The 72,089-nt window shown below is 36.1% G+C and overlaps 3 protein-coding genes across 3 annotated transcripts; all 3 read left to right on the top strand.

Annotated features, from left to right (window-relative positions):
• The first annotated feature begins 40,498 nt into the window (after positions 1–40,498).
• Positions 40,499–42,287, top strand: LOC113361432 (heterogeneous nuclear ribonucleoprotein 27C-like). Its single transcript, XM_026604681.1, has 2 exons — positions 40,499–40,833; positions 41,438–42,287. The coding sequence occupies exon 2, from the start codon at positions 41,661–41,663 to the stop codon at positions 42,150–42,152; it is 492 nt and encodes a 163-aa protein (XP_026460466.1). The 5' UTR covers positions 40,499–40,833; positions 41,438–41,660; the 3' UTR covers positions 42,153–42,287.
• Positions 40,615–41,641, top strand: LOC113359697 (heterogeneous nuclear ribonucleoprotein 1-like). The gene is made up of 2 exons (XM_026603289.1): positions 40,615–40,833; positions 41,438–41,641. The coding sequence occupies exons 1-2, from the start codon at positions 40,615–40,617 to the stop codon at positions 41,639–41,641; spliced, it is 423 nt and encodes a 140-aa protein (XP_026459074.1).
• A 5,744-nt stretch (positions 42,288–48,031) lies between the features above and the next one.
• On the top strand, positions 48,032–48,877 carry LOC113359696 (short-chain dehydrogenase cctT-like). The gene has a single exon (XM_026603288.1). It carries the CDS (start codon positions 48,032–48,034, stop codon positions 48,875–48,877), a length of 846 nt encoding a protein of 281 aa, XP_026459073.1.
• Positions 48,878–72,089: the final 23,212 nt, after the last annotated feature.

Below are 72,089 nucleotides of genomic sequence, written 5' to 3'. Positions count from 1 at the left end.
AGCACAAGTTCAATTAAGAACTCTCCCCCATAAAATGTCATTCCCGAAAGAACAACAAGAGCGACCTTAATTTCAAAAGAAAAGAAGGATTTCTTTGGACATAACAAATCACATACAAATATGAATTTGAATCCGAACATACTCAATTAGATTAATCACAAGAGAACCCATAATTAATCTAATCGTAAATATACAACCAAATTAACCACAAAAAGTGATGAATTCAATTGGCATGCTCGACATAAGAGAAATTATGGAGCAATGACTAAGTTAATCGCAAAAGATAATCAACTCAGTCGATAGTGCTTAACATAAGAAAACTTACGGAGCCTCACAGTAATACATAAAAGATTATGGATCAAGGAAGATCAATACTGCGGAATACACAAGGATTCATTCTATTTTCCTTCACTATTCGCATAACGACATTCAATAGACATAATCCTTGTAAACAAAAGATTTTAACCTATCTTCCATCAAAAATTGACATAATAGGCTTAACTTTTGTATTTGTCAAAAGTCCATTCATTCTTTTATCAATACATGCATATCGACATACGAAAGACTTAACTTTTGACAAGATATGGGACAATCATAGTTTATGGACGCAAACACACATATCCCATAACTGAAAAAGCAGGGGTCTAACAATACCACCCAATATTTCGGTTAGCAATCTGTATGGACTAACTCCGAAATACTTTGCTAGAGAATCAACTAGACAGTCAGACTCAATCAAGATAAAAGTATCTCAAGGAGTTAATATCTCTCTCTTGATTTGATTTCTACTCAAGCTAAAATCAATAGCGAGTCTTTATCAAATACAAAGAATAACTTGGACGGTACCAAAGACCAATGTCCAAGGATCAATCAATATCAATCAACAACCAAAGGTTGGATTTCCAATTGATGATCACGAACGCACAACCTGTATTATTTCTATTATATAAAATATAATGCGGAAAATAAATAACACGGACACCAGAATTTTTGTTAACGAGGAAACTGCAAATGTAGAAAAACCCCGGGACCTAGTCCAGATTGAATACACACTGTATTAATCCGCTACAGACCCTAGCCTACTGCAAACTAACTTCGGAATGATCTATAGTTGAACCCCTACCAATCTCCCACTGATACAAGGTACATTTGTACTCCTACGCCTCTGATCCCAGCAGGACACTGCGTACTTGATTCCTTAGATGATCTCACGCACAACTAAGAGTTGATGCAACCCAAAATCACAGACTTGATAATAAACGAATCTGTCTCACACAAAAAAGTCAATCGAAAGGATAAATCTGTCTCCCACAGATAAACCTTAGGTTTTGTTCCTTCTTTAGATATAAAATCAAGGTAACAGGAACCAATTGATAATCCGGACTTATATTCCCGAAGAACAACCTAGATTAATCAATCACCTCTCTACAATCCTTCCTGACTACACAAGCGGATTGTCGAGGAATCACAAACAGTGAGACGAAGATGTTTGTGACTTCTTTATCTTGCCTATCGGAGAACTCTCACGATCTCAATTCAATCAATCGATTGTACTCGTACGATAGAAGATGCAAGATCAGATCACACAACTACGATAAAAGTAGTATCGGTCTGGTTTCACAATCCCAATGAAATCTTTAAGTCGTTAACTCGAGTTTAGAGAAGAAACTCAAGAGTTAATGGAGATCGACTGTAGCGAGATCACTAGTAGCACACAGACGTGTGGGGATTAGGTTTGCTCAATGCTAGATGTCTCCTTTATATAGCCTTCAAATCAGGGTTTTGCCTTAGGTACAAAGAAAACTCTATCCACCGTTAGATGAAAACCTGATTTAGATTCAAGCCAATATCTCTCAACCGTTAGATCGAAAGACATAGCTTGTCACACACACTTGGGTACACGTTTACTGGGTTTGAGAAAACCATGCCCAAACGAGTACACGTATGTTGGTTCAACATGATAACCCAAAAGGTCAACCATATGAGCATCTCATATTAATCATGTTCTTCTTCACCATAACTAGTTCAATTGACTCAAATGAACTAGTTAAGAGTTTTTCAATTGCTATGAGATCTTATGTAACTACACAAGACACAATTGAAACAAAGATGATTTGATTCGATTAGAATCGGCGCATGAACATTATAGACACAGTTTGCATAAAGCATTCCTTAATAATTAATATTTCATATTCAGAGCACATCTTTAGATCATAACCTCTTAAGTTCACAAACAAGTTCGCAGACTTAAGTTAATCGGTTGAGTTTTCCAAACTCAGCAGCAATTCTCGGGTCGAGAACTTCCGCCAGTTCGCGGACTTAGTACACAAACGAGTTTTTGGAAATCCCAGCAGAAATTCTCGGTCGAGAACTTCCGTCAGTTCGCGGACTGGGTTCGCGGACTTAGCAAGCCAATTCCACAATCCCACCGATTTCTCTTGATCAACAAAGTTCGAAAACTTCGGTATAAGGAATACATGGTTATATAATCTAAACTCTCATTTCAATCATTGAAACATTCTTGATGAACAACAGACCTTTCTCGTCAGAGAAATTTCCAAAGTGATTGAAACTTTCATGACTTTCGTCACTAGGTGAAGATAAACCTGATCAAAGCGAAACGCTTTACCAACACATGATTTCGAGTAAAAGATAAACAATGAATACTCAGCTCGAAATATCAAGTGTATATGATCTAGTCTATATAGCATACGACTTTTGTTTCATAAGAATTAGGAGAAGAATAGATAGACTTTCGAGTGATAGATAAGTTCAAGTCTTCACATACCTTTTTTTTGATGAAGCTCCACGGTTCCTTGGTGTAGATCTTCGTCGTTGTTGTTGAATCACCATGAAGTCCTTGAGCTCAACTACACTTTTTCTATCCAAGTCCGAGACTTAGCTAATAGGCTAGAAATCAAGACTTTATAGTTTTGATCACTAACATTGACAAACATGTTTGATATAGCAACGCATGCGAGGTTGACCGAGCTATTCTCTAACAATCTCCCCCTTTGTCAATTTTAGTGACAATTCTATTAATACATATGGAATACAAAAAAGATAAACTTTAGTGGCTCCTATTCCATAGTCCAATCTTCAACGTTCCTTGAAATCTTCGTCCTTCCAAGTACTCCAATGATCCCAAAGGTTGTAAGTTTAGTATCACCGTTGTTGAAGATCCGTAGCTATAACAATGAGAGAAATCGAGATTCTCGATCATTATTATACAGTGGCATAGTATTATTATGAACATCAAAGTCCAATTGCATCACGACTTTAACAATAATACTATGGTGATATGTATCACTCCCTCTTAGTTAATACTCCATCTCGATCATGGAAACCACTCCCCCTTACAGAATGATCCGAAAACCATATGTATTTGTAGTGTGACCTACAATATTTCTCCCCCTTTTTTTCAATAAAATTGGCAAAGGTACAAGAATGGGTTCATAATGAAATTTCCACAAAAGACATTTCATGACCAAAAGAAAGGCAACATATCATCTTAATTTAGATGCAATCTTATAGCCGAAGCTAACAGCATTCATCAAGGAGTTTTAAGACGCAAGATAACCCCTATAAAATTCCACAGGCGCACTCCCCGCAAGATATTACCATTAAGCACAAGTTCAAAAGAACTCTCCCCCATTTGATGTCATTCCCAAAGGAAAAACAAGAGCGACCTTAATTTCGAAAGAAAATAAGGATTTTTATTTGGACACCAAAAACCATGAAAATGATTTTTTATATCCAAAACTCATCCAAAATACTCACAAGTAAACCCATGAATATTCTAATTGGAATACGCAATTAAATCAAAACCACAAAAGTGATCAATTTAATTAAAAGTGCTCAACATAAGTAAATTCACGGAGCAACAGGCTACGACCAAGTTAATCATATGGAGGTGACTAACTTAACCGTTCAAGTACTCAACATAAGGAAAACCTTACGGAATACATGACTACATTAACCAATAGAACATGATAGTGTAGCTGTTCATATACTCAACACAAGAGATTGTGGAATATATGAAAACACAACTAGATTAATTACAAGAGAACCTATAATTAATCTAATCGAAAATCAAACAACCAAACTAATTACCGAAGTAATCAATTTAATTATTTTGGGCTCAACATAAGAGATTATGGAACCCCGACTAAGATTATCATTGAACATGACCATCTTAACCACACATGTACTCAACATAAGAGAGAAAACTTATGGAGTACAAAACTAAATAACCAAGGTTGATTAATTTAGTTCATAATGCTCAACATATAGCATCTTACGGAACAACCAACAAAGCCAAGGTTAATCGACTTAGTTGTAAGGTGCTCAACATAAGACACACAATGGAGCTTTCACGGTAAAACATAGCAATATGGATCAATGAAGATCAATACCGTGGTTAACATACAAGGATCTATTCTATTTTTGCATCATTATATGCATAACAACATAATAGACTTTATCCTTGTCACACAAAAGATTTAATCCTATTTTCCATCATGATTGCATAGGCATAACTTTTGTATATGTCAAAAGTCCATTCGTCCTTTCATCAATACGAATACCAATTCATGGACGACTTTACTTTTGACCGCAATATGGGACCTTCAAGTTCACAGACGCAAACAATACATATCCCATAAGAATATTTCAATATAGAAAAGCAAGAAAATAGTGCAATAATCATCATCCTCCAAATATTTTTAGAATTTAAAAACCAATAAACCTAAAAAAAAATAACATAAGAAGATGAAACAAAAATAGCTATGTGTAGTCACAATCTTCGCTATTCAAAGCACTAGTTATTATCCCAACTAATCCAAAACGAAGAAATCCTAGGCGATAATGCCTTCGAAAAATTCAGCATCATTACCAAACTCCTTGTTGTCAACAACCATTGGAACATACGGTTCACGAAGATAGGAGTTTATATCAGCGAACTGTCTTGGCTGACTATGTCGTACCAGGGCTCTCTGAATTTCTAAGGATTTTGACACAAAAACCTTTATTTCACGAATCTCCTTTCTTACTTCCTTCAACTCATCAAGAAAATCATAAAACTTCTGAGAGTTTGAAGACACTGCCTTTGGCTTTCTTGCATTCCTCATTTTTCTTTTTCGGGACGGAGTTACAGGAGATTTTTCTTTTTCCTTTATTGATGGCTTAACAATCATGTTGACATCACTTATCTCCATAGAAATGCGTTGAGAACAGTTATAACCAACTGATTTTTGTGGATGGAATTCACAATCTCATCAGGTCTAGAGATAAAAAGGATATCAAGAAGGAAAAAGGAATGTAGGATTCGAAACGTATAAACAGGTTCGTGGTCGTCCAACTCTAAACCCTAGAAAGAGTAGAATTGTCGATAATAACCCTTTCTTTTATTTGATAGACAATAAACAACAACCCAAAAAAACTTTTATACAAGCCTGCACGTTTGCGATCTTGTCTCTTTCGATCAGGCACATGAGACAAGATTTTCACAACAACACAATTAATTTGTGTTGTGGTGAACAACAATCTGTCCACCACTTTCCTCAAGATAGGAATCTTCAGGCTTCTGTCTATCAAAACGATTTGACCATACATTTTTTTCAAATGGTCTAATTCTATCCCTGGAAACCAACTTCTTTGATGAAGATAAGATCCTACATACCTTGGCGATCTTCTGAGCAAGTTCCAACTTTCTTGCTAATCGATCTGCTCTTCGTTGAAGTTTGTTAGTGTGCCTCATTTGATGCTTGTACTTGTAACATCTTGATAGTTCGTGATCCTTCATCGAAAAAAACGAGCACGTAAATCTTGGATAATATTCAGGTATCTGTGGTGCGAAATCAGCTAAACACATAGTAGATCCTCAAAAATCACGATCAGAGTTTCCATAGGATAAATCAATCGAATCTTCCAGCTTAATTGGGTTTCCTTCTTCCTTGAACCCATTGAGTTTGATATATGTATTGCTACAAGTATCAAAATTGATGTTTTCACCAAGAATCCCTACACTTGATTTCCTATCTTCAGCGGAATCATAGGTTTCAGACATTTCATCAAGTGTTACAGCTAGACCTTTGTTCCCAGTGTATTTTCTGCGATTAGGGCATTCGTTTGCAAAACGGCCAAACCCCTTACACTTAAAGCACTGAGGCATGTCCTCGTCATCAGCCTCGTCAGCATCCCTGTTTTCAGGAGGTACGCGACTGTGAAGTTTGTCTGATGACCTAGGTTTGTCTCTTGAAAACCGTTTACTTCTCTTCAGCAGAAGATCTCTAAACTTTTTTGTGATCAAGGAGACCGACTTGTCAAGGTCTTCATCTGAAAAATCATTTTCAGACTGATCATCCTTCGAGACATGAACACTTTTACCTTTGGCAAGTAATTTAGTGTTCTTCTATTATTTAAAGGCAACATCCTTACCGACTTTGGATGTATGCTCATGATCAAAGATCTTTAGCTTCCCAACCAAGGTGTTTCTGGAGAGATTATTAAGGTTATTACCCTCAACGATGGCATGCTTCTTAGACTCGTATCTGGATGGCGGCGATCTGAGAATTTTCATCACAATGTCCTTTTCAAGAATAGTCTTACCCAATGAAAAAGATGCATTAACAATTTCAGACACTTTGTGATTAAACTCATTAAATGTTTCTTCATCTGCCATACAGAGGTTCTCCCAATCGGAATTAAGGTTTTGAAGCCTAACTTCCTTTTCACTGGAGTTTCCTTCAAATACGGTTTCTAAGATATCCCAAGCATATTTATACCTAGTGCAATTATACACATGGTGTTGAAGACTTGGGGAAATGACATGTATGATAGCATTCAACCCTTCAGAATTCTGCTTTGCAGCAAGAATCTCGGCAGCATTACATTCACCAATATTCTTGGGAACAGTTCCGTTTCCGGCTGCAACAACGGGCGCATCATAGCCATTGACTACATATACCCACGATTGAAAATTACGCGATTGAAGAAAAGGTCGCATAGCAATTTCCCACCATAAGTAATTTGAGCCATCGAAAACTGGTGGTACGTTAATAGAGATAACACCTATGTCCATAGAGTCATATCGCTACAAACACAGACTGATAAGGTCTTTAACGTGTTTGCCTGCTATGATACCAATTGAAAAGGCGGGGGTCTAACAAAACCACCCAATATTTCGCTTAGCAATCTGTATGGACTAATTCCGAAATACTTTGCTAGAGAATCAACTAGACAGTCAGACTCAATTTAGATAAAAGTATCTCAAGGAGTTAATATCTCTCTCTTGATTTGATTTCTACTCAAGCTAAAATCAATAGCGGGTCTTTATCAAATACAAGGAATAACTTGAACGGTACCTAAGACCAATGTCCAAGGATCAATCAATATCAATCAACAACCAAAGGTTGGATTTCCAATTGATGATCACGAACGCACAACCTGTATTATTTTTATTATATAAAATATAATGCGGAAAAGAAATAACACAGACACCAGAAGTTTTGTTAACGAGGAAACCACAAATGCAGAAAAACCCCGGGACCTAGTCCAGATTGAATACACACTGTATTAAGCCGCTACAGACACTAGCCTACTGCAAACTAACTTCGGACTGATCTATAGTTGAACCTCTACCAATCTCCCCCTGATACAAGGTACAGTTGTACTCCTACGCCTCTGATCCCAGCAGGACACTGCGTACTTTATTCCCTTAGCTGATCTCACCCACAACTAAGAGTTGCTGCAACCCAAAATCACAGACTTGATAATAAACGAATCTGTCTCACACAGAAAAGTATATCGAAAGGATAAATCTGTCTCCCACAGATAAACCCTAAGTTTTGTTCCGTCTTTAGATATAAATCAAGGTAACATGAACCAATTGATAATCCCGACTTATAATCCCGAAGTACAGCCTAGATTAGTCAATCACCTCTCTACAATCCTTCCTGACTACACAAGCAGATTGTCGAGGAATCACAAACAGTGAGACGAAGATGTTTGTGACTTCTTTATCTTGCCTATCGGAGAACTCTCACGATCTCAAGTCAATCAATCGATTGTACTCATACGATAGAAGATGCAAGATCAGATCACACAACTACGATAAAAGTAGTATCGGTCTGGCTTCACAATCCCAATGAAGTCTTTAAGTCGTTAACTCGAGTTTAGAGAAAAAACTCAAGATTTAATGGAGATCGACTCTATGCTAGATGTCTCCTTTATATAGACTTCAAATCAGGATTTTGCCTTAGGTACAAAGCAAACTCTATCCACCGTTAGATGAAAACCTGATTTAGATTCAAGCCAATATCTCTCAACCGTTAGATCGAAAGACATAGCTTGTCACACTGATGTGATCTCAATAATGTTGTAGTAATAAGGTTCGTTGAGGCTTGTGAAAGCAATGGATTTTTAGACTTATAAAACTTAAAAATAAAGAAAACTTATTACAAAATTGACTTCAAGATATGAGAAAATAACCAAGACACTGATTCCACTATTACACATGAATTAATGATGGTAAATAATTCAAAACTCTAATTATCTTTTAAGTCCTTTATATCTTAACTCACTAATAATCAAGCAAATTCTCAAACATCAATTGTATCCCTTAAGCATAGATTATCTAAACAAAGCATAACCTATCTAATTGAATCACAACTGATTAGGAAAATTACGCAAACAATTTAAAACTCTGCAAAAGCAGTGATTGAGTGAATTATAATTAAATATTAGAGAAAATAAAATAGTTACCAATTATTCATGCGTAAATAGCTTCCTCATTGCCTTGGTTGTGGGAGAATTAGCCGCTCATCATGTTGGAAACACGCTAAAATTCATTATTATTGCTCAAAGGGTGTTTACAAATGATGAAAATGGAGAAATAATTCAAAACCGGGTTTGTAACAATTATATTTGTTACAAACAAACAAAAAACGATAAATAGGATGTGTCACTATTACTGTTGCTCTAAGACCCACGACTCTGTGTCGCAAACGTTGTAGCAAATAAGTCTGCCTCTGATGTACGACCCTCGGTTGTGAGTCGTTGTTACTGTTGGAAAACGACGGTCTTGAATGGTCCGTTCTTCGTGTTCTTTAATGGCAGCAGCATCAGCAGGTCTCTCTGCAACTTGGTGTTTCGACTATGTGGTGCTCTATTTCTCTCCCCAAACTCTCTATCTCGCGCTATGTGTCCCCCTCACACTATATATAGACTTCAGAAGCTCAAATACTCAACCATTACTCCATATAATTCCCGTATCTTCTCCATTGAATGGAAATATCTTCCACGGGATAATTTCCCTTTTTGATATTATCACGTTGTTTCCTGGCCATATACACACTCCAACACGTTCGAAATATCTTCAGAAGGAGTCCAACTCACTCCAGATATACGCTAGACAAAAGAAATCCCGTGAATATTTGTCCAGCGTGATGTGATCCCCTGTTTCCTTCTTGCGAGCTACCCAACCAAACTGGGCTGAAACCAACACCTTTACTATTCCTGTCTCGTCCATAGGAACATGTTCTATAAATTCCAGCCCTTTAGTCTCACTGTAACATGCTCAAATCGCAAACCCTAATTATGGCAGCTCAAAGTTATTTTTCCCACCAATTTCATCGTTCAAATGAGGAAGAAAGGGTTGCCCCCCTATCCGTCTGTGGAGTGTAAATAGCAGCTGTCCAGTTAGGGTGCCCCTTATAAACTGAGGTGTCCCTTATCAAGGAAGGGGAGTCCGAATAACACGTGTCCTCCAAAAAATGTTTATTTCCAAAAAAAAACTACAAACACACAAAACACCATAATAAGGAAGAAAACGAGTACTAACAATACGAAACATTGAGGACAAATTAGACACATAAATGCGTCTATCAAATACCCCCAAACTTATTATTTGCTAGTCCTCGAGCAAAACTAATAATAAGAAAATAAAACCGAGTTAATCTCGGGAGGGTTTACCAGAGGTGTACCCACAAAACCATTACTCCAGACCCTAGCTATCTACGCAGAACCTTGGAAGGCACTAAAGAATCTCATTGGTTGGCATACAATCACTGACTACAGGAGGAAGTACCCTGATGCGAAATTCTAATTGTTGTACACGAGTTTGCACTCAAGCATACTAAAATTCATATAAAGTGACAGAGCTATACTCAGATAGTTTCTGGACATCATAAACCGGAGTCAACCAATCACATGGAAATATTAAGAAGATGGATAAAGAGAAAAAATCGATGGTTTAAAGTGAACGGTGTTTCCCATATCTGTCTGAAGGCCTCTGCCAAGATGAACCTATCCTAATGGACTGAGATACCGGTCTGACTAATATCAACACAATTGGCATATACAAGGGGACCAGTGGTCGATAAACCTAACTCTAGGTCAACACAACTGGCATATACAAGGGCAACAATGGTCGACTTTATTGAATTTATTCCGGTTGGTCTGATGGTCTGGTCTTGATTTTTTTTATTTTTTTTGGTATCTCAATCACCCTATTTCACCCTAGCAAAGGTAACAACTTGAATCGTGTGCCCCACCAAATCACTTAAAAAATAAAAACAGAAGAATTAGGATTCAACGAGATATGGCGAAACTACCATGTTTTTTTTTTAATTCTAACACCTGAGCTCTGTGCTTTTATGAATAGACTCTTTAGATGTTTCCATCTAATCAGATTGGTTCCTCAACTCCTATAACCAAGATGTTCCCATCCACTTATATTGGTTAGTGCCAACCTTAATAAGCATAAATTTCTAGGATCTGGAGTTTATTTATTGCAACTAAAAGCTAAAAAGTTTCTTCCCCACCCCCAAACTTAAATCTAACATTGTCCTCAATGTTTCTAATGAAATAGTAATACCAAAAAGAAAAGTAACACGAGGAATCAGTAAAGAGAGAAGTCGGAAATATAGTACCTAGGTGAAGAGAGAAATCAAAATCTAATATACAACATACAATCGCCTCGATGGTCAATCAAGGGTAAACAGGGTCCTCCAGAGGGACCTCCTCAAAATCACATGTAGGAAAGGGCTCTAAAAAGGGTTTCAATATCTGACCGTTAATCTTCGAAGAACTACTACCATACGGTGTCTCAATTTCAACAGCTCCATGAGGAAAGACAGTGCGAACAATAAAAGGACCCGTCCACCGAGAACGTAATTTCCCAGGGAAAAGATGCAAGCGGGTATCATACAGAAGAACTTTTTGACCTGGAGAAAATGACTTCCGTAAAATATTTCTATCATGCACAAGTTTTATTTTGTTCTTATACTCCTTCGCACTATCGTAAGCATTTATACGAATCTCGCCCAACTCATTGAGCTGGAGTTTCCTATGGGCTCCTGCCTTGTCAGGTGAAAATTTTAGCTGCTTAACAACCCAATAATCTCTATGTTCTAACTCAATAGGTAAATGGCATGCTTTTCCATACACAAGCCGATAAGGCGACATTCCAATGGGGGTCTTAAACGCAGTACGGTAAGCCCATAAGGCATCAGTAAGCCTAGACGACCAGTCTTTCCGATTAGGATTAACTGTTTTCTCTAATATACGTTTTATCTCACTATTTGAAACCTCTACTTGACCACTAGTCTGCGGATGATATGGGGTAGCTAACTTATGTATAATACCATATTTCTTCATCAGAAGCCTAAAAGGTCCATTACAAAAGTGCGACCCTCCATCACTAATTATAGCTCGCGGTGTACCAAAACGTGTAAGTATATTATTTTTCAAGAACTCAATCACAACCCTATGATCATTGGTTTTACATGCAACCGCCTAAATCTACTTAGATACATAGTCTAGCGACAAGGATGTATAGGTTAACAAAAGAATTAGGAAACGGAACCATAAAGTCAATGCCCCACACATCAAAGACCTCAACAATTAGAATTGGATTCAAGGGCATCATGTTCCTAGGGGAAATGGTTCCTAATTTCTGGCAACGTTCACAAGTAACACGGTAACTATGGGAGTCTTTAAACAACGAAGGCCAATAAAATCCATACTGCAATATCTTAGCAGCAGTCTTCTTAGCACTAAAGTGACCCCCACAAGCATGATCATGACAAAAGGAAATAATACTGGACTGGTCACTCTCAGGTATACATCTCCTAATAATCTGGTCTGGACAATACTTAAACAAATAAGGATCATCCCAAAAGAAGTGCTTAACCTCGGCTAAAAACCTAGAACGATCTTGTTTACCCCAATGTTGGGGCATTCTACCAGTAACAAGATAGTTCACTATATTCGCATACCAAGGTAGTTGGGTAACAAAGAACAATTGTTCATCAGGAAAGTTATCCCTTATAGGAAGGGAATCATCAGGAGAACTAACAACTAGCCTAGACAAGTGGTCTGCTACAACATTTTCGGCACCCTTTTTGTCTCTAATTTCTGGAGAAAACTCTTGCAACAAAAGAATCCACCTAATCAGTCTAGGTTTCGTATCCTTCTTAGACAGAAGATATTTCAAAGCGGAATGATCAGTATATATGACGATCTTAGAACCTAAGAGATAGGGTCTAAACTTGTCTAAGGCAAACACAATGGCTAACAGTTCCTTCTCGGTAGTGGTATAGTTCAAATGGGCATCATTCAGAGTTTTACTAGCATAGTAAATCACATGAAGTAATTTGTTTTCTCGCTGACCTAGCACAACACCAATAGCATAATCTGAAGCATCACACATGATCTCAAAGGGTAAGTTCCAGTTGGGTGCCTGTACTATGGGGGCGGTAGTGAGTAAAGTCTTGAGCTTCTCAAAAGCCTCTAAACAAGCATCATCAAAGACAAACTTAACATCTTTTGCAAGAAAATTACAAAGAGGACTGGAAATCAAGCTAAAATCCTTAATGAATCGACGATAAAAACCTGCATTCCCTAAGAATGACCTAATATCTCTTACGGTTTTTGGGACCTGTAAAGTCTTGATAAGGTCAACTTTGGCTTTATCTACCTCTATACCTTTAAAAGATACGATATGCCCTAAAACAATTCCTGATCGAACCATGAAATGACATTTCTCCCAATTAAGCACTAGATTCTTTTCCTTACACCTAGTCAACACTAATGACAAATGATGCAAGCACTCATCGAAAGACGAACCAAACACTGAAAAATCATCCATAAAGACTTCTAAAAACTTCTCTACCATATCAGAAAATATGCTCATAATGCAACGCTGAAAAGTCGCAGGGGCGTTACATAGCCCGAAAGGCATGCGTCTATACGCAAAAGTACCAAAGGGACAGGTAAAAGTAGTTTTTTCTTGGTCTTCTGGGGCAATAACGTTCTGATTGTAGCCTGAGTAGCCATCTAGAAAACAGTATTGACTATGTCCAGCTAATCTCTCTAGCATTTGGTCGATAAAGGGAAGGGGAAAGTGGTCCTTCCTAGTGACCTTGTTCAATTTCCTATAGTCAATACAAACACGCCAACCCGTGGTCACTCGGGTCGGGATTAACTCATTGTTATCATTCTGGACTATAGTAATACCGGATTTATTGGGAACAACCTGAACGGGGCTGACCCACTTACTGTCTGAAATGGGGTAGATAATGCCTGCATCTAACAGCTTAAGAACCTCGGTTCGAACTACTTCTTTCATATTAGGGTTTAGTCTTCGTTGCATCTCCCTAGAAGGTTTGGTAATTTCCTCTAAATAGATCTGATGCATACAAACAGTAGGACTTATACCCTTAATGTCTGCTATGGTCCACCCTAAAGATTCCTTGTTGTTTTGAAGGACGGTCACTAGCCTACTTTCCTGATCACTATCCAAGTCGGAAGCAACAATCACAGGTAAAGTCTCAGACGGGCCTAAAAACACATACTTCAGGGTATCTGGCAATGGTTTTAGGTCCAACTTAGGAGGCTCTTCTAACGAAGGAACTAGGGTAGACTTAGAAACTGGTAGTGGTTCGAACTTAGGTTTCTATCCGTTACTAGTTTCTAACAAAGGGGTTGAATCTAACAAAGCATTCACCTCATTAATCACATTATCATCATCGAAATCAATCCCAAAGTGAGCTAGGCATTTCTCTAATGGATCTTCTAACAAAGTGTTTGGTAATGAATACTCAACTAATGTTCCTATCATGTTTACCTCTTCTATGCTCGAGTCATCTAGTTCAGAGGGTAACTTACTAATATGAAAGACGTTCAGCTCAATAGTCATATTACCAAAAGACAAGTTCATAATACCAGTTCGGCAATTAATGATCGCATTGGATGTTGCTAAAAATGGGCGACCTAAAATCACTGGTATCTGGTTCTCTAGGTCAGGGACATGTTGGGTATCTAGGATAACAAAATTCACTGGATAAATAAACTTGTCGACCTTAATGAGAACATCCTCGATCACACCACGAGGAATTTTAACGGACCTATCAGCTAACTGAAGTGTCATCTGGGTAGGTTTCATATCACCAAGTCCTAGATTGAGGTACACATGGTATGGAAGTAAATTCACACTGGCTCCTAAGTCAAGAAAAGCTTTCTCAACACGGTATTTACCTATTGTGCAAGAAATAGTAGGGGACCCCGGGTCTTTATACTTAGGAGTAGTGGTATTCTGAATAATGGAACTCACGTGACTAGCTAGGAAGGATTTCTTCTGAACACTAAGTTTTCGCTTTCGCGTACACAAATCCTTCAGAAACTTAGCATAAGCGAAAATCTGCTTAATCGCATCCAACAATGGTACGTTGATAGTAACCTGCTTAAAAACCTCCAATATATCATTAAAGTTCGACTCACTCTTAGTTGGAACTAGCATCTGGGGAAACGGGGCTCTGGGAACAAAGTCGGGCTCAGCAGGACCCCCATTGGTCTCTTTAGAGACTCTATCAGTCTCCTCATTTTGTGGCTCAGAAGGGTGAACTACAGCATGTTCACTACCAGGCATGGCAACCTTATTGTCAACTTTCTTTCCACTCCTAAGGGTTGTAATAGAGTTCACATGATTGTACGACTTCTCTGCTTTAGGATTGGGTTGAGTTTGACTAGGAAACTTACCTTTTTCCCTCAAAGATTCATTTATCTGACTAACCTGGTTTTTTAACTCAGAAATAGCTTGGGAGCTAGCATAACCTATATTTTTACTTTCTTCTATCCCTTGAGCAACCATTAGGTTGATCTTATCAGAGTTTTTAATAAACGAGGCTAGAGTGTCTTCTAAACTTGTGATCTTTTTATCCGAAGGGTTTTGAAACTGAGGTTGACCTGAAGAGTTCTTAGCATAACCAAAACCTGGGGGAGGCTGAGAATTACTAGACTGACCTTGATTCTGGCCCTTAGACCAAGAAAAATTAGGATGGTTTCTCCAACCAGGGTTGTAGGTTTCTAAGTATGGGTCAAACTTCTGATGGTTCTCAAACCTAGCGTTGTTATAAACAGCATGGGCTTGTTCTTCACTAACATGACCTTCCCAAAACGAGTTATTGGGCTCTACTCCACAACTAGAGACTTGAGCGGCTCTAATCCTATCATCAGTTTCAACAAGGGACCTATATTTAGGATGATTCAATTCCAAAGCTTCTAACCTTCTAGACAAAGCAGCAAACTTAGCATCTGACTCGAAGCTTGTATCTACCACATCGGTGCTACTTCTATTGACCAAGAGTCTTTTAGGGGGTTCAACACAAGACTCCCACTGTTGGGATTTTTCAGCAATAGCTCCTAAGAAGGTAAAAGCATCATTAGCATTTTTACTGGTGAACTCACCAGCGCACATAGACTCGACCATGGCTTTGGTCGAATAGTCTAAACCATTATAAATAATCTCAACAAGTTTCATCTTATCAAATCCATGGTGAGTACACTAGGATAGGAGATCATTGAATCTCTCTAAAAACCTATACAGAGACTCTCCCTCTTGTTGCACGCTAGCACTAATTTTCTGCCTAACAGTTGCAGTTTTATGCTTAGGGCAGAATTTCATATAGAAAGCAGCAACAAGTTCCTGCCATGTTTCAATGGACTCAGTTGGTAGGTTGTTCAGCCAGGTCTTGGCTTTATCTCTCAAGGAAAAGGGAAACATCTTAAGTTTCAAAACTTCATCAGTGAGGTCTTTTATTCTAACTGTCCCACAGATTTCCTCAAAGTCCCTAATATGAAAATAAGGGTTCTCATCATCTTTTCCTAAGAACATAGGGATCATCTGAAGAATACTAGGTTTTATCTCGAAATTAGCCGTACTGGCTGGCAATTTAATGCACGAAGCTCGGTTGGTCCTAGTTGGGAACATGTAATCTTTCAAATTTGTCATCACTGGCACAGCTGAAGTACTAGGGGTACTTTCCTCACAAAGAGACAGATTCTAAAAACTGAAGTTTCCAAAAACGGGGCTCTCAAAAGAAGAGTCTTCGAACTCCCCGCCTTCACAAGAAGAACTACTAGGTTTATCACTAATCAAACGACCTAGAGTGTTTCTTTTCCAAGCACGCTCTCGAATAACCTCGGGCATACACTAGAAAAACAAAAGAAAAAGAAAAATCCTAAAAGGAAGGGAAGTTCCATGCAAACAAAAACAAGGCTGACTTCACCACAGCAAACCTACTGATTTCTAGCAAACAAAAAGCATGATGGCTCCACTTAGATTGTTTCTATACCAGCTTCTAATCATTCGAATAGGAATTCGCTATAACTTGAGCAAACCCCTCTAGAATCAATCCGAGTCAAAGTAAGTTGAATAGAGGCGAGGGAAGCTGCGTAGAGCTTTGATACCCAAGGCCTCACCGCATTCCAAGGCGGCGCAGTCACGCATTCAACTCACAGAAACCATCATGAACTTCGAAGTATGCTTAAAAGAGTAACCAATATTTTTAGAACGACTTTCCTACTAAGCTCATTACCCTATAGGTCTCGTTCTATTCCAAATTTTAGAGCTTAGGTTCGCGTTTGGTTTTGTTTTCCTAAGGCGGTCAAGAAGAGAACGGTGATGAAATCCGAACCCTTATCTTGTATGGCCAGTCCTTTCCCTTTACTAGGAAATTAAAGCAGCCGTTTTCAAGTCCTCAGCATATATGCAAACGAAGGAATACAGTAACTCGCTGACAGGGGATTCGCGAGTGTTTCGACAAACTTACCTCCCGTTCCAGACGGGGGATGAACCGCTGAAGTCGACTCGGGCCACAACTCCAATGTCGTGTACGAACCCGAGGGGCCGAGGTGATATCGTAATCACCTTCCTTCTCTGCAAACAGTTTAATATTTAATACTACCCTTCTGTAGGGTTTAAAAATAAAAGAATGTCCAAATGTCTAAGTCCAAAGTCCAAAAGAAAAGGAAAGTCTAAAAAAAAAATGTCTCTTGTTTTTTTTTATTCTCTCTTTTTTAATAAAAACAAAAAAAAAATTCTTCTTTTGCTCCTTTCGCTTTGTCTTTTACTCCAAGTCTTTTATTCACCAAAGCTTTGGCAAAATTTTCTTTCGCTCGAAATTCCAAAATCTGTAAGGAAAAGACAAAAACCCAAAACCGTAAAGAATAACAAATAAAATAAAAACAAATAAAAACCTAAAAAATCTAAAAACTCTAGCCTAAAGACAAGCCCGCGTCGGCGGCGCCAAAAATTGATGTGATCTCAATAATGTTGTAGTAATAAGGTTCGTTGAGGCTTGTGAAAGCAATGGATTTTTAGACTTATAAAACTTAAAAATAAAGAAAACTTATTACAAAATTGACTTCAGGATATGAGAAAATAACCAAGACACTGATTCCACTATTACACGTGAATTAATGATGGTAAATAATCCAAAACTCTAATTATCTTTTAAGTCCTTTATATCTTAACTCACTAATAATCAAGCAAATTCTCAAACATCAATTGTATTCCTTAAGCATAGATTATCTAAACAAAGCATAACCTATCTAATTGAATCACAACTGATTAGGAAAATTACGCAAACAATTTAAAACTCTGCAAAAGCAGTGATTGAGTGAATTATAATTAAATATTAGAGAAAATAAAATAGTTACCAATTATTCATGCGTAAATAGCTTCCTCATTGCCTTGGTTGTGGAAGAATTAGCCGCTCATCATGTTGGAAACACGCTAAAAAATCATTATTATTTATCAAAGGGTGTTTACAAATGATGAAAATGGAGAAATAATTCAAAACCGGGTTTGTAACAATTATATTTGTTATAAACAAAAAAAAATGATACAGAGGACGTGTCACTGTTATTGTTGCTCTAAGACCCACGACTCTGTGTCGCAAACGCTGTAGCAAATAAGTGTGCCTCTGATGTACGACCCTCGGCTGGGAGTCGTTGTTACTGTTGGAAAACGACAGTCTTGAATGGTCCGTTCTTCGTGTTCTTCAATGGCAGTAGCAGCAACAGCATGTCTCTATGCAACTTGGTGTTTCGACTCTATGGTGCTCTATTTCTCTCCCCAAACTCTCTATCTCGCGCTATGTGTCCCCCTCACACTATATATAGACTTCAGAAGCTCAAATACTCGACCATTACTCCATATAATTCCCGTATCTTCTCCATTGAATGGAAATATCTTCCACAGGATAATTTCCCTTTTTGATATTATCACGCTGTTTCATGGCCATATACACACTCCAACACGTTCGAAATATCTTCAGAAGGAGTCCAACTCACTCCAGATATACGCTAGACACAAGAAATCCCGTGAATATTTGTCCGGCGTGATGTGATCCCCTGTTTCCTTCTTGCGAGCTACCCAACCAAACTGGGTCGAAACCAACACCTTTACTATTCATGTCTCGTCCATAGGAACATGTTCTATAAATTCCAGCCCTTTAGTCTCACTGTAACATGCTCAAATCGCAAACTCTAATTACGGCAGCTCAAAGTTATTTTTCCCGCGAATTTCATCGTTCAAATGAGGAAGAAAGGGTTGCCCCCCTATCCGTCTGTGGAGTGTAAATAGCAGATGTCCAGTTAGGGTTCCCCTTATAAACTGAGGTGCCCCTTATCAAGGCAGGGGAGTCCGAATAACACGTGTCCTCCGGGTGTCAAAATCAACTTTTCGAGCCGAATTTTCCAAAAATGTTTATTTCCAAAAAATACCTACAAACGCACAAAACACCATAATAAGGACGAAAATGAGTATAAACAATACGAAACATTGAGGACAAATTAGACACATAAATGCGTCTATCACACATACACTTGGATACACGTTTACTGGGTTTGAGAAACCCATGCCCAAACGAGTACACGTATGTTGGTTCAACATGATAACCCAAAAGGTCAACCATATGAGCATCTCATATTAATCATGTTCTTCTTCACCATAACTAGTTCAATTGACTCAAATGAACTAGTTAAGAGTTGTTCAATTGCTATGAGATCTTATTTAACTACACAAGACACAGTTGAAACAAAGACGATTCGGTTCGATTATAATCGACTCATGAACATTATAGCCACGGTTTGCATAAACCATTCCTTAATAATTAATGTTTCATATTCAGAGCACATATTTAGATCATAACCTCTTAAGTTTACAAAAAAGTTCACGGACTTAAGTTAATCGGTTGAGTTTTCCAAACTCAGCAGAAATTCTCGGGTCGAGAACTTCTGCCAGTTAGCAGACTGAGTTCGCGGACTCAGCACACAAACGAGTTTTTGGGAATCCCAACAGAAATTATCGGTCGAGAACTTCCGTCAGTTCGCGGACTGAGTCTATGGACTGGGTTCGCGGACTTGCCAAGCCAATTCCACAATCCTACAGATTTCTCTTGATCAACAAAGTTCAAAAACTTCGGTTCAAGGAATACATGGTTATATAATCTAAATTCTCATTTCAATCATTGAAACATTCTCAGAGGGCGATATTCAGTCGTGAAGAACAACAGACCATTCTCGTCAGAGCAATTTCCAAAGTGATTGAAACTTTCATGACTTACGTCACTAGGTGAAGATAAACATGATCAAAGCGAAACGCTTTACTAACACATGATTTCGAGTAAAAGATAAGCAATGAATACTCAGCTCGAAATATCAAGTGTATATGATCTAGTCTATATAGAATACGACTTTTGTCTCATAAGAAGTAGGAGAAGAATAGATAGACTTTCGAGTGATGGATAAGTTCAAGTCTTCACATACCTTTTTGTTGATGAAGTTCCACGGTTCCTTGGTGTAGATCTTCTTCGTTGTCATTGAATCACCATGAAGTCCTTGAGATCAACTACATTTTTCATATCCTAGTCCGAGACTTAGCTGATAGGCTAGAAATCAAGACTTTATAGTTTTGATCACTAACATTGACAAACATGCTTGATATAGCAACACATGCGAGGTTTACCTACCTATGCTCTAACAATAACAAATTGCAATATTTATAACCATAAAGATTAATACTGCAAAAATCAATCTTTGTCCTTAGAAGGTAGAATCAATATTTTCGCACGGATTTACACCAATAGTGGTTACCAAAAGCGTATAAAAATATTTTCTTAACAAAGAAGAACATACAAAGTCATTAAAGACCATGCATCATAGTTCACATAAGATGATTGTGAACATTCAAGAATCCCATAACAATGCGTACTACTGCCCATTCTTGAATTTCCTTCTTTGTTATTCACCAACATCATTCTTGTAAAAGCTATAAATGAGCTTAGAAGAGAATTACTCCAAGAATCCAAGTGCCCAAGTCCAGTAGAACAAGTGCGACAAAACGGAGCAAAACACTCAAAAACAAGATACGGGACAAAGACCAACCTCAACTCATTCACATTTAATATTTCTCATCACCATTTTGAAGACAATTCAAATAGGAAGAGAATGCAAAAAGAATAAGGTCATTACGAGATCTGACGAAGAAGTTACGGCCAAAACATATTTAACGAATATCGACGTCAAGTATGCATACGGGTTTGCAAACGAAAATAATGTTATGCATACCTGGTTGGTGTACCATGAAGTCCAAACATCCTGAACTACTATTTTCAAACCTAAACTTTTAAGAACCTTTTTAGAAGAATCCAGTCGAATTCTACAGCCTTACCGAACATAATCTGTGTGCCCCAATTCTCGTGTTTCCCTCACCATATATATAGCATGGAATTCCTTGGTGAGGATGTACTTACAACACAATCAAGTTGCGTTGGGGTGAACAATGTCTTGCTCACCACGAGTGACCTTTGGATTATCATGAAAGAGATCGCTTTTAGAACCTTTCTCATCCAATTCCATTTTTCCAAAAAACTTTTTAAGTTCCAACATCATGGATACTGCCTTCTCCATAGTCATGGAACTTCCTGGAAGATCATTCCTTTTCACACTCAAAGCATCATTGGCTTTCTTTGGTACCCACTTTTGAGTGCGTTTAGGAACAACCGGAACCTTCTTCCCATTATTCTCTTCAAGATTTCTTGGAAGATAATTGGATTGACTATTCTTTGCAAGTTAGTATTTCTCCAACTGGGAGCATTGGATCTTGTCTTAGTCTTTACGAAGTTATCCTTTTGATAACCATTACGATTGTCAAAAGGATTCGTATGACGTTTATAGGCAGATCTAAATTTATCACAGGACTGATTCATTTTCCTAAAGGTTGCAAAGTTACAACTTGTAACGTTAAGGGGATTAGTCTTAACATGTGATCTTGGTTTCACAACTTCTTGTGATTCGCAAACAAGAACATCATGAAGTTTCTCATTCCTTATATGGAAACGACATCTCCTTTCCAGGTGACCTTTATTTCCGCAATAATGACAAACATAAGGAATGTTCTTACCTCGATCCTTGTGTGATGACTTTGGAGGTTGATATACTTTGCTATTTTGAACCTTAACTTCCGGTGAAGGTATTTCACTTTTTCCATCAGTGGAAACCTTTTGTTGAGAAGAATCACTAGCCCTGATAAATTTTACCTCTTTGCTAATACTTGGAGCATCTATTCCCTTATATCCCAATCCTCGTGTATCACGATGATTTTTACTTGCTCCTAGCATGGTGGTTAACTTGCTTAAACTAGTATTGAACTTTTTCAAGTCATCTTCCAACATCTTGATTTTATCAAGAGCAGCAGTTAAATCAGCCTCAAGACGTTTTTCTCGAGCGAGAAAAACGCTTTCTCTGTCATCAAAACTAACTTGTTGAGAGTTAATCCTTGCTTCAGATTCTGCAAGTTTCTCTTCCAACAAAAAGTACTTTTTATAAATATTATCACATTCAAGTGACTTAATACGTAGGTTTTCCTCAGAATCCTTGAGGATCGATTCGCAAGAACGATTCCGACCATAAAGACCTCCGTAAATCCTTTTCAATTTCTTGTTTTCTCTACAGAGAGGATTCAGAAGAGGTGTAACATGAGAAGTTGTAATCTTCTTCATATTCCACAAATCCAAAAACTTAACATACTCTGAGACTTCCTCATCAACATCTCTATCAATATCTGAATCACCTTCATCAGAAAGTTCAACCAACTGTTCTTCTAGGAGAGTTTCCCAATCAACAGTTTTTACATCAAGAAAATATTTAGATATTGATTTAGATGCGACAGTTCTCTCAGGTGAATCCAAGCTTTTAGAATCATCTGGTAATTTCTGAACTGGTACGTTATTAGAGATAGACTCGTCCATAATCAGATCGCTACAAACACAGACTTATTAGGTCTTTATCGTGTTTGCCTGCTCTGATACTAATTGAAAAAGCGGGGGTACAACAACCACACCCAATATTTCGCTTAGAAATCTGTATGGACAAACTCCAATATTCTTTCTAGAGAATCAACTAGACAGTCAGACTCAATCTAGATAAAAGTATATCAAAGAGTTATATTATCTCAATCTCTCGATTTGATCTTTACTCAAGCAAATAGAAATCTGCGAGTCTTTATCAAAGAGAGATAACTTGGATGGTACCAAAGACCAATATCCAAGTGTCAATCAATTTAAATCAACGACCAAAGTTTGGGTTACACTATTGATCGATACAACGCACAACCTGTGATATTTCAATTATATAACAAAATATAATGCGGAATATAAATAACACAGACACCAGAAATTTTGTTAACGAGGAAATCGCAAATGCAGAAAAACCCCGGGACCTAGTCCAGATTGAACACCACACTGTATTAAGCCGCTACAGACGCTAGTCTACTACAACTAACTTCGGTCTGGACTGTAGTTGAACCCCAATCAATCTCATACTGGTCCAAGGTACAGTGATGCTCCTACGCCTCTGATCCCAGCAGGATGCTACGTACTTGATTCCCTTAGTTGATCTCACCCACAACTAAGAGTTGCTACGACCCAAAGTCGAAGACTTGTGAAAAAGTGGGGGTACAACAACCACACCCAACAATTCGATTAGCAATCTGTATGAACAGACTCCAATATACTTTCTAGAGAATCAACTAGACAGTCAGACTTTATCTACAGAAAAGTATATCAAAAGTTTATATCTCAATCTCTCGATTTGATCTTTACTCAAGCAAATAGAAATCTGCGAGTCTTTAACAAAGAGAGATAACTTGGATGGTACCAAAGACCAATACCCAAGTGTCAATCAATTTAAATCAACAACCAAACGGTCGGATATTCTAATTGATTGAACAACGCACAACCTGTGATATTTCAATTATATAACAAAATATAATGCGGAAAAGAAATAACACAGACACCAGAGTTTTGTTAACGAGGAAACCGCAAATGCAGAAAACCCCCGGGACCTAGTCCAGATTGAACACACACTGTATTAAGCCGCTACAGACACTAGCCTACTCCAAACTAACTTCGGCCTTGACTGTAGTTGAACCCCAATCAATCTCACATTGATCCAAGGTACAGTTATGCTCCTACGCCTCTGATCCCAGCAGGATGCTACATACTTGATTCCCTTAGCTGATCTCACCCACAACTAAGAGTTGCTACGACCCAAAGTCGAAGACTTTAATAAACAAATATGTATCACACAAAAAAGTCTACGATAATAGATAAATCAGCCTTCCACGAATATACCTATGAATTTTTGTTCCGTCTTTTGATAAATCAAGGTGAACATGAACCAATCAATAACCCAGACTTATATTCCCGAAGAACAACCTAGTATTATTGATCACCTCAAAATAATCTTGATCGACGCAGCGAAAAAGATATTGCGGAATCACAAAAGATGAGACGAAGTTTTTGTGATTACTTTTCTATCTTGCCTATCGGAGATGATAAATCTCGAGCCAATTATTACAATCGTACTCGTAACGATAGAAACAACAATATCAGATCACGCAACTACGATAAAAGTAGTATCGGTCTGGCTTCGCAATCCCAATGAAGTTTTTAAGTCGTTAACCTAGTTTAGAAGAAGAAACCGAAGGTTAAAGGAGAATCGACTCTAGCTTAGCACAACTAGTATCACACAGAATGTGTGGGTATTAGGTTTCCCAGTTGCTAGAGTTCTCCCTTGTATAGTCTTTCAAATCAGGGTTTGCAATCAATGTTAGCTTGGTAACAAAGCATTCAATATTCACCGTTAGATGAAAACCTGATAAGATTCAAGCTAATATTTCTCAACTGTTAGATCGAAAACTTAGCTTGTTACACAAAAATGAAACGTCCAATTTTGGATTTATGAACCGTACCCAAACATTAACATTTGTTGGTTCAATAATAGTTAACCAAATGGTTAGCCATATGATTACTTTCATATCAACCATATTCTTCTTCACCATAACTAGTTCAAATGACTCAAATGAACTATTTAGAGAGTTTTTTAATTGCTTAGATCTTATGTAACTACACAAGACACAATCGAAGCAAAAACGGTTTGATTCACTCGGATCGGTTCATGAACTTTATAGCCACGGTTTGCAAAAGCATTCCTTAGTTTATTTAAACATGAGTTCAAGAACAACCGGTTTTAGATATAACCTGCTCAAGTTCGCGGACTGGGTTCACGGACTTAAGCTCATGGAAGGAGTACACAAACTCCAGCAAAAATTCTCGGGTTTGAGAACTTCGCCAGTTCGCGGACTGAGTTCGCGGATTCGACCGAGCTATGCTCTAACAAAGCTTGCTAAAAAATATAATCTAAAGGATAATATCCATTATCCATCTGCTGAAAAGCTCGTCAGAGAATTCTTGATTCATGAAGATGCTGAATCCAAAGGACTTGAACTTGCTCAAGCCAAAAGAGTTATATTAGTTAAAACAAGGATATGTGATTCTAACCTCCATAATCTCTTAACTAATATACAACATTGTGATTCAAATTGTCTAACCACTCACAGGAATTGTGATGCATGAGTTTCCAGGGATAGTCTTATGACTAGTATCCGGTCAAGACCAATTGTCATCCATGCTGACAATGGTTATCTCCCAGACAAAAGTAAAGATCAACTCTTGCACACAAAAGGGAATGATTTCATATCATGTTGTTTTGTTGGTGATCAACTGTCTAAGATTGAATCCATGAAACAATCTCATCATATGATGACATCATATTCCAATAAATTCCTGAGTCAATATAAGAGTTCTGATTATTTCACAACTCAAAAAACTTCAAGTCACGATTATGATTTTGATCACTCGGTTAAAATAGATCACTCCAATTGTGACACTGTGAAAGAAGTTTATTCTTGGAAGAATCCCAAAAGGATAGATATTCAAACATATCATGATGGATCATGTTCCATAAATTCTGAGCTATCACTAGCTCACACCAACAATTGATGTTGGCCTTTGGAATTTCCCTGGATGTGCTCAATCCAAATAGAAAGGGAAATTCTTAAAAGGAGCACAAGAATTTGAAGAATGTAGATATACTCCTGAATATCTAAAGTATCATTATAATACTTGGAATATCTTTCTATTTTGGGAAGTCCCTGTCAAAAGTTTTTGAAAAATATTTTCAAAACTTCTAGGTCATACCGTTTCGTAAAAACTCTTATGTTGTTTCCAAAAGTGTATATTTTCACAAATAAAATACCGCGATTAGGTATTTCTTGCTTGGAAACCAAGTTTGAAAGTTTATATAAAGCCGTCTTTTGGACCAATACTTTGTCTGCGGTCAAAGATGGGTGAAAATACTATTGACATTGAATCTCAACTTCGAAAACTTGAAACCTTTCCAGTTGAGTTCAAGTGCTATTTCTCAAGCGAACATAAAAAGAATCATATTTCTTTTGAGCTTATGCTTATGTTAATGGGATATTTTGAAGTCGCTCGCGAGCTTTTGGAAACTGCAGTAGTGAATGAAAAACTGCTCGAGTCAAACCTCTTGAAGTCGGTTGTGGAAATGAATCTTCTGAAACAAAGACTCAATCATATGAAAGAGAAGAGAAAAGAAGATCCAAGAATCAAAACACCGAAGAATCTTCGGTAAATAAAGGGAGATCTTCTAGAGATTAAGTTATATGTTGTAATACTTAATCTAGGAAAAATAGACATCAATTTTTGATTTCTTTCATTCATTGTATTGGTCTATTATAAATAAAACTATTATGAATAAAATTATTTGATTTATGATTTTTATTGTGATAGTTTTCGGTTTACATAGCCTGTGCTTGAATGCTTTTATATTATTGCTATGTATGTTTATGGGATGTTTGATTTCGGTTTTACTACCTTAATATTCGATCTCATAATGTTGTGAACCCTTGTGGTTTGGGTGACTTTTTGATTTAGTAGGATTAAGTTCTAGCCCATGTTGGTAGGATTTATCAAAGAATCATGAGGGGTTCTGGTAGAAACAATATGTGAAAAAGTCACAATATGTTGAATCGGTCTTGGTTTAGCATAAAAGCATATGTGTTTCGACGATTTTCAACTTTTGATTGCAATTGTCAATGTAATACCCTGATATTCGGCAGTGCTTGGACGAATGGAATATAAGTAATGATTTGTCATTTCCTACCACCGAGGCCTTTTCAGCACAATTGGCTCCAGAGTTGGCAGAAAACTCTGCAGTTAAGCGTGCTCGGGCGGGAGTAATCCAGGGACGGTTGACCATCCGGGAAATTTCTGCTGGATTACCGCAGCGATGCCCATTGAAAACCCCACACTTCTGGATAACCGCAGTGGCTAAGTGGGGACAGTATCGGTGGAGGGACGAGTCATTGCAGTTAAAACCGATTTTCAACCTTTCTCTGGTAAAGGTTGGTTGTTGTTATTCTTTTGTTTTTACATAAGGATGACAACATGATGATATTTCGATATCAATTTTCCCTGGAAGAAGATGCAATCATATTGGAGAAGTGGATGCGAAATTTGAGGTAACAATCTTGTTAGTTAATTGTTTTCATGTTTAAGAAAAGCATGAGTTTACTTCATATATATATATATATATATATATATATATATATATATATATATATATATATATATTGCTTTTGTTTAACAAAGTTTCGGTTCAATTGATGTTTTATTCCATTATGTGTGTATGGATGTTTGTGTGATTCAATTGGTTCTGGTTAAGAAAAACTATTGTTATCTTGCTTTATTGTGTGGTATCAATTGTTTAGGCTTACAAAATTTCGGTGCAATTGCGGTGCTTTTAATGTCTATGTTGTTTCAATTGCTTCCGGTTGAGGTGAATAATTATGCAAATTGATTTATTTGGTTTGTATGAATTATTTATGGCTTAACGAAATAAAAAGATTATGGGATGAGTTGTTTAGTCCAATTCAATTCCGGATAAGAGAAACTATGTTAACTCTGATCTTAGTTAGACTTATCGAAGTGAGGTTTCGGTTATTCAAGTCTAATCGAATGCCTTAACAAGAAATGCTAGTTAACTAACCTAGTACTTGTCTTGTTTAAAATTGAAAGGTCTAAGTTTATGGATAATTAGAACCTGATGAGAAAAATAGAGTTATCTTTATTTTGGTCTTATCTAATTAAGCAATTGTTTTTGTACAATCGGTTTAGTAAAGGGAGTAAGGTGCGTATTTGATTTTTGGTTTGATAAACTAAAATGGGAAAATTGTTTCGGACAATTTTTCCTTGGTAACATATCAAAATAAAACTACTTGTATTTTCGGTTTTTGATATTGGTTATCAGAACATGGTGTGTGGAACCCTCGTGCCTAACTCTACAGATTGCAAGTCTATTTTGAGATTTGTAAGATTCTTTTCGTGTTGTCCTTTATTTTTCGTTTCTTTGTCATTTTGTGACAAAAAGGGGGAGAAATATATGGAGTAAACAAGTGATACTGGCATTGATTTTATATTAATTGGTATCGCTAAGGAAAAGAACATTGGTGCTTAAACGTTTTATCTAAACGAAAGAGTGAAAGCACAGACTAAGGGGGAGTAACATATCATATGAATTGGTATAACAAAGATGTGCGGATTGAATACCTACCTATCTTCCTTGTGTGTGTGTGGGGGGGGGGGGGGGGGGGTAATATCTTTGTTATTATAATGTCAACAATGACATTTTCAAGAATTGAATGTAAGCAGTTTACTGTGTTGTTGAAACTTGAATCAAGCGTATGTGTAATGAATTCTTGTAATTTGTTTATCCATATGATGTAAGAGTTTTGCCACTAAAATTGACAAAGGGGGAGATTGTTAGATCATAGATCGGTTGAACCCACCAAGTGTTGGTATGTCAAGTTTGGTTGTCATATTTTAGTGAATCAAAACTCATGTTAAAAGTCGCTTGATTATGTACTAGAGTCAACTTCGTATAGGTTAGCTTGAAAGTATTAGGATTTGAGACTTTACAAGTATTGTGAAGACTTGAAGATGTGAAGAATCAAGGAGTTACAACGACAACAATCATCCTTCCACTTGAAGTTCGTGATATTTGACTTAAACTATTTCATTCCCTAACGTATCTTTCAAGTCGTGCATATTGAAAACAAAACTGCGAAGCATATTTGAACTCTAGATAGACATAGTATTAAGGAACACAATACGAGGTTTATTGCTTAACCATTAAACATTGTAGATAAGACATCACCATAATCATTTGAATGCTATTGTGATTATGTATGGGTATGAGGTGAGGATTTCATCCTAGGGAACAATGTTTTACATGTGTTCTAAGGAAGTAAGTTCATAAACTTGTTTGTGAATCGAAAAGAAAATCGCCAGGCATTATTGGGATTGTTATTAATTGCATATCTTATGAACAACCAATATGTGTGATTGAGTATAACCGTTCACGAATTGTTTGTGTTCTTGGTAGAACTATTCACAAAGGCCTGACTTATGTATTGGTATGACTTTTATTAGTGAAACCGATCTTAAATAATCACTTGAGATGGTATGATCGGATTTGTGATTTTATGTCTGACCAAATATGGGAAAGGGGAACCGATCCTAGTAAGAGGTGTAATACATCACAAAGGGGAACCGATCCTTGTATGAGGTGCAACAAGGTTTATAGCAGAAAGGGGAACCGATCCTATGGACATGTGCAACACATATACGTTAGATACCATATATATGTGGGGAACCGATCCAGTACCTAGTCAACCGAATTTTGGAAAGCTAGTGTGACTATGCACAGTACTCACATGGAAGGTAGAACCGAAACTTGTTTTGGTAGAACTGTTAAACCCATGATTTGTGATTGAATGTTATTTGATCAATCGCATAATTCTTGAAAGTCAGATGAACTAATTCTAAACTTGTTTGGAAGTGTGGCAAATCGGTTTCAAGGTTGTAACTGTGAAAGAGAACTTACAAAGTTAAGATGTCGACTTACTTTGAACACGCTCTATGAATGTTTATTATTTAATTGTTCACAGTTATTCCTTAATATCTAAGGGAAGAGAATCCCAGGATCGAAACATAATTAAGTTAAGAATCTTTTAATTAAGGTATTTAACTTCATTTTTAGGAAAATAAGAATTAGTAATGTGCATTTACTAATTACAGATTTTCTCAGAGATTTCGATCATTACTTTTGGACAGAGCATTTACAGGAATTATGGAAACCGAATTTGTGCTTTAATAAATATCTTGAGAATATTTTCGGTTTTGGAAATTCCTTGGTGTCCAAACTTCCTTGTCTATAAATACTTGAAGTTTGCCTTTCTAGCAAACTAATCCTTGGTAACAACAAACTTCCTCTTTGTTGTGTTTTTACTGGTGTAGCCGCCTATTCGGAGAGGAGAGTAACCTAATTAGGCGAAATCTCTTACAACCTCTCAATTTAAAGTCTTCTTTGGGATTGAGAAGCTCTACGAGTACCGTTGGTGGGAAACTAGATAGTTGCAGTTTATCTTTTGTTTTCATTGATTTGATTGACTACCGGTGGTTGAACTTTGATTGCACCTAGTTTGTTTATGATTGAGAATCTTCTCTTTTGATATAAGATTCAGTCAAACTAGTTCAAAGTTTCGACAGGGATCTTTAGACTGTTGTTAGTCCTAAAGACGTTCTTGTGATAATCCATTGTTAAAAGACTCCTTTCTGTGCGTGATTGATCACAAGAGATTCAAGTGATTGTGTGCAGGTGTTTATTGATGATCTATGAAGATTTGAAGATGAAGAAGATATTGAAGATTTCTGATTTGTGGGTTCATAATCTTTGGTGTGCACAATACTTGTTTCGGTAAAAGAGGATCCAATTAATAATCGGTTTATCCTTGTGATAGATTGGATTGATTAATTGAGTAGATCGGTATCAACACAATTCTTTGGATTAATAGTGTTGTTGGCTTAATCTTAAACGATTACTTCGGTAATTGAACATAAGATAGATCTAAGGACCCGACGAAGGATTTTATGTTAAGATAAACAGAAGAGCCTTTATCCGACTCATATCACTTGGTTGAATAGAGTTGATACCAAATAGATTTGTTGTTCCTTTACTGTTTGGAATACGAACCAAAGGAATTGTTTCGAGTACGTGACTTATTCATAGGTCGAAGGCGTGGGAATACAGACGGAACTAGGTGAACAATAGGTTTAGTTGTTTGGTCTCAACTATACGAAGTTAGATGTAATTTTGTGTAGCGGCTTAATCCTGAGAGTATTCAATTCTGGACAAGGTCCCGGGGTTTTTCTGCATTTGCAGTTTCCTCGTTAACAAAATCTTGCTATGTTATTTACTTTATATTTCCGCATTATAATTATTTTATTATAATTAAAGTAAATCACACAAACATTAATTCCTATTTACTTGATAAGTGAATCCTATTGTGTTTGGTGGAGTCCGAACCTTTTTATCAAGTAACATACTTCTTTGTTGTATTATCTCGATCTCGCATCCATAGAAGATCACACGAAGTGTGAACCGATTAGTTGCATTGTCTCGACTCAGTCCATAGACAATCACTTTCGGAAAAAGGACTTATAGGTATGAAAAGTTTTAGCTTGAGGTATATTTTGGTACCCTCGCCTTTCAAGCGCAATTGTACCTTGAATTAGTGTGAGATTGAATGGGGTTCAACTACAGTCCAGATCGAAGTTAGTTTGTAGTAGGCTAGTGTCTGTAGTGGCTTAATGCAGTGTGTGTTCAATCTGGACTAGGTTCCGGGGTTTTTCTGCCTTTGCGATTTCCTCCTTAACAAAACTTCTGGTGTCTGTGTTATTTCTTTTCCGCATTATATTTTGTTATATAATTGAAATATCACAAGTTGTGTGCTAAATCCATCAATTGAAAAATCCAACCTTTGGTTGTTGATTGAAATTGATTGATACTTGAACATTGGTCTTTGGTACCGTTCAAGTTAATTTCTCTTGTGTTCAATTAGACTCGTATTCTATTTGTTTGAGTAAGTATTGAATCAAGAAATTGAGATATAACTCCTTGATATACTTTTTATTAAGATTGAGTTTGACTGTCTAGTTGATTCTCTTAAAAGTATATTGGAGTAAGTCCATACAAGTTGCTAAGCGAATTATTGGGTGAGGTTGTTAGACCCCCACTTTTTCAATTGGTATCAGAGTAGGCAAAAACGTTTTAAGACCTTATAAGTCTGTGTTTGTAGCGATCTGACTCTATGGACAGAAATTCTATCTCCATAACGTACCACCAGTCTTCTATGGCTCAAACTACTTATGGTGGAAAATCGTTATGCGTGCTTTTCTTCAAGCTCGTGATTTTCAAACATGGGTATGTGTTGTGAATGGCTATGATCCTCCGGTTAATACAGAAGGTGATGTATCTATACCTAAGGATATTGGTAGATATAGTCCAGAAGAAATCCTTGCTGCAAAGCAAAATTCTGACAGCTTAAATGCTATCATACATGCCATTACCCCAGATCTTCAGCATCATGTGACTACGTGTACAAAGTCTAAAGAAGTATGGGATATCTTAGAAACCGTATTTAAAGGGAATACATGTGAAAAACAAGATAGGCTTCAAAACCTAAATTATGACCGGGAAAACCTTCGTATGGAAGATGAAGATTTAATTGATGAGTTTAATCATAAAGTGTCTGAAATTGTTAATGCATCTTTTGCATTGGGTAAGACTATTCCTAAAAAGGACATTGTGATGAAGATTCTCAAATCTCTGCCATCCAGACACGATCCTAAGAAGCATGCCACCGTAGAAGGAAATAACCTTTATGAGCTTTCCAGAAATACCTTGATTGGAAAGTTAAAAATTCTTGATCTTAATCAAAACACAGTCGGGACATTTGCGTTCAATGTTGTGACCAATGCGAGTGAATCTTCTATCTTGTCTTGGGATGATGAATATTGTTCCAATCATGTTGATTTTGATAAATCACTGAAAACATAAAATATCAAGGATTTTGTAAAAATAAGCAAAATATGTGTTAAACGTCTCTGTCCAGTTAATGCTTCAGATGATTCAATACAAGAAAAATCTTTCCTGGTTGTCAACGTCTTGGATGCGTCTGATGTGTGCAATGAACTTTCATCTCTTGCAGCAGAAACCTCCGCCTACTTAATTTCTGATTCAAAATTTGAGTCTGATACAGAGATTTGTGAATTCTTGAATAAAAGTAGAGAGATTCACCAAGAAAATCTTCAATTAAAGGCTTCGTTGAAGAAACTTGAATCATTACTCCAAGTGAAACATCTTGAGATAGATTGTCTTAATGATGAATTCACCAGAACCATGTCTCTAAAGGAAAAAGAGATTAATACTCTTAAGAATGACCTGCAAAAGTTATCCGGAAGTTCTGACAAAATCTCAGCAATGTTATTTGGTCAGAAGTCCTTTGGAAACACAAATAGTTTGGGGTTTAAAATCAAAACTGTAAACACAAACAACTCTCTTGTTCCAACTAATGCTAGAACAGTGAACATTGAGTGTTGTGATAAACAGAAGGGAATTCAGCAGAACAAAAAATCTTTATTGATTTGTTCTTTCTGTAGAAAAGCAAATCATGTTCAAAGTATGTGTTGGAGATTCAAGAGGAACCACAAACGAATTGCAAAACTTCAAGAGAACATGCAGAGGATGAATCTGGCGTTGGATGATCAATAAGGTTTTCATAAAAAACCTTGAAATTCTAGATTCAGACGAGGTAAGAAATCTGTTTATACAACAAACCTTGATAATCCACTAGTTGGTAAAATATGTGAGCATTCGGCTCATTCCATCACTGTCTAATGCCAGTGACGTCCGTATCCTCATCTTTAGCTTGAGAAAATGAGGCTTGCATCAAAAGTGTCTCAAGTCCTTGTATTTGTGTATTCTTTTCTTATTTTTGATAAGAAAATATTCTCCTAATAATTTAGATAATGGATAACAAACCATGAAAGACTTTTTCAAAGTTCTTATAGGGTTTTGGTGACCATAAGTCTATTTATAATCATTTGTAATCAAGTCCTTTATTTTTTTTCCCTTGAAAGATACAGTTTCATGGCTCCTGTAACTATAAGTACCACAAAAAGGGATCCAGTCGAAGCAGTTAATGTGTATCTGTGTAAAGGAGTCACTTCCTCAAGGAAGACGAAAGAGAGATCTACAAATGATGGAGAAGGTTCTTCCTCTAACTGCCTATTGTCATTTTGTCACTTTGATAAGGACTCTAGAGGTATGGTGAAAGATTTCATCATCAAAAGAAATGACTTAAAATCTCAAATTGTTCGTCTTTAGAAAAGATAACTCACTATGAGTAAATGTTGTCTCTAACAAAGAACACCTTGCGTGAGCTAAAAAGAGAACTTAGTGAGTTGACTGATATTTCCGAAGATTCAGAGGAATTGAACGATCCCATAATCAATGGGTTTTTTAATAATGAGAAGGAATTCTCGGTAGATGCTATGCGAAAGCTCTTAGGAATATTCTTATGAGAATTTTATTCTTCTGTTTTTAGGAATAATAACTAGAGATTGGAATAGCCGTTATTGTGATTACACATAGCTATGTCCAACGATTTTCATCTTCAATGTTTTTAGATTAATTTGTTTAAATTCTAAAGTTTGTTTGGAAGATGATTTTTGCAGTATTCATCTTTATGGTTTTATATATTGCAAATTATTATGGGATATGTGTGTTTGCATCCGTGAACTATGAGTATCCCATACTTGTTCAAAAGTTATCTCTATTATGTCGGTATGAAAGTATTAATAAAAGATAGAATGAACTTTTTGACTTACAAAAGTTAAAGCCTTTTATGTCATTATGGAAATACTGATGGAAGAAAGGATGAACTTTTGTTTACAAAGATTAAGTCTATTATATGTCATTGTGCAAATAGTGATGAAAGATAGAATGAATCTTTGTATATTCCGTAGTATTGATCTTCCCTGATCCATATTTTTATATATATACTGTGTGGCTCCGTAAGGGTTCTTATGTTGAGCATTTCCGACTGAATTAATCATGGGTTCTCTTGTGGTTAATTTAATTGAGTATTTTTGATACAAATTCATATTCTTATGAGATTTACTATCCAAAGAAATCCTTCTTTTCTTGTGAACATAAGGTCACTCGGGATGACATTTTATGGGGGAGAGTTCTTAATTGAACTTGTGCTTAACTGCCAAATCTTTGTGAGGAGTGCGGCTGTGGAATATTGTAGGGGTTATCTTGTATCTTTATAAACTCCTCGATGAATGCATTTAGTTTCGGCTATATGATTGCATCTAAAACGTTTATATGTGCTTTATTTTGGTCATGAAATGTCTCTATGGAAATTTCATTAGGATCCCACTAGTTTTCGTACCTTTGCCAATTTTATTGACAAAAAGGGGGAGAATTAATGTGTAGTTCACACTACAAATACATATGGTTTTCGGATCATTATGTAAGGGGGAGTGGTTTCCATGTGAGATGGAGTATTGACCAAGGGGGAGTGATACATATCACCATAGTATTGTTTTCGAAGTTGTGATACAATTGAACTTTGATGTTGTGTAATGATACTATGACATTGTGTAACTTTTGTTTTCTCATTGTTATGGCTACGGATCTTCAACAACGATGATGTTGCATTGAATATCTTTGGAATCATTGGAGTACTTGGAAGTGACGAAGATTTCGAGTAATGTTGAAGAACCAAGGAGATGATGCATGTGGAAGAGAAGCTGCAAAGTTTATTTATTTTGTATTCCATATGTATTTATAGTTTTGTCACTAAAATGACAAAGGGGGAGATTTTTAGAGCATTGCTCGGTCGAACTCGCAAGCGTTGCTATCCCAAGCTTGTTTGTCACGTTTAGTTGCCAAAACTATAAGTCTTGATTTATAGTCTACTTATAGCTAAGTCTCGGACTAGGATAGAAAGTGTAGTTGAGGTCTAGACTCCACAACGTTCATCATACAAAGACGAAGAACTACTCAAGGAACTGATGGAACTTCATCGACTAAAAGTTATGTGGAGACTTGAACTTATCTATCACTCAAAAGTCTATCTACTCTATCTCCTATCTTGAGACAAAAGTCATATTGCTATATAAACTTCGATTATACATATTTGATATTTCGAGCCGAGATTATCTCCCTTATCTATTTCTCGAAATATGTGTTGGTAAACTTTCCCTTTGGCCAAGTTCATCTTTAGAAGTGACAAAAGTCATGTTGATTGTTTCAATCTTTTGAAAATGGCTTTGATGAAAATGGAGTGTGAATAACCTCTATATAACATCCTCTAAGAATGTTTCAATGATTGAAATAGAGAGTTTAGAATGTGTAACCATCTTTAGATATAAGCATATAGTGTGTTCGCACATTAGTGTATAAGTCCAAAACCGGGAACCAAATGTATGCATACTTGTGTGTGTACTAAATGGTTGATGGAGACTGGGTAAGTATGCGTACCCGTACGCATACTGGCGGAAGTTCACGACCGTGAATTTCTGCTGAGTTTGGAATTCAAAACCAACTCAATCAGGTTACCAAAGTATGCGTACCCGTACGCATACTAGCGGAAAGTTCACGTCCGTGAATTTCTGCCGAGTTTGAAAACCAAACAAACTTAAATCTGGTTACTTAAGTACGCATACCCGTACACATACCTAAGTTTTTTACTTTTTAAAATTGACTTGTCATAAACTAAAACATTTATATAATAAGGAATGTAATTTGCAAACCGTGTCTATAATGTTCATGAATCGATTCGAGTGAATCAAAAACGATTTTGCTTCGATTGTGTCATGTATGCTTCTATAAGATCTAAGCAATTGAAGAACTCTCTAACTAGTTCTTTTGAGTCATTTGAACTAGTTACGGTGAAGATGAATATGGTTGATATGAAAGTGCTCATATGGCTAACCATTTGGTTAACTACTGTTGAACCAACTAGGTGTACACGTTTAGGTACGGTTACACAAACCTAAATGAACGTGCATTTCATTTGTGCATAACAAGCTAAGAGTCGATCTAATGGTTGAAATATATTAGCTTGAATCTAATCAGTTTTTCATCTAACGGTGAATATTGAATGCTTTGTTACCAAGGTAGCATTGATTGCAAACCATGATTTGAAGACTATATAAAGGAAAACTCTAGCAATTGGGAAATCTAATCCCCACACCTCCTGTGTGATATTAGTTGTATAAGATAGACTCGATTCTTCTTTAACCTTAGGTTTCTATCGAGATCATGTAGGTTAACGACTTGAAGACTTCATTGGGATTATGAAGCCAGACCCAATTATTTTCTCTGTAGTTGCGTGATCTGATCTTGTTGTTTCTATCGTATTGAGTATAATTGTAAAATTGGCTCGAGATCAATTTCTCCGATAGGAAAGATAGAAAAGTAGTCACAAACATCTTCATCTCATCGTTTGTGATTCCGCAATATCTTGTTTCGCTAGTCGATTAAGATTATTGTGAGGTGATTGATAATTCTAGGCTGTTCTTCGGGAATATAAGTCCGGGTTATCGATTGGTTCATGTTCACCTTGATTTATCAAAAGACGGAACACAACTCGTAGGTATTTCTGTGGGATACAAATTATCTATTCCTGTAGACTTTTTTGTGTGATACAGATTTGTTTATTAAAGTCTTCGACTTTAGTTCGTAGCAACTCTTAGTTGTGGGTGAGATCAGCTAAGGGAATCAAGTGTGTAGTATCCTGCTGGGATCAGAGATGTTAGGAGCGCAACTGTACCTTAAATCAGTGTGAGATTGATTGGGGATTAACTATAGTCCAGACCGAAGTTAGTTTCTAGTAGGCTAGTGTTTGTAGCGGCTTCATACAATGTGTGTTCAATCTGGACTAGGTCCCGAGGTTTTTCTGCATTTGTGATTTCCTCGTTAACAAAACTTCTGGTGTCTGTGTTATTTATTTTCTGCATTATATTTTGTTATATAATTGAAATATCACAGGTTGTGCGTTAAATTGATCAATTGGTAAATCCAACCTTTGGTTGTTGATTGAAATTGATTGATACTTGAACATTGGTCTTTGACACCATTCAAGTTAATTTATCATGTGTTCAATTAGACTCGCAGATTTCTATTTGCTTGAGTAAGTATTGAATCGAGAAATTGAGATAAAACTCCTTGATATACTTTTTATTAAGATTGAGTCTGACTGTCTAGTTGATTCTCTTAAAAGTATATTTAGTCCATACAAATTGATAAGCGAATGATTGAGTGAGGTTGTTAGACCCTCACTTTTTCAATAATGCCACGATTTGCAAACAAGTTCACATACCTTATTTCATTAAAGTTCTAGTGACTTTAGTTCACAAACGAACCTGAGTTCATGAGTATGAATTTCATATTTACTGATTTTAGAACCTAACCATTGTGTTCGCAAACAGAGTACGCGAACCACAATTCCGGACTTTGGCCTTGTCGTGCCGTTCGCAAACAGAGTACGCGAACTACAGCTCCGGACCTTTTGACAGGTAAACCCGTTCGCAAATATAGTTCGCAAACAAGAGTTCCGGACCTGAATTAGAGCTGCACATTTAGCATACAAAGTATACAACCTGTGTTATATCCAGACATTGGTAGTAGTTACAAACTCTCATTTAATCATTGAAACATCCTTAGAAGACAACAATGGTAATCTTACACATACCACTAGCTTCAAGTAATTTTCAAGTGATTAATCGATCAATACGAACCTTTCCAAGTTAACATCAAATGATTGTCTCACACAAATCATTTAAGATGTTCAAGGTAATTTTCACATGATCATCTTGACTTAATATTTAGTTTCAAACAAATAAATTGTTTCCAACTAAACTCGTCTAGTAGATGATGAACTTTATCTAAAGCTAAAAGCTTCCAACACGTATTTCAAAAAATATATAAACGAGATATACTCGGCTCGAAATTTCAACTGTGTGTAATGTAAAATTCTATAGCTATACGACTTAGACTCTTTTAGAAGATAGAATATAATAGATTTCTGAGTGATAGATAAGTTTTAATCTCCACATACCTTTCCTTGATGAAGTTCCTCCAAGCTCTTCAGTAGATCTTCTTCTTCATTTGGTGAACGCCGTGAAGTCTAAAGCTCAACTAGACATTTCTATCCTAATCTGAGACATAGCTATAAGTAGACTAGAAATCAAGAATATAGTTTTGATCAACAAAACTTGACAAACAGGCTTGAGATATCAATGTTTGCGAGTTCGACCGAGTTGTGCTCTAAAGCTACAACTCTCATAAACACTTCTAAGACAACTTTGATCACTAAATCACTTTATGTTTGTGTGCCCATGTTGAATGCAAGATATCATCAGCTGGAGATTCAACATAAAACACTTGTTTCTTGATGACGTGAAGACTCAGAGACATCTCTTTGTGCACTATCGTCACTCATCTCAACCAAAATCCTTTGCCTCAAAACTTTTCGTTCTGATCTCACCCAAATGATAATGATTTATACTAATCATTATCTAACTAATCTACTAACTTAGCGAATTATAATTAACCACTGAACATGACTAGTGAGGGGTAAATTAAAAATTATATAAATTAACTGGATAAAGGGCGACTCTTATCTAATATTTAAATCCATATTTTGTCTTATTATCATATTCTCTAATTAATCTAAATATCCCTCAATTACGCGTCAACATTTGAGCAATGAACTAACATTCATAGCTGAAATATATGAAAGCATCATTTTCATATATGCAATTTAAGTACAATGAACGACATACTCCATAAGTAACATGCTCGACCCAGTTATGCTATGTGCTCCGTACTCTATAACTTGCTCAACCCAATTTGTTTACTATGTCTTTCTTTTTCTTTTTCCCATCTTTGTAAGGGAGGAATTTTCGTCTTCAAAGGAAAACAATTGTTGTAATATGCCAGGAAAACAATAATATGCTAGGGAAGATGAAGGCACCGACGATCATGCCCCTTTAGAGGAAATCTTCAATGTATGCTGCACTTCAGTTGCTTAAATCTTAGTTCCACACCAATGTTGCACCTCTTGTAGTAAATAGAATGCACATAACGTCTCTGTAATTTGATACAGGTTGAATTCTTCACGTTTAGGTAAGACCATCTAGATATTTATTTATACAAAAAGAGAATGTAATAAGCGTGCAAAACTTAAAATGTACATAATGTATAAATAAAAATTGATCTCGTATCACCTTATTGAACAACTTGATTAATATTCAAAGTTTACTAAAAACGGTATTACTACATAGTAAACAGCCAACCATATCCCACTATCTGTTCCATGCATTAATAACGTGTTTGGATACCAAAAGTAGAATTGTTTTTGTCTCTTCAAAAGCAAAAGTTAGAAACATAAGTCAGAAACAAAATTATTTTGCTTCACAAAAAACTAACTTTTCTGCTCCTAAAAATCGTTCTGAATTTTTTTTGCCAAGCTAATTTCTGATTTTTCGACTTAGAAATCGAAAAACAACTTATTCCGAGTTAACATCCAAACACCCTATAGTGGAGAGTCGGAACAGTTGAACTATCGTTTTCTCTGTAGTCCTAAAGTTCGGAACTGAGTATATTTTGAGCAGTCATATGACTCATCACCAACGCCAAAACCGCATTATGGGTATTTTTGGTATAATTGATTAAGAAGTTAATTAGGGTAAAAACACTAGTAAGACGCGACGCGATATTACCTAACCTAATTTACCAAATTTACTGTATTAAGTTTCCTTAAACCACTCAAACTCTATTCAAGCCCTTTCCTGTTTATATATATCTTTACTTCTCTTCCAATTCTTTTCATCTTCTTCTCTGTGTATGGATGTTCAATTCTCTCATTACAGGGTTCGTTGTTCTCACTAAAAGTTTAGGGTTTTTTCGTTTTCGTTCAATTGCATTATGGGTTTTGAGAGAAAAGTGTTTGTTGGAGGACTTCCATGGGCGGTAACTGAAGATATTCTGACTGATTACTTCAGTAAGTTTGGAGAGGTTGTTGAATCTACCATAGTAAGAGATAAAGTCACCAGAAACATCAAAGGGTTTGGGTTTATTCTTTTCTCGGATTCATCTTCTGTTGATAAAGCTCTTGAAGAAAATCACACCATACTTGGAAGAGTGGTTAGTTTAACAATACCCATCTTTCCGTTTACATCTTTAATTTAGTATTGCTTGTTTTTTCTGAATTCATATTGCTAGTTCTTGTTTTTTCTTAGTCTCGCATAATCTAGGTTTAATCTGTAGTTTGGGTGTTTATTTGATTTAGACACAACCTAATAATAAGTAAAAAAAATTCAGGTCTTTTTGTTTTGTGTTGCCTAAAATTTGTATTACAAAAGAGACATTAGGTCTCTAGATAAGCTTTTGTTATCTCTTGAAATATTAGGTCTCCAGATAAGTAAATTTGACAAAATTTAAATTCTTAAGTATCCACAGCCACAGGAGGGTTCTGAAATATGCGATTGTTTTTGTGTTCATTCCATTCCTAGGAAGTGTACCGAGAACCCATAATTTGTTGTTTTGGGGGGGAATTATGGGTGGTGGGAGGGGGATTTTATGGCTTCAAGAGGTGTAAGAATCATCAGTTACCATTAACCACTATATGTTTGGGGGGTCTTGCACTAGTAATTTGAAAAGATAAGCTATTGATTTTGTTTGACAAGATTTTTTTTCCTTTATATGTTTATGGAGTTTTTTTGTTTGTTTTCTTTTTGGTGTTTAATAGGTAGATGTGAAAAGAGCATTACCAAGAACTGAACAGCAACTCGACCGTTCATATCAAACCCATGGTAACAGTTCAAACAACAGTATTAGTGTGAGTGATGATGTCCATAACAATGACTGGTTTAAGACTAAGAAGATATTTGTAGGTGGACTGTCTACTATAACTAAAGAAGAACTGAGTAGTTTTTTTTGGAAAATTTGGTAATATCACCGATGTTGTCGTGATGTATGATAAGTTTACACAGAGAGCTAGAGGTTTTGGGTTTATTACTTTTGAGTCGGAAGAATCTGTAGAGAAAGTCATGCAGCAGAATCACTATGAAATGAATGATGTATCAGTGGAGGTCAAAAGAGCTATACCTAGAGATGGGAACAATAATAGTCATCACTCGGGTAATGGTTTTGGCAGTCTTGATGGAAGAGGATATCGTCACGATAGTAATGCATGGGCTGGTCATCACTTTAGTACTGGTCCTAATCACTTCAGTTCTTACCCGCCGTATGTTCCTTTTTATCCCCCTACTGGTGCTAACCCTATGTTTTTGCCTGGATACGGTATGGTTCCGCTGAATCGTTTTGGAGGTGCAATGCCATACTACAACGGGTGCAACTATCCCAGCTACGTGAATGATGCAAGAGTTGGTGTGAATCAGGTTACTGACAGGACTGATGGATCGGCTGTGAATGACGAACAAAATGGAGGTAACATCGAGTAATACAGTTTTAACTCTCTTGACATAACTAACTTTTAATCAAAGTTGAGTTAGATTTTCTTTTCCGCTTATCCGCGACTATGGAGGATAGTGATCTTCTTTGTAAAGAAGTTTATTTATATAATTTTGCAAATTGGATCTTATTATTTATGTCTATTATATCATTGGTGGCATAATAAGTACATGGTTATAGATATTGTCTGAAATAACCCTTAGAAATCTTAAATTTGGCAGTATGCACCGTTGTTTGTCTCTTCCTCTTTAGTCTTTAGAGAGCATTTTTGGTTCTGATTGAATAATGGTGAATTCTTGTTGGGTAATTAATTTTGGGCTTGCATTTGTGAATGGGTTATATAGTCTTGAAAAGAATACAACCCTCAAGGCCTCAACCCTTCATCTAAAATCTAATTGCTGTTTATCAGTTGTTTGTTTTGGTTATTGTGTTTTTACCGTAGTCTAGTCTGCAAGAAAATGGATGTCAGGAATGAAGCAGCTGTAATCTGTAACTTACAAGTAGTCTGGTTTGCTTGTAGATGGGTTCCTTTATTTACTGGCAACTTGACTGAGTTAGCATATGCTGCTAGATACTATGAAGTGGTTTGTCGGAATTCTCTCATGCCTTTGTTTCCAACCCCTTAAAGATTGGGCTGGCTGAGTTTATATTTTCTCACTGGAGCTGTAAAACTCCTAGAGGACCCATTAAAAGTGTTCCCGTCTGAGAGACATCCTTAATAATAATGGGCATAACCAAACATCAAGAACAATATTCTCCTCGAACCAAAAAATGTGAAAGAAACAGGTATCGCATTGGCACTAGTGTATGTATGATGTCAAAGCCTGATATACGTGATTAAATTAGAGAATTTCTCTTATGTATGTTGATAGGTTGCTGTACTTAGAGAAATTAAATAGGTTAGATGAACATCTTTTTCTTAACCTTGTTAGTAGTAAAGTCAAAAGATGCATGGGCCTCTGTTTTGTACTCTCAATATGGATCCCTTAAATGAAAATTGATGGAACAAAAAAAAAAAAAAAAAAAAAAAAAAATTAAAGAGGAAAGCAATTGAATTGTTTTTTTCAGGGTCTTGTTGTGGTCACATACAAATTTAAGACGAAATAAGAGTAGAGGCTTTGAATTCCTCTTACTACCCACCACCACCACCTAAAAATGTTCAATTTGTAGCAAACAAATGTCCTCCTTTTCAAATCCCTACTCTTTGTTGGATACAAAATTTGTGAAAGACATTAAGGAAGAAGATTAGGGGGTATTGTTTCTTCTTCCTTTTTGCATTTTCTTTGGTTTCTTTATCTAATTGGGAGAAAAATCCAATGTGGGCTAGATTTAGAAGTAGAAATTGAAGTGACATTACATCCATTTATTTGTATTACTAGTGCAGTTAATAGTCTTAAGAGGAGAAAAAGCTTGTTGCAGGAGGGCTGCTTTAATGGAGGATGGATGGAAACTTTAAAAGTAAAGAATGTCATGTGAGCTATCAATCTATGTATCTGTGGGCATTTTCTTTTGCTCTAGGGACATAAGACAGGCAGACTATACATCATCTTAATAACACTACTACTACTACTGTAACTTCTCTTGTCACTCTCAAAATTAGTTGCTATCACTATTCTTATAGCTGCTGACCTCTCCTACTGTTGTCTATGATCTTGCATTAGATTTTGTTTGGATTTTGTGTGAGTTCACACGTGATGCTCCTTGAAAATTATCACCTATACAAAATTAACAGCATTCATTCACTCTCGTACTCTTATCTAGTCTATAGTTTGTAGCTTCAACTAATTTTTCCATCATTAAAATTTGGGATAAACAACAACAACAACACGGAGATGTTTTCTGTACCAGGGGGGAGGAATGGAATTTTTATCGAGTTACTACGCTCCAAAATTAACCACAACTGTGTAGTCATATATATTTTTGTCTTACGTGTGGAATTTTTTTTTGTTTTGAGAAGTCCAGCAAGCTTCATTAGAGCTGTAAAGTGTAACTAAATTGATATCATTGTTTTGACAAATTATCTCATTTTTTGACCAACCTTAGAAACAAATGTGATATGATGTCACGACGAGTGAATGAATTTGGTTAATCATCATCTTATTATTATAAAGGGTGCAGCTAGCTAGCTATAACTTAGGTAGGTTTTAAAGACTCTTAAACCCCGTCCAGTTTGACTTCGTTTGACTCATCACTTGCCGGAGAGTCTGGACTCTGGAGCATGTCTATGTTTGTTAAATGCGAAGTCAGATGTTTAACCAGTTTCTTCATTCTTTATTTTTGGGACTGATTTGGTGTCTCTGGAGACTTGACTCTCGAGTCCTGCATTTATATTGTTGTTCGCACAATAATTGCATTGTAGATGCCCCTCGCCAAAATTATGAATTTCAGGTTCAATGCGGCTTGTTCGTGGTGCTTGTCAACCATTTTGCCATTATGAAAGCTTCTAATAAGTGTTTATTCATGAATGAAGCTCGCGGCAACTCTAACACCTTGTTTGTTTGCAGCTGACTCGGTGTCTGGGTCTGAGACAACTCCTGATTCGCACCGAGTCAGCAGTCAGACTGTTTGTTTTCTACTTTGAGTCAGATCTAATCTCTGATTCGGACCTATACCGATAAACTTGATCAAGTTAAGGGACATTTTTTTTGGTACCACGTATACTGCTAGACTTTAAGGTTGATTCTAATGTGATGATAGGAAGATAATACAATTCGGCACCAAAGATGCCTGCCGGTGGTGGTCCAGAAAACAATTATAAACTGGATATGAGATACTTGAGTTTCAGATAGTTTTATGTACTCGAGAGTCAATAATAGAGAAGAACATATAACAACGGGAAACAAGCCAATGAGATTGTTTCATGAACCATGGTTCTGCTGGACCATCTGGTCTGTAAATTCAGTTCAGTTTCAACCAATTTGAATGGTTGGGGGGGGGGGGGGGGGGGGGACTTGATGAATTCTGAATCCCAAGAAACAGAGGTACTTAACGGGTAATATATATAGTACATATGAAAAAGTTTAAATGGAAAATTTTAACTCATAGTATTTTTACCACTTGAGGTAAGTAGTTGGGGTTAAACTTTAACCACTTAAAAGCATTAGGTGTTGAGGTACACATAGTATTAATGGTTTGCTGGAAATTTCACCCATCTTCTCTTCAATTCAGTAGTGGTCCCCTTTGCACAAACAAAAAAAAAACAAACAAATTTCTTGTACTAATCGATTTTGTGAGTGAATTTCAAGATCACATTAACACAAACTTAAGTCTCCAAGCTAAAGTACACTTAGATGGTGAGAATGAGATTGAGATCATTGTCCTAAAGATTATTAAGTGAGATACATGCTTTGGAAACCTATTTGAAGAAAAAAATTGAGCCCTAAAGGTAGTTGGAACTTGCCAATGTCATTGTATGGCAGTGGTAAATTTAATGAATAATGACGCTAGTGATTTGAGTTCGAAACTCGTCGACGTCAGAATTTTTGCCGATTAGAAAAAGGAAAAAGAAAACAGGTAGTTGGCGCTTAATCGCGTTGAATCACAATTTTACTTCGGAAAAGACATCATAGGCGAAATTAATCTTTTTCTTTAACCTGGGTAAAGTAAAAAAAAAATATTTTTCACCTCATCCTCTCCATAGAATCCCTAGCGGGAATGAGACTTTTGATTTTGGATTAATGAGTTGACGGACATATTTCATATTTCATTTGTTAGTGTTTTGGTTGTGTCATTATAATGTATGTACTTTGTATTGAAAAGGACTAAACCAATAAGGCCTGTTCCCATAAATTGTAGCCTTATCCTTGTTTTGTCTCCTTAGAAGAAGAATAACAAATATCTTGAAATTTTTTTAGATTTTTGCCTTTAATTTGAATTTATTTTTCTTGGTGATGTTAAGTACCTTCACTTTAAATCTCCCTCTCAGACTCGGTATACGTACACTATAGGATAGCAATATAGTTGGTGAATGGACAACGTTGAATTGTCACGTTTCATACTCACATATATGGAAAGCTAGGGTTGCATATGGACCACTTGACTAACGTAACATTTCTTGTCTTAAAAACATACAGCACTTTGTTCTCCAAAGACATGAGCATATGGAATTTTTGGGTACTGGACCACCTGTGCTATGCATGGCTCTGAATGCCGTTAACTTAATAAGAATCGTGATTTTGGGCATACTGAAATCTTATTAGGCATACAAAACAATAATCCTAACTTGGATGACCTTATATCCTATGGGTAGTTCAATTACCTTTATATCCTTAATACAAAAATCAAAAATCAGTTTTCTAAAATATCAAAATCAGTTTCCCTTAACATCTCTTCTTCTTCCTCCTCTAGCCGAACTCTTCTCCTCCCGCGAAAAAAAAAAATTCATCACCGTGATTAATTGTCAATTCGTAAAAATTTGATCGTCAATTAAACTCAACTATATAATGACTCGGACAAAAAAAGCAGGGACTAGGCAAACCAAATCGTCTTATAATCCATCAATTGAAGAAGAAGAACCAATTGAAGATGAAGGTGTAGAAACTGAAAATCAACCACCAATTGAACCAGAAATTGAACCAACTGCATCTCCAACTCCGGAAATGAGGATAAGAAAGTAAGTTTACAAACCCAATCTCCTATTTGTTGTTTTTCATCGATTAAATGACAGTTATGGTGTTGGGTTCGGCTCAAAATTGAGCTGCGTTTTTAGCCGAACTGTTCTTCACAAAAGCTTCATGTAAATGTATATGAACAGTTCGGCATGAAATTTCAAGACGAACCTAGTCACAGATAGAGATGCATAGGGGTTCGGCGTATTCGATAATCATAATATGTGTCGAACCTAGCACATTTACGAGGTTCGGCTATTACGATATTCACATTATGTGTCGAACCAATACGAAATTCTTACCCCAACAATTATCACATTTACGAGGTTCGGCTTATATAATACTTATGTAAATAGCCGAACCATGTACTACCAAAAGGTTCGGCGCTTACGATTTTCTCAACATAAGCCGAACCTCATGTAATTTTTCGTCCAGATCACACAGGATTAGGTTCGGCTCATTATGACATTTTTAAACAAGCCGAACTAGTTGGTTCGGCTCATAATAATAACACTTTCAGCTTGCCGAACTGTTCATTAGTTGTCAATATCCAGGTGGGTTCGGCTGATATATTAAGCCGAACATATTCCAGACTCGTCGAACCTTAGTGAAAAAACACAAACTTTTTATGATTTTAAGCTACAAAAGTGAAATTAAACATTAGATAGAAGTGTACCCTCCTCATCCATTGAATCAATTACAAGCTTTTTTCTCATTTTCCCCTTCTCCTTCTCAAAAAAATCTAACTTTTTTTTTCTTACTCAAAAATTTTCATCCACACAAATTTATAACTAAATAATCTTAAAACTAATCAGTAATCACTAATCAGAATTATTTTAACTAATCATTAGTATTAACACTAATCCTAAAAAGGAAGATTTGTCATTAAAAAAAATTTGGTTAAGGGGACTTCCAATTTTGTTATTTCACATCCTTTTTTGTCTTTATTATGTATGCCCAAAATCATGATTCCTTAATAATGCCAATTAAATGGTTCTTAATTATTATGGGGAAAATCTAAAGCCGGTCATTCAAAGCCGGCTTGACGTTGATGATCTTAGAAGTAAAAACAAAAGCTAGCCCTATCCTTGGCCGGCTTGATTGTTGATCTAGTCTAGCATATTCTTCCCGCAAAAGACGTACCAGAAGGCATATTCTATAAACCACCATGACGGATTTAACAGAGATGCTTCTAGTTTATAAAGGCTTCTTGCATTAGCTGCGAAACAGAAAAGTACCGTAATGGGTAGGATTTAAACAAAATGGGTGATCAAAAAGTTGTGTTAATCACCGGCTGCGCAAAAGGTGGTATAGGTTATGAATATTGTAAAGCGTTTGCCGAACAAAAATGTCATGTTTTTGCTACTGATATTCCGAGCCGAATTCACGAACTGTCGGACCTCCCAAAAGAAAACGTCGAATCATTAGAGCTCGATGTAACTTCAGATGAGAGTGTAAAATCAGCAGTAGCAGAAGTTATAAAGAAATGCGGTAAAATAGATTTACTCGTCAATAATGCTGGTATAGGAAGTACTGGTCCGTTAGCAGAGCTTCCGTTGGAGATTGTTAGAAAAGCTTACGAAGTGAACGCATTAGGGCAGTTAAGGATGGCTCAACATGTTGTACCTCACATGGCTTCGAGGGGTTGCGGTTGCATAGTAAATACAGGAAGTGTGGTAGGGGAAGTACCAACTCCATGGGCTGGTTCTTATTGTTCTTCAAAAGCTAGCGTCCATGCAATGTCGGATACTTTACGTGTGGAATTAAAACCATTTGGAATCGATGTAATACTGGTCGTTCCTGGTGCCATCCGTTCGAATTTAGGGCAGGCAAATGTAGAAAGATTGAAGGGTTATGAATGGAAACTATACAAGGAATTCAAAGATGACATAGTTGAACGAGCAAAGGCTTCTCAGACCGGGAAAGCCACTGATGCAACATTTTTTGCACGACATGTTGTGAAGAAGGTATCGAGTCCTAAACCGCCAAAGCAAATAGTGTTTGGACATATGACTTGTTTGTTTGCTTTGCTTTCTTGGTCACCTCTGTGGGTTCGAGATCAATTCTTTTCGAATCGGTTTAACCTAAACAAGAAGTCGAAGCTCTAAGTTACAATGCATGTTCCTTTTTTATTTATGTATTTTGATTGATCAGTGATCAAATCTTCTACGATAAATCCAGTCAACGTACTTTGACTTAGTCAAACTTGTTGAAACGTTTTACTCATCTGTTAGTGATAATGGGGTTGAGATCAAAGAGAGATTATTTATGAAAAGCAAACACAAAGGAGATGGTAAACAGTAAAAAGCTAAGGCAAAAACAAAACCCACTCCCCATCTGCTTGCCACTAAAAGGTCGATGAAAATGAAAGGGAGAATGTGGCAGGAAAAAACAAAGGACTCGCTTAAGGCCATGCATTATTCCTCCTCTATTAAAAGCTATCGGAGTTGCAGTAGTGGTTGATGGATTTTACTCATCATTACTACAATCAAAAGAAAAACCCCATTCCCTCTCCTTCGTACTACAAACTCCTCTCTTTTTTCAAACCCAAATAATTCACTCAAGAAAATCTGTCTCCATGATGAAAATCCCCCCATCTTCATGCACATTTGCATGCAACAATTAGTAGAGGAAAAAAAGGAGATAACGGAATCCATTTTGAATCATCACACAATAAAGCTTGACACCACCACCACCACTGCAAACACACATGACAAAAGATGAAAAATTGTAAATGACTTACAGATGTTTTTCATTACATGAATATCTAGTTTGATAATTAAATTTCTACTTAGTCGCATTACAATTGTCCACAATCCACATATTAGTGTGTAGGGTTTTATGTAATAAATTTACGTCTCATCACAAAAAGCTTGTTTCTAGGGGGCCATTTCCTCATCATTCTTGGAATATTTTCAGTTTAATAGAGAGACCCACTTCTCACTTTTTGTATAGAACAGCAGGCATTGAGTGTTGACTACATCCAAAGCTCCATTACGAACTAAAGAGAATATAGAGATCTGGAACATGAGAAAAGAAAAACATTGATTTTGGATTTTATTATGTTTTTTTTAACTATAATGGTGAAATAAGTGGAACTTCTATTCTTTTTGTTCTTCTTTTCCAATTTCAATATTGCTTTTCCCATTTCTTGTTTGTGCATTTGAAAAGTTGGATTATGGTGATTTGTGAATATGTTTGCACTATTATTTTGATGGACTAAACTATTTATTGAATGACCTGTTAAGGCAGAAACTGTTGTGCAATTAGCTTAATTAGTTAGTAGTAACAAGAGCCACACTCACACCAAATGACCAACAATATAACCCACTTTCTGTTAATTTACTCTTGAAATAAGAGAAAACATAATCACTTTTAAGACACTTAAGAGCTAGCACTATGGAGGGGTTCACTATCCCTCAATTTCCCTCAAAAATCAAAAAATCCAACCCCTATGGTTTCCCAAATCCCTACTCATGTAGGGATATCACCCTCCATCCCTACATGGATGATCACATCTGATCACGATTGTAGGGAAGGAAAATCACACGGCTACTGAGTTGCCGTGTGAAATTCTGCTTTACGGAAACTCAGTAGCCGTAACATTTTGCACGGCAACTCAGTAGCCGTTTCGTAAAATTATTTGTTTGACCTTTTCTCGCTGACACCTCTCTCACACCCGATCCTAACCATCCATCATCAATAACGGTTCTATCTTCTCCACCGTCGGATCCCAACGGTCATTTTTTCAAAATCCTCTATAAATACCACTCTAATTCTCTACTCAAACCACACCAAATCAATTTCTTCTTCTCACATCAATTGATTTCTTCACTACAAATTTCTTCTTCTTACATCAATCTCTCCAATTTACTTTTTGTTTACGTAATAGATTTAAATTTTCTTTTGCTCAATAATGTCGGAGACTCAGACGCAAAAAAGGAAACTTAGAAAGAGATTTAGTACTTTGGAAGATCATCACATTCATACTGAGTACATTGGTCTCGGTTATAACAGTTATGAAGATAAGAAAGAGTTTTGGGAAATCCTTTTTAAAAAAATTGTGGAAGCTTGTGGTGGGAATAAACTAGAACGTACTGTAGAAAGCGTTCGTAATCGGTTTAGCAAAATCAAGACTGAAGTGGATAAGTTTTCCGATTGTGTTGCAAGAGCTAATATAAGTAATCCAGGCTTGGACTCTATTAACCAGGTATGTTATTTAACTATGTTCCATTATAGTTGTTGTATATGTGGTTTCTAAATAGTTTAATTTATGCGTATCTTATTTATGGTTTGTTTACATTATTGTAGATGTTAATTGCGAAAAGCTTACATTTTGAAATATACAAAAAAAACTTTGAGCGAGATGTCGAGTATGAACTGCTTAAAGATGTTCAAGATGTACAAGTGGGTGTAGCTGAAGATATGGACCAAGATTCTAATCCTCCGTCATCTCAAGTTCATGGAAATTTCTCTAATACGTTTAGTTCACCAAACCCATTTTCCCAAAATCCAAGTACAAGCCAACTCATCGAGACTCCATTCGCAAATCAATTTCAAAACCCTTATAATGTCCCTAGCGGTGTCCCTATTCCTTTAGGATATACCCCTGGTACGAACCCAAGTCTAATACCTGGAACGTCGTCAAGTGGATTAACAGGAGATAAACGCGTTTCTAGAGTAGCGAAAAAAGCCCTTATCAATAAATGGGTCAAGCAAACCTGCCACACCTTCCTCCCAAGACTCCCAGATGAGCGACGCGGGCAATAAACTTGTTGATTTTCTAAAAGAATCACGAATGACAGTCGCACCTCGTCAGGAACAACAAAACCAAATTATGGAAAAGTTGCTAGAGACAACACAACAACAAATTGAAGCTGCTCGAGAGAAAGAAGAAAGGGAAATAATGCAATTGGATCTCGAAAAGATGGCTCCAAATGCAAGAAAGTACTTTGAATTAAAACAGAATGCCATATTCAGGCAGATGGAGAGGCAAGGGAACACCAATTTGTTTTTTTAATAGCTTAGTTTAAATGTTTTTTCTTTTAAGTCAAACCGTGTTTCAGTTCCGGTAATGTAATTTCCTTTTCAGCAACATTAATTTATATATTTCTAATTACGATAATTTGAATTATATTTTGTTATACCCACGGATCTTTAGTAACAGCTAGTTTCCAACGACCACTTTGAATGCATATTATAAATTGACAGAAAGTTCCTCAACACAAACAATCCAAAATAATTGGCATTAGTATCATTTGTGTCTCATTATTTTTGGTTTCCATAGCTAACATGGTAATGGTTGGATATACCGTCGAAGAAGATGTTGCAATCACCATAGCGTTTGTAAATGCTGCTACTCTGCCTACTGAAGATATTCAAAACCTCTCCGCCCATGAACAATGGACGCTGGTGTTTGACGGATTTGTACAAGCGATTGGAAACGTTAATAACCGAACAAAAAGACAAGTTCAACAACGTCTATCTCACACTGATATAATGGTTCGTAAGTACGTTGCAATTCAAAAAAGGATTCATGGTTACGCCACACAACACATGACAGTTGCGATTACTGTAGGTCATCAAAAATGGTTATGATATTTGAAATGTTGTTTGCTTATACACACTAACCTATTGGTTTATTTTTGTTTTGCGTAGGAGGAAATGGCCAAATTTGTGTACCAACTAGATACTCGTACAGAATTTACATGTTTTGAGTGCTACTTAATCTTTAAAGCTCACCTGGGTCACTGGGATTATTACAATCCAGAAATGAATCTCGGCGGTCCTCCAGAAGACGGTCCAGACGAATAGTATATGCAGTTGTTGTTTAAGATTTTGTAACGACTACTTTATACGGCTATTTTCAAATGACTATATCGCGCAACAACTATTTTTTAACGGGTAGTCAGCGGCTACTTTGTAACGACTACTTTATAACGGCTACTTTATAACAATTTATTTTGACGGATATTATAAATTGTGTTATCTTTCTTGCAGAACTTCTCACATATTTCAATACCTCTCATAAATTTTAATACGAACACATCCATGGGATCATTTGATTCAATTGAAGATTTGGCAATAATCAAAGCATGGTACAAAGAAACTCGAGTAGCCGATCTCTCCCCTGTAATGCCAGAGGCAGAAACTTTTTGGGCGAAGATATATAACCAATATAGACAAGATTTTGGGAATCCAACGAGACGAAGTGTTCAACAAATTCATGATAGGTACTAGATTATCCAGAAAGCCGTTTGCGATTTTATATCTATTCAACAACGGATCTTCAATGCAAGCCATATTAGGCTGTCCCCTCAACAATTTGTAAGTATTTTAGAATTGGTTTCGTCCAAAGCTAAATTGATTGATTTTAAATTACAACAATAAGTATATTGCCTTGTGTTATTGTAGCACGAAGTTGTTAAAGCGCGTTATTTTGAGGAAAAGGGTGAAGCATTCACATTTGATGAAAGCTATAATTTCATGGTATCCAAAATTCCAGAATATCAATCGCCGGATAATTCAGCTGCTTCATCCAGTGAAGATTGAAAGTATAATAAATGTTTGTGTAGATTTTGTGGGTAAATCTCTGTGTAAACCCTCACGAGACTATAACTCGTCCAATAGGGTCACCTAGGGGTTTAAAGGCTTGATGCACATGCTAAGTGCAATCGTGATTACTACGACAAGTGATTTGGTCTTTTATTCAATAGTTCTGAACTTGTTGTCTATTTTGTGGAATCTCAGTTTTATTTATGCTAAACTTTAATTAAATAAAACATAAAACATCAGATCATATATAGATTGCAAGAAGACTTAAAGATAAAAGATTACATAAATATAAGATAGAACATTCACATTTAATCATTCTTCAGGATTGTTATTCCGAAGACTTGATCAATATATAATGCAGGAACATCTCGGCGATACTGCTACATTTCGTCTGGATTGTAGGTATCAAAAGTTGTTTTCAATAGCTGATAACATTCATCATGCGGAAAATTGTCGCATGTTAAAATAAAGTTAGCTTAAAATAGTTATAATTTTAGGAAATAAAAGAAATTTGATAATAACAACTTACCCTTTGTTCATATGACATCCCAGGATTACATATGTTAACTTCGGCCTGAATCGTGACAAAAGTGATGATGTCCCCGTTGATCTTGCTCCACCTTGCTCTAAGACCTTCTTTGACTCTTTCATTTGGATTTCCGGATATGTTATCAAAATATTCAAAAACATTACTCCATAATTGGGTGTCGGTGTCTTGAGCTCTGTTCAGAATATTGTTTTTTGCCTCAATCCATGCTTGTGTAAGAGCAACATCTTCTTCTTTGTTGAACCTCATCTTTATAAAACACAAATATGATAGAATGTTTGGATAGCTTCACTTGGAAAACTGGTTTGTTATATATAGAGATATGATGAGAGGATAAAAAAACATGTCGTTATACAGTAAATATTACCAGTACAAATAAAACAAAAAAAGTAGTCGTTATATAGTGAAAATGAGAAGTGCATTCAGATATAAACATATCTATTAAAAAGTAAAAAAACTAGCCATAAACATTTCAACCCATGGATCATTTTCAGAAATCAAACTATGGATAATTTGCTGAACCCTGCTGTTGGTACGTGGTTGTGCTTTGATTGAGTGGCTCCGACGAATGATAAGGATGGTAGTCTTCTTGACTGTTTGGAACAAAAGAACCCGTCGACGGGCCCGAATCACGTGACTGGACCGATGTAGAATACTCACCTGTATGTGGTGCTACATAGTCTCTCACGCATCTCTGATGGTAATCTCGACCTTATTTGATTTTGTATTGCAGTTCCTTTGTGATATCGAAATATAATTGTTGTTGAGCCATGAGTTGTTGTTGCGACTCCATATATGCCTGTTTCCACATCTCCTGTATACAGCGAACATCGGAACACCGACATGAGTTAATATTTTTTTTCACAACTAGAATGTATAAGAAATAATGGACATATGATACTCACAGCTGTACCCATATTGACATTATAATTGGGTTGTGGATACTCCCCCAAATACTCCACTCCAGTAAGAATATGAACCGTTTCAAAATTAGGGATGCATACTCGAGTTGTAAGATTTTTTGTTGGATATGGGAAGAGATGACGATCGACGGGCACCAAATCTTCAGTGTATCTTCTTTTTCGTTGCGGTGCTGGTTTGCTTACATAAGCATTATTATCCTGCGTACCATACAAATCCATGTTTCCTTCATGTACAATTGCACCTGTGTACTTACCAACTGACTTCTCCTTCCACCACAACTTATACTCATGATCGGGTACTTCAAAGTAATTCAAGGAATTAAGTTGATGGTTGTTGTACAAATAGTCATTGTTTATTTGTACTATTAAATCCGGAGGATTGCACGGTATTACTGTCATACCAAGAACTTGTTTGAGACACCGTTAGCCCAGGTACAAGACATTGTGACCAAATGGATCGTAAAAGACCCTCCGTGTTACAGACATTAGTTTAGCCTCTTCCACCTCGGGTTTAGTCTTTCATTCATCATCCTCCCATGGCGACCATACTACAGAATCAAATGGAAAGTTATCAATCTGGTAACGCACCTGAATCATTGAATGGGTACATGTATCATTATGTCCGCCTCTTTTACTTTCTCTTTGGCATTCATCATATAACCTACCCGCTGGGCACGGATCCATATTTTCATTCTCCGCCCTTGTATAGGGAAATAGACATCGAAAATATGCCCAAAACCAAGGCTGCAACAATATTAGTTATTATTAACAACTAATTATTTGCATTATACAATCACAAATAAAAAATAAGTAAGGAAAGTAAGATTACAAGTGGGTATGAATTTTTACCATCAACGGATAGATAAAGAACTGCAAGTCAGGCTTGTTGCACGTTACTCCAGTACTCAAGCCCCATAGCATACTACCGTACAAAGCCGAACCCCAATCATAATGCCTCAGCACATCTAAATCCATCATTATACTAAGCCATTTAATCTCAACAACAGTGTTCTTGTTTGGGAAAAGGATATTCCCAAAACACCAAATCAGAAACCATCTTGCAATCTGCTCCTGTTCAAGAACATAGTTATCTAAGCCGAGTCTATGGTCAAGGAACGTTTTAATCAAACTCTTCTTGATCGCCTTGCCTTTATCCAGAATTTGAACTCTCAACTCGAAAATGTTTTCTTGTCTAACTTCTTGTATTCCATGAAACACCATTGCTTCATATCCTTTCTTTCTTCTTGTTGTGGACTGTGCGTTAATATATGGGAGAAAACAATATATGGTTTGGGGACCAATCTCATGCAGTCGTTCCATACTAATTTCTTCCAATGTTATGCGATTTCCTTGCCCAACTGGAATTCCGGTAATTTGAGTGAAGTCTAATGGGGTAAACCCAATTTCAAAACTAGGGAAGTGAAATGTTTTGGTGGTATGCCACCACCTTTCAAATATACGTGTAGTTAGGCAGTTGTCTTGTAATTTCGGATAATGTATCTTGAAAATTGAACTAAACCCACAGTCTTCTACAAGTTGTCTAGCATGTGGAAATAAACAAACGGCGGTATATATTTCATGAAGTTGGATTACACTACTTCCATGTTTAAGAGCTAACTGCTTCTCATCTGTCGAGATTGGGATTTTCAGTTTATGATCACTATGTTCTTTAGAAGAAACCGGAATATGTTCATTCATAATTCGTTGAAAATCAGCGGAGTACATCTACAACACACATGGACACAAAATCATCACAAAACAATCCATTTTATTCTAAAATTCTACAATGCATATGCATATATATTGTACAAAATAATGTATCAAAGAAGAACAAAATAATAATTCAATCCTAAATTATCCATCCAAATACAATCTCTACGCCAACAATCTGGCCTAGATATAATACCTATTCATTTAATCAATCATCAATCAAAAATTATGAATAATAATACCTATCTATATCAACAATCATTCATAAACAAAAACCACTTTGATTCAATCAACAATATACCATAAATTTAATCAACAATGTGTCAAACGATCAAACAACATACAAGGAAGCTTTTTAATGAACCTAACATCTCCAATTTAATCATAATCAAACTGAAATTAAATTTAAACCCTAAAATTTAAAACACTCACCTTGGAATATTTAGTTGATGAAACACGAAATTGAAATGGGCAAATGCTTCACCGTATACTAAGGAACAAACCCATTGAATCTTAGATCTTAAAATGGGGTGTGGAGAGGAGAAAAATATAGAAGAAGAAGAAGGAAGAAGAATAACTGGGGAGCCCGACCTCGCATCTGAGGACTTAACCCTATGATACGGCTACTCAGTAGCCGTATCGGTCAAGTCAATGAGTTGACTTATACGGCTACTCAGTTGTCGTGTGGCGCTATTGATACGGCTAATGAGGAGCCGTTTCATGTAGGGAAGGAATGAGGCGCCTCCATAGCAAGCTTGCCTTCCATGTGCCATCCCTTCCCTACATTTGAGGGATAGGAAAGGGATAGCCAGCACCATAGTTCTATCTCTAATAGTGTCTTCTTGTCTTTTAAGAGACATTTTAGTCTTTTAATGAGGATTCAACTGAGTCAATATTGTTGACCAAACAGTCCAGGTAAGGTTTTCTAGCCAAATTTGATAACTAAAACCGTATACATTACCTTCCTTTTGAAAGTAAACACATCTTGTTTCTTCCTGTGATAAATGCAAGGGTTATGTTTCCGATCCTTTTCTTGTTTTGTTTTATGGAAAAAATAATCTCCTTGAGCTTATACGGATAGTATGCAGTGATGGAGCCAGAACTTGTTACCTGAGGATAAATGGGTTCAACAAAAGAAGCACCACCGTACAAATTGTTGAGCTTATAAGGATAGTATACAGTGACGATCCAGTACTTGTTGCCTAGGGGACAAATGGGTTCAACAGAAAGAGCACCACCGTACAAATTGGCGGCGGTAGGTCGCCTGAAACTTTTAGACGCTTTTTCAACTACAAAAAATGTTACGAAAGTTGTAAAATGATTTAAATCTATGATATTATTATTTTATTTCTATAAATTTTTGATATTTATAAAAAAAAATGTATTGTCGCCTTAGGATTCCTCTCCGATCCTGTTTTCGGACCTATTACTAGTATATTTTAAGGCAAATTATAAGTGAAAACGTGGGGTACCAAAATACACCAACAACTTTTTCTTAGGCAACCTGTTTGAACTAAACTCGAATATAATTCCGAGAGTTCAACTTAATGAATCTCAATCAAGGAATTATACGAAGAGCTTATGTCTCTTACTCTCACAATTAGAAAGTTTACAGAACCAAATCTGTGAACCTAATTATGAGTGAGAGTACTTGGACGATCTCAAAAATCAATATCCAAGAACCAATCAAGTCGTATCCGACAAACAAGGATGGATGTATCTAGTTTGATTGATTTACGTACAACTTGTGATATTTCAATTGTAAAGAACAATATAACGCGGGAAAAAATAACACCGACACCAAAAAATTTGTTAACGAGGAAACCGCAAATGCAGAAAAACCCCGGGACCTAGTCCAGACTTGAACCTCATACTGTATTGAACCGCAACAGACTCTATCCTACTACAAATAACTTTGGACTGGAATGTAGTTGAGACCGAATTAAACCCTCACAGCAATTCAGTTACAGTCGCGCTCCTGACGCCTCTTGAATCCCAGCAGGACTCCGCGTAAATGATTCTCTTAGCTGACGCCTTTTACAACCTAAGAGTTGCTTCAAATCAATTGAAGACTTTAAACCAATCTTCCTCCCACAAATAAGCCTATATGTGATTTCATTTTTGATCGTAGATCAAGGTGAGATTGGAAATCGATAACAATCTGAGACGAAGAGAACTTTGTGATTTCTATCTATCTTGTTTAAGTGAGAAACTTAACAATCAAAACAAGATCAGGATACTCGAACTATCAAGATAAAGATAGCTGGACCTGGCTTCACGAATCCCTGAGTGAAATCTCTTTAGTCGTCAAACCCTAGAAGGGTTTTAGGGAGAGGAAGACTCAAGTTTACAACTTGGACGCATAAAGAATAGTGTCAGGGATTCAAAAATCCCAGTTGATTGAGGTTCTCCCTTATATAAACTTTCAAAGTATAGGTTGCTTTAGGTTTAAAGCTAAGATAGCTTTGGAACCAAGCAAACAATATCCACTGTTAGATGAATCTTTGAAATGAGATTAACATACCAAGATATACACTCTGGTTAGGATGAACCGTAACCGAACCGTGTACAAAGACATTGTTCATGGACGGTCAGCCAAGACTAGCCGATTGAACCATAAGCTTAATCATTTTCATACAACACTTAAGACTTTAAGCTTGAGTCACACTATAGGTTATAATGTGATCAATCATGTCTATATAGTGTTTTTAGAGATTTATTCAAATGCCAATTATCTCACAGAAATAATTTTTTGTGCATCTGAATATATTCGACAGGGCAAGTACGTGTACCAGGTACATGTACTCTACCTTGTTCGTGATTATTTTTTCATGGTACATGTACCCTTAAGACAAAAACGAGTTCAGGAACTCACATAAATTTTCCGGTTTGCGTACCGGGTATGGATACCACTCTGGTTTCAAAACCAACAGTTCCTTTACGGTATGCATACTAGGTATGCGTACCATTCCTGGTTCACGAGCAACAAACTTTTTATGGTATACCCGGTATGCGTACCATAAAATTGTTGCTGAACTATATAGCTACGCCATTACGTGTACAAAGTACATGTACTGTGGTTCCGGACCTATAAACGTTTTCCCATTATGTGAAACTGGTATGCATATTGTCTTGTATCTAGATTTACAATAGTTCTATATTTCTCTTTAGATCAATCCGAAACATTCCCAAATAACATCAATGACACATATCACTGTTCCAGGCTGTTTTCGAATGATAATTTTGAATCACAATTTAAATTATGAACAATAAATTATTCTTAACTGAAACCCATCAAGTATGAACAAATGTTCATTAAGCTTAGTCATATATATTTCGAGAACAAATTACCAAGATAAACTTGACTCGAAATTCTTGATATGCTTGCAATAGTTTAATTAGTAATGTGACAACGTCTCATAGATAGAAGGATGAATATAACTTGAGAAATAGGTGGTTTAGTCTTCACTTACCTTTTGTTGAAGAAGTTCTCCAAAAGCTTCGGTTGATCTTCGCCTTCAAATGGTGGAGCATAGTGATGTCCGATTCTCAAATACACACTTCTATCCTAATCCGAGATTTGACAAATTGTAGACTAGAAATCAAGATATAGTTTTGATCAACTAAATTTGACAACAATCTTGATATAGAACCACTTGTGAGTTCGACCGAGCAATGCTCTAACAATAAGTACTTATGTGAATTTTGTATATGATCTAAACCTATTATAGTAATTTAATAAAATTTAGGGGGTGCGCGAATACAAAAAATCCAAAAATACTAGGAAAATAAGGGATTTTGAGATTCTAGGAGTCCTCCGGTAGATTCTAGTTATCTTTCTTAGTCCTCAAATAACTGCGTCACTGATAGTATGTTGTCCGATTAAGATCATTTCATGTATGAAGATAATGGAATATCATACATTGGGTCATAAGACTATCCTTAACAATCTCAAAGTTCATAGTAATGACTATCATAAAGGTAGTAATCAAACAATTTTGATTTTTTTTGTTAAGAAGCTTGTTGGATCCAACATTAAATATGCCATGTGATGGTATTACATAACCCAGGCTAACCCATTTCAGCTTCATCACTGTTAATCCATTCTGTTAGAGCATTGCTAGGTCGAACTCGCATGCGTTGCTATCTCAAGCAATTTTGTCAAGTTTAGTTGTCAAAACTATATGTTTTGATTTCTAGACTACTTATAGCTAAGTCTCGGTTTAGGATAATTTAGTGTAGTTGAGCTCCAGACTCCATGGTGATCATCTTACGAAGATGAAGAACTACTCAAGGAACCAATGGAACTTCATCCGACTAAAAGGTATATGGAGACTTGAACTTATCTATCACTCAAAAATCTATCTACTCTATCTCATACTCTTGAGACAAAGTCGTATAAGTATGATAGTTTTCATACATACACATTTGCTATTTCGAGCCGAGTTTACTCACCTATCTTTTTCTCGAAATATGTGTTGGTAAGCTTTCGCTTTAACCACTTTTCATCTTAACCCATGACGAACGTCATGATGACGTTTCAATCTTGAAAATAGCTTTGATGACGATAGTTGTGAATAACGACTGTTATAACATTATAGAAGAATGTTTCAATGATTGAAATGTAGAGTTGAGATTACGTAACCAACTATGGATATAAACATATATAGTGCGTTCGCACATTAGTGTATAAATCCATGTGCCGGAAACTAAGTGTGTGCATATGTGTGCATACGGTATTGGTGAAGGAGACGGGTTGGGTACGCGTACCAGCGGAAGTTTTCGAACCGAAAATTTCTGTTGAGTTTGTAAGTTTGCAAACTGTTAAACCAGTCACCTTAGGTACGCATACCCGTATGCGTACCCACGGAAGTTTTTGACCGAAAATTTCTGCTGAGTTTCTAAACTCAAATCCGGTAGCTATGGTACACGTACCTGTACGCGTACCCAAGCTGGTTATATTTCTCAAATCGGAAGATCATGAACTTAAACAATAAATCAATAAGGAATGCAATCTTTGCGAACCGTGGCTATATTGTTCATGAATTGATTCAAGTGAATCAAACCGATTTTGTTTCAATTGTGTCTATTCATAAAGACCTAAGCAATTGAACAACTCTTCAACTAGTTCTTATGAGTCATTTGAACTAGTTATGTGAAGAAGATGAATACGGTTAATATGAAAGTGCTCATATGGCTAACCATTGATTAACTATTTGTGAACCAACTAAGTGTACGCGTTTAGGTACGGTAACTCAAACCTAAATGAAATACATTTCATTTGTGTGTGACAAGCTAAGTTTCGGTCTAACGGTTGAAAGATATTAGCTTGGTTAAATCAGGTTTTTCATCTAACGGTGAATATTGAATGCTTTGTTACCAAGGTAAATTGGATTGCAAACCCTGATTTGAAAACTATATAAAGGAGAAATCTAGCAACTGGAAAAACTAATCCCCACACCTCTTGTGTGATACTAGTTGGTTTTGTTAGAGTCGATTCTCCTTTGACCTTAGGTTTCTTCTCGAGACCCCGTAGGTTAACGACTGAAAGACTTCATTGGGATTGTGAATCCAGACGAAACTACTTCTCTTGTAGTTGAACGATCTGATCTTGCCATTTTCTATCGTACGAGTTCAATTGAATAATTGACTTGAGATTATATCTCCGATAGGGCAAGATAAAAAGAAATCACAAACATCTTCGTCTCATCGTTTGTGATTCCACAATATCTAGTTTCGCTGCCATACGATTTAGATTATTCTGAGGTGATTGATAATTCTAGGCTGTTCTTCGGGAATATAAGTCCGGTTTAGCAATTGGTTTCTATTCACCTTGATTTTATCAAAATACGGAACAAAACTCTTATGTTTATTTGTGGGAGACATATTTATCTATCATCATAGACTTTTATGTGTGATACAAATTTGTTTATTAAAGTCTTCGACTTTGGGTCGTAGCAACTCTTGGTTGTGGGTGAGATCAGCTAAGGGAATCAAGTGCGTAGTATCCTGCTGGAATCAGAGACATAAGGAGCGCAACTGTACCTTGAATCAGTGTGATATTGATTAGGGTTCAATTACATTCCAGACCGAAGTTAGTTTGTAGTAGGTTAATGTCTGTAACGGCTTAATACAGTGTGGTGTTCAATCTGGACTAGGTCCCGAGGTTTTTCTGCATTTGCGGTTTCTAAACGCACTCATAAGTGGGTTCCAAAGAAAGTCAATGACACTTTGAGTGCGAAAAGGAATGATCTCCCACAAAATTCCATGACTATGGAGAAAGCAGTATCCATGATGTTGGAACTTAAAGAGTTCTTTGAAAAGATGGATATGGATGTGAAAGGTTCTAAAAGTGATCTCTTTCATGATAATCCAAAAGTCACTTGTGGTGAGAAATACATTGTTCACCTCAACACAACTTGAGTGTGTTTTAAGTGCATCCTCACCAAGGAATGCCTTGTTATGTATACGGTGAGGGAAGCACGAAAATTGGGACGCTCATATTATGTTTGGTAAGGCTGTAGAATTCAATTGGATTCATCTAAAAAGGTATGTCTATAAACTTGATCAAGATTTGTGTTTTTATTTGCTTAGAGAACTTATAATGATTCACGTACCTTTCTTATCGTTCTTTTCTACCTAACTTGATCTGTGTTTAAGGTTCTTAAATGTTTAGGTTTGAAAATAATAGTTCGGGATGTTTGGACTACATGGTACACATACCAGGTATGCATAACATCATTTAAAATCAAAATCCAGGGATTTAGGTACGCATACCCGTTTGCATACTGCTCCAGGATACGAAAATTCGTTTGCAAACCCGTATGCATACTTGACGTCGATATTCGGTAAATTTGTTTTGGCAGTAACTTCTTCGTCCGAACTCGGAATGACCTCATTATTTTTTCATTCTCTTCCTATTTGAATTATCTTCAAAATAGTGATGAGAAATCTTAAATTTGAATGAGTTGAGGTTGGTCTTTGTCCGTATCTTGTTTTTGAGTGTTTTGCTCCGTTTTGTCGCACTTGTTCTACTGGACTTGGGCACTTGGATTCTTGGAGTAATTCTCTTCTAAGCTCATTTGTAGCTTTTATAAGAATGATGTTATTGAATCACAAAGAAGTAAATTCAAGAATGGTCAGTAGTACGCATTTCTATGGGATTCTTGAATGTTCACAATCATCTTATGTGAACTATGATGCATGGTCTTTAATGACTTTGTATGTTCTTCTTTGTTAAGAAAATCTTTTTATACACTTTTGGTAACCACTCTTGGTGTAAATCCATGCGAAAAAGATTGATTCTACATTCTAAGGACAAAGATTGATATTTGCAGTACTAATCTTTATGGTTTTATATATTGCAATATGTTATGGGATATGTGTGTTTGCATCCGTGAACTATGATTGTCCCATACCCTATCAAAAGTTATGTCTTTCATATGTCAATATGCATGTATTGATACAAGATCGATGAACTTTTGACAAACAAAAGTTAAGTCTATTATGTCAATTCTTTGATGGAAGATAGATTAAAATCTTTTGTTTACAAAGATTATGTCTATTGTACGTCATTGTGCAAATAGTGATGAAGATAAAATGAATCTTTGTATATTACGCAATATTTATCTTCCATGATCCATATTTTATGTATATACTGTGCGACTCCATAAGTCTTCTTATGTGAGCATTTCCAACCAAACAAAACATAGATTCGTTTGTGATTAATTTGGTTGTGTATTCCAATTAAATTAATCATAGGTTCTCTTGTGATTAGTTTGATTGAGAATTTTTGGATACAAAATCATTTCCTTATGGTTTTTGGTGTCCAAAGTAATTCTTCTTTTTTTTTTAAAAGTAAGGTCGCTCTTGTTGTTCTTTCGGGAATGACATCAAATGGGGGAGAGTTCTTTTGAACTTGCGCTTAATTTCCATATCTTTGTGGAGAGTGCGGCTGTGGAATATTTTAGGGGTTATCTTGTATCTTTATAAACTCATTGATGAATGCATTTAGCTTCGGCTTTATGATTGCATCTAAACAAGTTGATATGTACTTTTCTTTGATATTGAAGCATCTCCGTGGAAATTTCATTAGGATCCCGTTTTCGTACCTTTGCCAATTTTATTGACAAAAAGGGGGAGAAATAATATGTAGTTCACACTACAAATACATATGTTTTACGGATCATTATGTAAGGGGGAGTGGTTTTCACGTTGAGATGAAAGTATTGACTAAGGGGGAGTGATACATATCATCATAGTATTGTTGTCGAAGTTGTGATATAAGAACTTTGATACTCTGTAATAATACTATGACACTGTATAACAATGATCGAGAGTTTTTGTTTTCTCATTCTTATGGCTACGGATCTTCAACAACTATGATGCTGAATTGAAAATCTATGGAATCATGGGAGTACTTGGAAAATACGAAGTTTTTGAGTAATGTTGAAGCACCAAGGAGATCAAGCATGTGGACGAGAAGCTACAAAGTTTTATTTATTTTGTAATCCATATGTATTGATAGTTTTGCCACTAAAATTGACAAAGGGGGAGATTGTTATAGCATTGCTCGGTCGAACTCGCATGCGTTGCTATCTCAAGCATGTTTGTCAAGTTTAGTTGTCAAACCTATATGTATTGATTTCTAGACTACTTATAGCTAAGTCTCGGTTTAGGACAGTTTAGCGTAGTTGAGCTCCAGATTCCATGGCGATCATCTTACGAAGACGAAGAACTACTCAAGGAACTAGTGGAACTTCATCCGACTAAAAGGTATGTGGAGACTTGAACTTATCTATTACTCAAAAGTATATATACTCTATCTCTTACTCTTGAGACAAAGTTGTATAAGTATGATAGTTTTCATACATACACATTTGCTATTTCGAGCCGAGTTTACTCACCTGTCTTTTTCTCGAAATATGTGTTGGTAAGCTTTCGCTTTAACCACTTTTCATCTTAACCCGTGACGAAAGTCATGATGACGTTTCAATCTTGAAAATAGCTTTGATGACGATAGTTGTGAATAACGACTGTTATAACATTATAGAAGAATGTTTCAATGATTGAAATGTAGAGATTACGTAACCAACTATGGATATATGCATATATAGTGTGTTCCCACATTATTGTATAAATCCATGTGCTGGAAAACAAGTGTGTGTATATGTGTGCATACGGTATTGGTGAAGGAGACAGGTTGGGTACGCGTACCAGCGGAAGTTTTCGAACCGAAAAATTTCTGCTGAGTTTGTAAGTTTGAAAACTGTTAAACCAGTCACCTTAGGTACGCATACCCGTACGCGCACCCACGAAAGTTTTCGACTGAAGATTTCTGCTGAGTTTCTAAACTCAAATCCGGTAGCTATAGTACACGTACCCATACGCGTACCCAAGCTGGTTATATTTCTCAAATCGGAAGATCATGAACTTAAACAGTAAATCAATAAGGAATGCAATCTTTGCAAACCGTGGATATATTGTTCATAAATTGATTCAAGTGAATCAAACCGATTTTGTTTCAGTCGTGTCTATTCGTAAAGACCTAAGCAATTGAACAACTCTTCAACTAGTTCTTATGAGTTATTTGAACTAGTTATGTGAAGAAGATGATTACGGTTAATATGAAAGTGCTCATATGGCTAACCATTAATTAACTATTTGTGAACCAACTAAGTGTACACGTTTAGGTACGGTTACTCAAACCTAAATGAAATATATTTCATTTGTGTGTGACAAGCTAAGTTTCGATCTAACGGTTGAAAGATATTAGCTTGCTTAAATAAGGTTTTTCATCTAACGGTGAATATTGAATGCTTTGTTACCAAGGTAACTTGGATTGCAAACCCTGATTTGAAAACTATATAAAGGAGACATCTAGCAACTGGAAAAACTAATCCCCACACCTCCTGTGTGATACTAGTTGGTTTTGCTAGAGTCGATTCTCCTTTAACCTTAGGTTTCTTCTCGAGACCCTATAGGTTAACGACTGAAAGACTTCATTGGGATTGTGAAGCCAGAAGAAACTACTTCTCTTGTAGTTGAGCAATCTGATCTTGGCATTTTCTATCGTACGAGTTCAATTGAATAATTGACTTGATATTATATCTCCGATAAGGTAAGATAAAAAAAAATCACAAACATCTTCGTCTCATCGTTTGTGATTCCGCGATATCTAGTTTCGCTACCATACGATTTAGATTATTGTGAGGTGATTGATAATTCTAGGTTGTTCTTCGGGAATATAAGTCTGGGTTATCAATTGGTTTCTATTCACCTTTATTTTATCAAAAGACGAAATAAAACTCTTAGGTTTATCCGTGGGAGACAGATTTATCTATCATCATAGACTTTTTTGTGCGATACAGATTTGTTTATTAAAGTCTTCGACTTTGGGTCATAACAACTCTTGGTTGTGGGTGAGATCAGCTAAGGGAATCAAGTGCGCAGTATCCTGCTGGGATCAGAGACGTAAGGAGCGCAACTGTACCTTGAATCAGTGTGATATTAATTAGGTTTCAACTACAGTCCTGACCGAAGTTAGTTTGTAGTAGGCTAGTGTCTGTAGCGGCTTAATACAGTGTGGTGTTCAATGTGGACTAGGTCCCGGGGTTTTTCTGCATTTGCGGTTTCCTCGTTAACAAAATTTCTGGTGTCTGTGTTATTTCTATTCCGTATTATATTTTGTTATATAATTGAAATATCACAGGTTGTGCGTTAAGATCAATCAATTAGAATATCCAACCTTTGGTTGTTGATTTAAATTGATCGACACTTGGATATTGGTCTTTGGTACCATCCAAGTTTATCTCTCTAGTATTTGATAAAGAATCGCAGATTTCCATTTGCTTGAGTAAAGATAAAATTGAGAGATTGAGATATTAACTTTTTGATATACTTTTATCTAGATTGAGTCTGACTGTCTAGTTGATTCTCTAGAAAGTATATTGGAGTTAGTCCATACAGATTGCTAGTCGAAATATTGGGTGAGGTTGTTTGACCCCCGCTTTTTCACATTCATTATAGATGTTTAGTTATTCTTAACATAATGCATGGTGAAGTTGAGATGGTTTGGTTCCGCACTTGAGATACAAAATTGCAATCCAGGATTTGATGAATTAGAGATTTATTATGTTCACTGCAAAGCATACAAGTAATATTGATGTAAGGAATAAGAGAAGCTACTCTCATACTATTAAGGAGTGTCAAGTGAGTTATATTCTAAATAAACATTTTGATAGAAGGTGAGACTTTCAACTTTCATATAATGCTTCAGTCATGGTATCATTAGAGTTTTTATTTAGCATGTTGTATGGGAAATGACGAGCGTACCAAGTACACCACAATCTTCTCGATATCAACCTATAAGTCTGCCGGTATCTTGCGTGATCTAATATAGACAGAGATTCTCAAGAAGATAGTAAACCACAAGGTATACACTTGGTATATAATATTAGTTCGAAATGAACCTAACTATTGGGATTAACCCAAGTGTTGGATTAACGTACATTGTATTTATTTTCAATTATAACTAAACCAAACCTAACTATAAAGATCAACCCAAGTAAAAGTAAATACACAACAAGAATTATTTGATGTAGAAACCGCAAATGTAGAAAAATCGTGCATATGCACATAGCAAAAAGTCTCGCAAAATGTTGTGGGTCAGAATCTTCTTTAGCTGCATCTTTTAGTTTTCGCTCAATTTCAGCCTTCGTTATTTTCTCAATCAAATCTACACCTATCTCTGGTCTGAACTTGTTCCTTAACCATGCAACGGGTCCAATTCCATTCTTTTGTTTCAGAAACTTCTTCAACTCTTCACTTTCGATAAACTTCCTTATCTTAAACATGATGGAAAAATCTCTTGCTTCTAGAGAACACTCACAAGTAGCTTCAGAATTTCCAAACTTGAACTTCTTCGTTTTCTTATCGAATGCACTAATAAGCAGCTGGATTGCAAGGTTGATTTTGTTTAACCACTTATCTGTCATTATATTGCTGATGTCGTCTTTGTAGAATGGGCTGAAGAAATCCCAGAATGGAAAGGCCTTTAGTGCTTTCCCGTTGATTGCCCTCTTTTGATTTTCAGAATCTCCTACTTCAAACAGTTTGTGTAGAAATTTATCCATTTCAACATACGACATCACATATGATTTGTACTTGGTTACATTCGCCCTTGACCTACATGCATACATGCAACTCATTCATTTATTTTTATTTTTGATATACAATGAACTTAATTATATAACAACATACCACTCAACTCATTTTTTTTACCTTTTATTTCTTTCTCTAGTTTGTCATCTGCGACTACTTTTTCTTCTTCTTCTGGTTCCTTTTCATCTTATTCTGATTCTGATTATTCTTTTTCTTCTTCTGAATCTTCTTCTTGTTCTTCGAATACCACCTTTTTCTTTTCCTTTGCCTAATGGTTCTTCTTCATCCTTCTTCTTCGCCTTTGCTTTCTGTTCATCATCCAATTTCGTCTTGTTCACCCTCATTCTTTTTTGTTGCTGTAACTTTTTGACTTTGTTTCGATTCTTCTTCTTCCGAATCTTCTTCTGGTTTTTCATTTTTCTGCATTCTTCTTCTTTTAATCTGTTGTTGTTCTTCAACCAATATCTTCTTGTTCACCCTCTTCCTTTTGGATGCTACATTTTCTTGAATCAGTTGTGAATCATCTTCTTCTTTACTTTTTCGTATTTAACCGTGGTGATCTTCTCATTTCTTTCATCTATTTCAAACAACATTAATATGGTCAGCATTCTTATTCATTCAATAACACAATAATAATGGTATAATTGTACTTGGTTTTCAGTTTTATGGGATCAAGTCCTGTTGTTGATCCCTTTTGTTATTGGATCAACTCCTGTTGTTGATTCCATTTTATGTGATCAACTATTTTTGTTAATCCCATTTTACTTGTACAATTGTGGTTGGTTTTCAGTTTTATGGTATCAACTACTATTGTTGATCCCGTTAATTGGATCAACTTCTGTTGTTGAACCATGTTACTGGTATAATATCTCCCTAGTTTTTCAGTTTTATGGCATCAACTAATGTTGTTGATATTTACCTTATAATAAAGTGTCCAGCTTCCTACCATATAAGTAATAAACCGTCCAAGAATTTAAATTCTTTTATAAAGTGGCATTTCAGTTAGATTTCACCCCCGGGCCCACCAAATCGGTTAGAGACGTTGAATAAGTCAAGATTAGCTTGAAAAATTACTAGAATGACGTTACTCACATAAAAGAGGTGTGGGAGTTATCTTCTCTCATTTTTTTTCAGTCTCTCGTTCTCTTTTTCTCTCTCGAAGCCCCTGCTACACATCACTGTCGCCATCACCACTTGGTCATCTCCTCTTTTTGTTCTTCTCCACAGATAATCTCCTAATCAGAACCCTAACCAATTTGATTTTCCTTTTTGTTCTTCTTCACAGTCAATCAAAACCCAAACACCTAATTCTCCAAATCAAAACCCTAACCAATTCTAAAAATCAAAACCCTAAATTTCCCCCAAATATGTCTTTAGAATATATTTCATCTGATTATAGAGATTAAAACCCTAAATAAGTAGTAATTATAAATTAATTTCTACTTTAACATAATGAAAGAGGAGGAGGTTCAAATGTTGAAGGATTGCGACGAAGAAAGGGATAGAGAGTTAAAATTGATTGGGTTGGATGTGATTTTGAAGTTTTTAGAGTTTGTGTATGTCGATGATTGTTGAGTAGTTAAACAGATCGAAATTGCAGGTGATAAGAGACAACTTAATTTATATCATCAATTTTGTGCACAACCTGCTCGTGGGAAGTTCTGAAATAAAGCCTCACCAACAGTTCACGAGAAGAGACAATTTTATATCAATAGTTCACCTGATTGTGCACATTACTGTCGGTGTTGTATATTCTTATGCTGAATATGTTCTTTGTGATCTCTCTCAATTCGTTGTAATGGCTATGGCTATTTTTGTTGTGGTTGCTGTTCATTACATGTGGGTTTTATGGTTTGCAATCAAAACCTATTTGGGGGTAAATTACTAATACGAAAGAAGGAAGAAGAAATTTGGAGAGAACTGAAAAATCAAATCCTCCAATTCAATCTTTATCAGTTAGGTATATGAACATCAACTCGGTAGTGACTCGGTATTTTACACGGTTCAACTCATCAATACATGGAGGACTTGAACGTCTTTTTGATGGGAGGATAACCGACACTGATGCATTTAACTGCTGCCAACCAAAAAACGGAATGGAACTTGTCAATATCGGCCACTTTATATAAACATTCAAAATAACGGCCAGTTTCTGAAATATATTACAAAAACATGGACACTTTATTAAAAAGCCCTTATTAGTTTCATATCTAGCAGAATACACACACATCAACTCCTATTCTTGACCCATCTATGGTCTAACATTAACATCAACAACAACTTTAATATTGTTGAACAGTAGAATCATTATCAATATTGAAGAAATAATTTACAAGCAACAAGCAACACAAAAATAACATGTATTCAATTGAGTTTTATGGGATCAACTCCTATTGTTGACCCTATTTATGGTGTAACTTTTAGCATCAACATCAACCGAAGAACACACATTCAGAGAACAATAATATTGTTTTGCAGATTCACTCTCTAACTTTAAACAACAACTGTATAATTATCATGCAAATACTGATGAACACACACACTGAGAGTACAATAATTTGAAATCACTTCTTACCTCTGTCAAATGCAACTGCAACTTTGAAATCAGATTAATCGAAAATCAAAATCAAAATCAAACAAAAACAATTGATACAAAACTAATTATATCCCAAACCAAATCATAGTAACTAGTAGCAGTATTGACATCAAATCATACATGCAGATTTTTTTTCTTCCAAAAATAGAAAATCAAACTCAAAATCAAACCGTAAGAAATCAATGTCAAAACCGTTAAAAATCATAATCGAAACCAAAATCTTCACCAATAACAATAAGTAGAAGATGAAAATCGTGTTTACCTTTTGAATCCTGTGTTTGAATCTTCAAACTCAATAACCCTAGTTTGTATCATTTCTTCTCTGATTTTTTGATTGTTGAAAGTAAAAATGATTTTAATGAAATCAGTTACTGAGATTTATATATATTGATGGTTTCTCTTTTCAGTTTTAATCGACGATTTCTTTTTTGATTTTTGATTCAAATTTTTTTCTGCTGAAGTTACATAACGAAAGAGAAGAGAAGCACGGGAGAGAGAAAAATGATGAGTAACGGGCAGATTGTGAAATTAATGTGCCGTAACGTTATGATACTGAAATATATTGAGGGGTATAATAATAATCTGACAATCCCAAATTTTTAGGGGAGGATATATTTGTTGGGCTTCTTGTAAGGGTATTTAATTAATCTACCCTAATCTTAAACGCTCCAAAAATGTCATTATGCGTTAGATTGGATTAATCTTTCACACTGTTCATTACTTGGATTAACCGTAAGACTCATCCTAAGTATCTATTGATACAGATGCCCATACATGATGGGTCTATGGTAACTATACCAGAGTGGTAGGCGGTAGCATGCTACCAT

This window comes from Papaver somniferum, chromosome 3 (assembly GCF_003573695.1).
Source record: "Papaver somniferum cultivar HN1 chromosome 3, ASM357369v1, whole genome shotgun sequence".
Lineage (NCBI taxonomy): Eukaryota > Viridiplantae > Streptophyta > Magnoliopsida > Ranunculales > Papaveraceae > Papaver > Papaver somniferum.
The sequence above is the reverse complement of the archived record's forward strand: the minus strand, read 5'-3'. Positions and strand labels throughout refer to the sequence as shown.

Bases quoted from the DNA above. Each gene is read 5' to 3' on its own strand.
- LOC113359697 (XM_026603289.1), top strand. From the start codon at position 40,615: ATGGGTTTTGAGAGAAAAGTGTTTGTTGGAGGACTTCCATGGGCGGTA. The intron at 40,834-41,437 runs GTTAGTTTAACA...GGTGTTTAATAG, and splicing joins ACACCATACTTGGAAGAGTG to GTAGATGTGAAAAGAGCATT.
- LOC113361432 (XM_026604681.1), top strand. From the start codon at position 41,661: ATGTATGATAAGTTTACACAGAGAGCTAGAGGTTTTGGGTTTATTACT.
- LOC113359696 (XM_026603288.1), top strand. From the start codon at position 48,032: ATGGGTGATCAAAAAGTTGTGTTAATCACCGGCTGCGCAAAAGGTGGT.